Below are 72,089 nucleotides of genomic sequence, written 5' to 3'. Positions count from 1 at the left end.
GGTTCAGTAATCAGGTAGGTTCTAATGGAGCATTGGGATGCTATGTGGTCAAATTGTTGACACCTTGAGCATTGGGTTTGGTGCCCAAGAAAATGGGAAAGGATTACAAGTGGTGCAACCAAACCGATTTTAGGTTGGGCTGCAATAGGGGTTGGTGGTGTAGGGGTCCTAGAATTTTGAATGAGCTCATGGATCTCTTGTTTGAATTTCTTGTATCCAGCCCGCATGGCAACGATCTGTTCTAGGAGAGACCTCAAATGTCGGAATTCATGGTAGCTACAGGGGTTTTAGGTTGACTGAGATAGTGCTCCATATCACTACAGATTGGCTTGCAATGATGACACTGGGTGATGATGTGAAATGCAGTGTCACTTGTTGGGAACCCGCCCATGCCGCTGATATTTCAAAGATTTTTCAGATGGCAGCGGAATCGGCATGCACGGGTTCGACGTTCATCGCATGAACATTGTTTCGAGACCTTTCGTAATTAGGTAAGAATTAAAACTTTTAAAACTATTAGGAAGATCAAATCTTCACCTTGCGCGGGTAGATGATCACCGCAAATCTGAATTCGTGGTTTTGGAAGAGGGTTCGCTTGAAGCCGTTCAAACGTCCGGCCTCTACGGGTATCCACACGAAGCAGGATTCGATCCAAGCTCTCTATCTCACCGGGGTGCTAGCTCCCTTGCAAAGATAGCTTTGATGGCTGATGTCCTCTCTTTCAATCAACTCTTGATTGCACTAGAGAGGAGGAAGAAGAAGGATCTTGAAGAAGAAGAAGAAGATCAAATCCCTTCGCAGCCTTCTTCTCTTCACACGCGCTGAAGCCAAGGAAGAAGACCAAGAGGAGGGAGACGCCTCCTCTTCTTTTCTTTTGCTGATGGCGGCTGAACCAAGGGTGGAGAGGGAGAGGGTGGCCACGGCTTGGAGGAAGAGGGCTCTTCTACCTTGGGGCCGGCCCTATTCCTCCTTTTATAAGGAGTGGAGCTCCTAACAATTAGGAGCTCCAAGATAATCTTCCAAAGAGGGAAGGGGGGCGCCGGCCCCTCTCTTCATGCCGCACACAAGGAGAGGAGGAGGGGCGTGATCCCTCCTTCTTGTGTTGCCCTAATCCTCTTCCAAAGAGGATTGGGTGCCTCTCTTATGGTTAAGTCCTAATCTAATTAGGATTGACCATATTGGGTTCAATCTACGCTAGTCCTAATCCAATTAGGACTTGAATGAACCATGACTCAATTGAACTCTTCAATCCTAATCCAATTAGGAGTCATGTTGATTCATTAGATTATTAATTAATTTAGACTTAAGGAATCCTAATCCAATTAGGATTTGTTTAATTTTAGTCCTAATCCAATTAGGACTCCATTTGAATCCGAAGTCCTAATCCAATTAGGATTTCTAGGAATCCTACTCCAAGTAGGAATCCAATTCAAAATTCCTAATCTCATTAGGATTGTAGGAATCCTATTCCAAATAGGAATTCCAGTCCTACTCCAACTAGGATTCCCAGTCCTAATCTAATTAGGACTCTAGGAATCCTACCCGAAGTAGGATTTGTGTTTAAGTCCAATTAATTAATTCCCTTTGTTCCTTCTTCAACTTCTTATCAATCAAATTGATTTCTTGTGATTCCTAATCACGATTTCAACCATCGGATCGGTCAATACTTCTAGTGTGTGTGACCCCATAGGTTCTATTCTGACTGGTAGTGAGATATATTGTGATCTCTATCACTATATCATTGAAAACTCCTTTCAATGGGTTGGAACGATTCCAACTCAACTCATTAGGGTTTCTCGATCATCAAGATGATCCCTATGAGTCCCACCATCCACCAGTGACACCTAGCAGCATGTAGTGGCTACCCAGCAGAATGGAATAATGAACCTCTAGGTGCAGTTAACATGTGATACAGTCCTACTATCGTGGATCCCTACAGGACGGAGGTCATGGACAACTCGTCAAACCCCATCGTCTGTCATATGTCAAGATTTATTCGACTTGAGTTCGATAGTGGAAAACTCTTTTTCACTTTATATTACTGCCCTGGCCAAGGTCTTAGAACTCAGTCTAACAAATCACATAGGATCACTCCTTTTCTATCAAGGTCGATAGATTCCTTATAGGTGCATACCCTACTCCTACAGTGAACCTACTGCAGCCAATCTACACTGCATGGACCCATATGGCTAGAGACTATGTATGTGTGCAGTCAAACTACAATAACCTCACTGTGAGTAGCCGAAGCACCGCAGGTCAAAGGACCAGTCACACTACTGCAACATCAAGCAAGTCACTGACGAGTGGATAGACTTCAAGTGACTTCTTGTCTTGGTCACGCTCAGTACCCTTGTTCTCTAACAAGCACCTGCACTATCACTTCAGTGTCCCTACACTGTGGACTCAAGTCTCGTCCATCCAGAAGGAAAGTGATCTGTGCACTGATCGGATTGATCACCGTCCTCGTGATGATCCATTGATCAGGAGCATTTAGAAATTAATCACCAATGATACATGGCTCAAATTCTCAACTCTTGAGAATATGTATCATCATCTTATTAATCCTTGGACGATTCATAGACACATAAATAATATGAATAAAAAGATGCCTTTTATTTATTCAATAATAAACAGTCAAGTACAAAATTATGTCCCTAGAATCAACAATGTGTCAGCCAAATTGGCTTCTAGGGCATACATCTAACATCACTAATGAAACCCTTATATAAGTATGATGCAGGACCAGATTTGATGCAGGACAACCTACTAATGCAATCTATTATAATTTCAATCAGCAAGGTTTCACAAGAATAACTTAAAATTTAAATGTTGCTGATTTTTACTTCGGTTATTTAGAATTAAGGATTAAGACTATTCAATTTAAGAAATTAGATTGCAATCAAGTAGTGCAGTTGTTCTGATCCTAAAGTAATCTGATCGAATAATGTTGAGAAATGTCCTGTTACTAGGGTGTGCTAATTTAATATTAAGATTTAAAGGATAATAGGACGGGTTCGGAAGTAAAAAGTTTAATGTTCTGAATTTTGACAACAATATAAATTTTCAAGAATATGGCTATCATGCAAGAGAACTAGAACATAATTAAATGAAAAAGCCCAAGAAAGTGGAAACCTATCACCTGTCGTGAAGCAGACGACCAGAGTATGACACAGCAAGTAGGCTCGGCAAATGACTTTAACCGGACCTGATTACAGCAATTTGGCGGGGAGACAATCAGTGGCACGGGACTTGACTGACCGGTGGGCCTGCAGCTATGGGCCAGTAAAACAATGGGCTGATGGACCTTGAGAGAAGGCTTGGGGGAATTGGGCCCGAAGGCCTTGGTGGACTGCGGCTGAGACGGGGGGCTGATGGGACTCGGGTGAGGGTTTTTTTTTTTTTGTGGGATGTTGGGTCGGGGGAGTTGCAGTGGCCGAAGAAAAAAAAAATGATGAGGGGAAAGAGGGGAGGCGGAAGATGATGGGGGTTCGGGATGGGGATGGCCGGCAGCGGAGCAGAGGCAGGGGGATGGCTCTCGGCGCCGAGAAAAAAGCACAGAGGTGAGGCGACTCGGTGGTTCGGTGGCGGCGTGCTTGGAGGACACGAAGAAGTGCTGCGGGCGGTCTGCTTGGGGAAGGCGGCGTTCGGAGGGAAAGCTCGGCGGAGGGCCCGGCGGAGGTGGCGCTAAAGCAGTGGAGCGGCACTGCGGTCAGCCACGGAGAAGGAGGCGCACGGCTTGGCGGCGCGGCGGCGACGGAGGGGCAGCAAGGACGACTGGCTGGTGCGGCGGCGCTGCTCATCGGGTGGGCGGTGATTGGGCAGCTGCGGCTCGGTGATGACGCGACTCGGCAACAATGGCGGCGCGGTTCACAGCGTGGGCGGAGGTTGAAGATGAACAGTTATAGAGGTAAGGATTTTTTTTCCTTTTTCTTCTTTTTTTTTTTCTTTCTTTTTTTTAGACACGTGAGATCACGTGCGTTTCTAAAACCTTGGATCTGGTCGGATTCGGGTTGTCGGGCGTGAACCGCTCCGATAACCCGTTAGTTTCTCACGTGCAAGGCACGTGTGTTTTTTTTCCCTTTTTTTTTTGATCGGATCCGATCTAACGGATGGCGGGTTAACGGGTTTGGATCTTACCCGCTAAGCTGGCCGTCTTCAATCTTTGACGGATTCGTTGGGGATGTGCCAGATTTCGTGGCGGTGGCTGCGAGGTGGGGCAGAGATCGCGGTGGCGACTCCGGGGCTCGCGGCGACGGGCGGCAGCCAGTTACGGGAACCCGCAGGGCAGTGATCTCCTCTGAATATCAGGCACGGTGGAGCTTTTGGGGGTTGCGGCGATGGCTCGGGTGCAGTCGATGGCTGTGCGGCGTGCGGCGGAGGGAGTCGTCGAATGGGAGATTATTAGCCGAACCTTTCTGGGTTCGTGAGAGAGAGGGGAAGTGGCGAAGGGATGCGGTGGAGGAGGTCCTCGGAGATCGAGGGCGCACGGCGGCGGTGCTCGTTGCAGAGAGCGGTGGAAAGGGGGCGGCCAACGAGGGATGACGGGGCGCTCGGGAGTGGATGGAGACACGGGACGACGGGATAGGGGTTCTTCCCTTCTTCCCTTCTCGTGCGGCTCCAGACGGGCGTTCGCTGTGGGAAGGCTCTGCCGAGAGATAGAGAAAGAGATGGCCCCTTTTTTTTCTGATGAGCTGAACTGACGGAGAGAGGATGGGGCCTATTCTGATTGTTGGTGGGAACCGAGGGAGAGAAAAAAAAAAACCTGGATCTTGGCTTTGGCAGCAAGGGCAAAGCCGAAACTCTGATACCAAGTTGATGTAGCACAAGTGCAGGGAAAGAGGAGAAGAAGGAAGAACAATAGAGGGAGAAGGAAGAAGAGGTTCTAGGGACGCAGGAAGAAGAGAAGGGGAAGAGGAGGAAGAAGAAGAATAAGATGTGGGGGGGGGAAAGAAATTCTTAATCATTCATTCATTAAAACCCTAATCATAAAAATAGTCCCCTATATATAGGGCCAAATAAACACAATTAACATAAAACCCCCTTACACAAAAATAACTCCTAATAAGCCCACAAATAACACAAATAAGCTCTAAAATGCAAATGAACCCAGAAATAAAATAAATAAAATAAATATGCAAATAAACGGGTCTGTCTCAATCCGGGGACTCAGGATCATCTGGATGAAGGGCTCTGATGTCCCCATCACCCGGCACGTGATTGCCTGTACAAGAGGAGGAATGAGCCCAGACCTCCTGTACCTGGTGACCAGAGGCCAAGAAGCAATGCTCGAGTTTTGCACTGACCCACCAAGATGTTAGTGCCAATGATCGGGTGGTAACAGGTATATTACTAGTCAGTTTGATTGATCCCTCTATTTTGTTTGATTCTGGCACTATGCATTCCTTTATTTCAGTTAGTTTTTCTAGATAATTACACTGCATACTTGAGAAACTAGAAGAACCATTGTATGTTCCTACACCCCTATAGAAAACAGTAATTGTTGACATTAGTGCAAGAATTGCATAATTCAAATAGGGGTAGGAGAGTTAGTGACAAATCTTATATAACTTGACATGCAAGATTTTGACATCATTTTGGGAATAGCTTGGAGGTCTCAGTACCACACTCATATTGACTGCTACAGTAAAAGAGTGATATTCTAGATACCTGAAGAACCAGGGTTCTTCTTTCAAAGCGATGCACCCGTGTAATGTAATTTATCATTACATTTAATTTCTGCCCTGAAAGTTAGGAAGGCATTAAGAAAGAAGTGTAAGACTTATTTAGCCTGTGTAATGGATACTGGAAAGAAGACAAATTGGAGGATATTCCAGTAGTGAATGAATACCCTGATGTTTTTCCAGAAGATCTTCCTGGTTTGCCACCAGAGAGAGAGAGATGTGCAATTGATTTGATTTCCAATACCACACCAATCTTCAAAAAAAAAAACCCTATAGAATGGCTCCTACTGAAATAAAAGAATTAAAGGAAAAGTTGCAAGATCTGCTTGATAAAGGCTTCATTCGACTTAATGTGTCACCTTGGGAAGCTCTAGTATTGTTTGTAAAGAAGGAAGATGGAGGTTTGAGGTTATGTATTGGTTATCGGGGATTGGACAAGGTAACAATAAAGAACAAATATCTTTGGCCCCATATTGATGAATCTTGTAAGATGATTGGAATTGATAAAAATTATGCCTTGTCTATACACTACTCCCCAGAAAAAGCAAATGTTGTGGTAGATGCACTAATCAGAAAAGCTTCTGGTAGTATTGCTGCTCTACTCACATCCGAGAAAAGCTAATGTTGTGGTAGATGCACTGATCAGAAAAGGTGTTAGTGATACAGAAAAGGTTGAGGACATTGTTTAGTAGGCAAAAGAGCTACGCAGATGTCAGAAGGAGAGATGTGCAGTTTGGCACGGGGGATCATATTTTCTTAAAGATCTCTCCTATGAAAGAAGTAATGAGGTTTGGAAAGAGGGGCAAACTTAGTCCCCGATACATTGGCCCCTTTGAGATATTAGACAAGGTTGGCAATGTATCTTACAGATTAGCACTGCCTCCAAACCTCAGCCATGTGCATCCAGTATTCCATATATCTATGCTCCGAAAATATGTGCCGGATCCATCCCATGTGCTACCAGTGCAGAAAGTTATAGTAGAGGGAGACCTTTCTTATGAAAAGCTTCCTGTAGCTATTCTTGATACTCAGATCAGGAAGCTAAGAAATAAGAAAATATGTATGGTGAAGGTCCAATGGCACCGGCACAATGTTGAAGAATGCACTTGGGAGTCGGAGCAAAGTATGAAGAGCAAATACCCTCACCTCTTTGAGTAATCTGGTAATTTACTCTTTTAAATTCGAAGGCAAATTTTATATAAGGGGGGGAGGATGTAATAACTCCAAAAATTTTTATATATATAAAAAAGGATAGAATAGTCCTTTAAAATTGATATAAGGGGTAAAATTGGAAGGAATCAAAAAGATAATGGCATAGTTGTAGATGCGTTGAAGTGGTAAGGGTAAAATTGGAAGGAATCAAAAGTTAATGGCATAATAGTAGATATGTTGAAGTGTTAGGGGCAAAATGAGAAATTTAACATTTGATGTGACTTAATTCATGGGTTTGGTGGCTCAGACATGGAATGAAACAGAGAGAAGAGGAGGGAGTCTCAGACGGTGATAGAGAGAAGGAAAAGAAGAAGAAGAAAAGAAAGGAAGAAAAGAAGAGGAAGAAGAAGAAGAAAGAAGAAGGGAAGGGAGGCCCGGTTGCGCTGCCAACTGAAGAAAAAAGCGTAGATCTTCTTTCCCTCTACGCAAAGACCTCGATTTTCCGAAGAGAAAAAGGTAAATACCCATCCCTACCTAATCTTTTGATGAAATTAGGCTATACAAAGGGTGGATGTAGTCTAGAGGGGTCGGATAAGGGTTGTAGAGGTGGTTAAAAGAGGAAGAATTGGATTTCGACAAGTTTTTCCGGCACTGCGGAAAAACTATGTCGAAGTTCCAACTTCACTGAATTATTTAGGAGGTCAATCAGCCTTCGATGGTGATGCATATTACCATTCTGGAAACCCCTATGAGTGTAGAATGTTAGATAAAAATTTCATAAAATTTGGAGCTTGGAAAGTGGATCAAAATCGGGATGAAGTAACCCACTGTCAGTCCGAGTTACTGTTCATCCGAATGAAGATAGATGAAAAAGTGGTGTTGGGTCGACTCAAAGTAAGCCGAAGTCGACTCAGGGCTGAGTGGGGTCGACCCAAGCCTGGTAGGGCCGACTCTCTCAGAAAATTCCAGAGAATGGAAATTTTTGGCTTGGTGCTTGGGGTCGACTCAGGGTAAGCTGGGGTCGACCCAAGCGGGGGTTAACTCTCAAAGTTAGGGTCGATCCAAGCTTTAGTAAAATTTTGGATTACAAGGAATTTGATCCTTTCGCACACCTTGACCCTATAGCATTGGTCCAAGGTGTGTGTGGGATACTCTTGCATCATAATACATATAAGGGGAAGATTAATTGATAGAAAAAAGGGAAAAAAAAAAGATTTAGAAAAGAGGAGAGTTGAATCAATTAAAGTTTCCTATATTTATGATTTGGCATATAGATTATGACCCTTGATAAAAGACTAAATGTATTGTAAATGCATGTATCAGCTAGACAAGAAATTAGGGAGCAAGAAGAAGAAGCCCCCTACTGCCTACCATAAAGTTTTGAATGCGTATCGAGGCCGTGCCGGATTGACGGTGAGTGGAAGTTATGTACTTTGCATCATGAGCACATTCCTTATTCATTTTCATAAATGTTGTCAAGTGTGACTGATTCCACCTGAGCTTATTGATTAATTGTTGTGGTAGATTCCTCCATGCTTGATTATTCTGTACATGCATTTGAGAGAACATTGAGAGAAATTACGAGGGGTAGACGAGTAATTAAATTGGTTCCGAATTGTGAAATGACTTCTTTTATAAATTGATTTCATTTTCTCTATTTTAAAGACTTGTAGAGCCTTTTCAGTGGTATATTGAGTTGCATTGCACTTCCATGATTCCTCACTCCCAACCCTGATATTAGTTATGATTGGGTCGTGGCCGAGTGAGTGGTAGTCTTGATTATACTCCTTTTTAGTAGAGTATTGGGAGGGTGCATTATGGCATTATGCATGGCTTGGCAGTATTTACAGAACACCTATAGTCGATGGGGTTAGACATCGGCCTGTGTGCACATAGTAGCCTTCTGGATAGGCGGAGCCCAGTTCCTTCCTAGGGGGACACGACCCTAGACGTAGGATCGGCCAGTCCTACGACTTATATTCTGCTTGCCACCGGGCATAGTAAGACCCCGCGAGGTGCAGTATGGCTTTCCACGGATGTAGAATTTCCGCGAGGTACCGTTTAGTATATAGATGTGAGATGTTTCTATGGATTTCTATTTTGGATACTGGCCAGCATTTACATGATCAGTGTGGTGTCTTATCCTGCATATGCATGTGACAGTAAGAAGTTGTTGTGGTTCGCCTAGGGCGTAAGACCCACCTTTCGACAGCTGTCTAGTGATGACTTTGCATATTGACACCCTGATTTACATATTGGTGTGGTGTCATATTCTATGCATGCATATGGCAGTAGAAAGTTGTTGTGGTTCGCCTGGGGCATAAGACCCACCTCCCGATAGCTATTTATCAATGTTTCAGCATATTGACACCCGATTTGTATGTTCTAGCATTATGATCTATCGAGCATATTCATGAGTAGCATATATGTTTACTTGATTATTCCATATGTGCTCCAGATGAGTTAATTGTGATTGTGGTGATATTGATGATTTACTCCATATTCTCTATGTTGAGTTCATGTTCATCTTGTTATTGATCTTGAGATTTCATCTTGAGCCATGATTATATTCTGTCTCATATGCATAGTACTCACTACTCCACTCACCGAGTATTCATATACTTACTCCCCAGTTTGGTGTTTTTGATTGTAGGGCAGATGTTGTATAGAGAGGAGCAGGGTTAGAGATTGTCTGCTAACTGTGCCGCTCCATAGTATAATGTAGAGAGAGGTTTATACCTTTTGGTGTATTATAAACCTTCTGTTGTATATAGTGTATAGTTACAGTCATAGATCTTGTTGTGGATATGGGTTTGACCATGGTTGGAATGGGAACCAGATTTTTATACAGATGAGTTATATGCCTATAATGATGTATTAATATATATTGTCCAGGTTCATTATGTGACAGATTATGTGATTGCTGCTTTGATAGGTAGTGTTGTATGTATTGAGATAATCCTGACAGGTCACCATAGGAAAGGTGATCATTTTGTGCATGCGTCATGCCAAAATTTTCAAAATTTATTGATGATTGATAGGTAGTAGGGTTCTACGTGGTGGCTGGTGGCCTTATGCCTACCCGCACCCTAGAACCGTCGCGGCGGCCCGCCGGGAACAGGGCGGGGGTCGTGACAATTCTGGTTCAAGAAATTCATTGCAGAGTTAGATGTAATACCATCGGATGCCATAACACTCTACTGGGACTTAAATATATGACTGATTGGCTTTAGTGCAAGTAGGAGATTGTTAGATAAATGCCCTAGAAACCAATCCGGCTGACACATTATTAATTCTGGAACATAGTTTTGTACTTGACTTTATTATTATTAAATAATAAATGGGCATCATTTTCATTCATATTGTTTATGTGTCTATGAATCGTCCAAAAAATTAATAAAATGATAATGCATATTCTCAAGAGTTGAGAATTTGAGCCATGTGTCATTGGTGATTAATTTTTAAATGCTCCTAATCGATGGATCATCACGAGGATGGTGATCGATCCGATGAGATCAGTGCACATATCACTTTCTTTATGGATGAACGGGACTCAAGTCCATACTGTAGGGACACTGAAGTGATAGTGCAGGTGCTTATTAGAGAACAAGGATGCTGAGTGTGACCAAGATAAGAAGTCACTTAGATATCTAATCCACTCATCAGTGACTTACTTGATGTTGCAGTAGTATGACTGGTCCTTTGACCTGCGGTGCTTCGACTATTCACAGTGAGGTTGCGATAGTTTGACTGCACGTATACATGGTCTCTAGACATATGGGTCCTTGTTGTGTAGATTGGCTGCAGTAGGTTCACTGTAGTAGTAGGGTATGCACCTACAAGGAATTTATCGACCTTGGTAGATAAAGAGTGATCCTTTGTGATTTGTAAGACTGAGTTCGTAAGACCTCGGTCGGGGCACTACGTACAGTGGAGAAAGAGTTTTCCACTCTCGAACTTAAGTCGAATAAATCTTGACATATGACAGACGATAGGGTTTGACAAGTTATCTATGACCTCCATTCTGTAGGGATCCATAATAGAAGGACTGTATCATATGATAACTGCACCTGGAAGTTTATCATTCCATTCTGCTGGATAGCCACTACATGCTGCTAGGTGTCATTTGTGGATGGTGAGACTCATAGGAACTATCTTGATGGTCGATGATCCCTGGTGAGTTGAGTTGAAATTGTTTCAACCCATTGAAAGAAGTTTTCAATAATATTGTGATAGAGATCGCAGTATATCTCACTACCAGGCAAAATAGAACCTATGGGGTTATACACATTAGAGGTAATGACCAATCCGATGGTTGAATTGTGATTAGAAATCACAAATAATCAATTTTGATTGATAATTGGTTAACCCGCTAAGAGTTAGTGAGTTGAAGAAGGAATAATTGCAATTGGATTGCAAATTAATTTAATTATTTAGATTCAATCAATTTGACTTGATCATATTAAATACGAGTCCTACTTGGAGTAGGATTACTAGAGTCCTAATTGGATTAGGATTCTAAATTAAATTAGAGTCCTATTTGGAGTAGAATTTCTAGAGTCCTAATTGGATTAGGACTGAAATTTTAATAAGTCCTAATTAGATTAATTTTTTTTTAAGTCCTAATTAATTTAATCTAATTAATCTAATGACTCCTAATTGGATTAGGATTTGAAGAGTTCAATTGAGTCATGGTACAATTAAATTCTAATTAGATTAGGATTTGAATGAAAGATAGATTAAGTTCACCTAATCCCTTTTAGAAAAGGATTGGGCTCTCATCTATGTGGCTACACCACCCCCCCACTTAATATGATTAAGTGGGGCGTGGGATTGGAGGGAATAAGAGGGAGGGGCGTATGCCCCTCCCTTGCTTACATGAAGAGAAAAGGAGGGGCGTACGCCCCTCCTCTCTTTAAAAAAGAAAAAAAAGGGATAAGGATGAGCTCCTAAAATTTAGGAGCTCATCTCTATCCGCTAAGGCTTCTAAAGAGGAGGGCGTACGACCCTCCTCTCATCTTTTCTCCCTTGGCTATCACGGCAGAAAAGCCCCTCTTCATTCCTCCTTTCAGCCGAAAAGGAAAAGAAGGGAAAAAGTCTTGGCGTGGCCCTCCCTTTCCTCCTTTTCTTTGGTTCCAACACGAAAGAAAACAAAAGGCTGCAAGGGCCTTTTTGTTCTTCTTCATAGAACCATCCTTCTTCTTCCTCCTCCCTTAAGCATTTAAGAGTTGATTCAAAGGGAGGTGATCAGCCATCAAAAGTTTTCTCTGCAAGGGTGCTAGCACCCTGGGGAGATTCAAAGGCTTCGATCGGTCCTCTACCTCGTGTGGATACCCGTAGAGGCCGGACGTGTGTGTGGCTTCAAGCGAACCTTCATCCAAAACTACGATCATCAGTTTGTGGTGACCATCTACCTGCACAAGGTGAAGATCTGATCTTCCTAATCATTTAAAAAGTTTTTAATCCTAATCTATCTACGAACGATGGTTTTTAAATTAAGTTCATGCGATGAACGGGATCTCACGCATACCTTTCGCTGCGTTCAGAATTTTTCTGCGGCATGTGTGGGATCCCAACACCAACACAGTAGGGGCAGACCCAATAGTAGTAGGGTACCGGTTAGGTTCATCTTAGACTGGGTTGGGTGCAATGGGCCTCCTGCAAAAAAGACCACAATTGTCTTAGAGCTAGACTAAGCCAAACACTTTGTGCATTGTGGATTGGGCAAAGTCGTGCTTTTGGTGCGCTTTAGAGAGGCCATGTCCGACATATGGCTGTTGAAACCAAGGGCATTGAGCTTTGGATTGTGGCCCAATTCCATCAGCACATCAAAATCAATGCCCGAACCTGAGAAAGATGATCCACCACTCCTGAGATAGATGATCCACCACTCCTAATGCCCCCTAAAGATCAACATGTCAGAGGATGAATGGCTCCAATAAGGAGACTTATGCTTGACCAGTTTTGAGGGTTTTTGCCAGCCCCCTGAGTCGGGAAGTGATGCAGAAGAATTTGACATGTTCTACACTGAACTCAATCTGAGATTAGCCCAAATGACTCAGGCATTGACTCATTCATCATCTTCCCTTTCGAACTCTTGGATGCCCTAGGTTGTTGTGGCTTAGAGAAAATAAGCCATGGCCCAAGCACCAGCCATTGACACCCAAGATGAGATGCCGATTTTGCTAGCGATCCTTGCCTCTTGTTCCCATCATCCTTGTCGGTCAATGGCACTAACTTCTCCATGCATCTAAACGAACTCGCTAACTCCTCAAGCATAAAGTTCTCAAGCTATAGAGGGCTAGACTCATCCAAAGAGGGCGGTTCTAATAGGGGATTCTTGCACTCTTCATCACGATGCCCAATTCATCAATGGCATAGTGGGGTGGGAAGGATCCTGAACCTAGGGGAATCTGGTGTCTTGTTTTCTTTTCTGGTTAATGGCGGCTAGGATTTCTTGGAATTGGATGATGCCTCATTGGAAGGAAGAAGATGAGTTAGAGATGGGATCGATTGGAACCAATTGGGTGGAACCGAATTAAGAGAATTGGGTAATTTGATGGTGGCGGCTAAATTGTTTTGGACTTTGAGTCTAATGTGGTAGATCTAAAAATATGTGGATGGTGTGGCTAAGTAGGATGAGTTCTAATTGGGTTAGAACTCAAGAAAATATAGCTAGGTGGCAGCAATTAAAGGAGATAACTATGGAATATTGAAGAGGAGTCACACCCCTTCAACGTCCCAATCGTAGGCAGAATAGGAGAGGGTCTCACTCCCTAATCTCACCTCTTCTTGGCATCACCCAAGGGAAGGAGTCTCTTCTTTCCGTGAACTCTTTCTTACAAATCTCTGAATTTTTTTTTAAATAACTTTGATCTGATTTTATTCATCAAAACCTCCTCTTATAAAGGAAGAGAGGTTGGCATAATTGGAATTTACAACTAGAATTACTTGGACTCATAATCAGATAAGGACATCTTTTAAAATTCAAATCTAATGATAGACTGCCTAAACAACTTGCCAACTAAAGATTGGACAAGTGTCACCCCCTCTTGGTGTGCGGATTGAAGTTTAGGAAGAGAAAACTCCAACCGCACACAAAGTCCTACTCCACATAGAATTCCTCCCTTGCTGCATGGAATTAATCCTAGCGTCATTAGGACTTCATCCCATGGGACATGTGGAGCAATCCCACATAACCAAACCCATTCAATGCTTGGAATCAACCTAATTAGCCATTGAAGACTCTAATCCATTGTGAACTAATTGTACTTATTACAAGGACTCAATCTCACCACAACTTGGACTCAATTTCACTCATAGGACTAAACTAAATACCTCCCGCCCAAGGGACTAGACCCTAGACTCCACGCCCAAGGGAATTGAAGGTGACGCTCCTGCATCAATTCCTCCCTTCCAAAAAATGACTTGACTCTGTCAAGTTTCGTGACTAATAGAGCTCGTAGAGGTCTAGGTTCAGCCGTTGGACTTCTCTGCCTTCAACCACGAACAATATGAAATTAGTCAGCCCTTCCACTTGACTAAAAACTTATGATATCCACCTCAGCATGTGGATACGATCTGATCATCCAAGATGTCTTTAATGGAATCTTTAGGGGCTGATCGTCGAGGAAGTGCTGATGGAACGGATGAGATGTCTTCATCTTCAACATAGTATCCATCGTAGGGTTGCAGATCTTCAGCATTGAAGATTGGGCTAACCTGCAAATTATCTGGCAAGTCAAGAGCATAGGCATTGGGTCCCAACCGCTTCAACACCTTGAAAGGTCCAGCTCGACGAGAATGAAGCTTTTGAAAATTTCTGTGGGAGAAGCTTTAGCACTCAACTGCATCAACACGAGGTCTCCTTCTCTGAATTCCAAGAGACGCCATTTCACATATGCTTGCTGTTTGTAAATGTCAATGTTGGTTGCTAAGTGAGATCGAACTTCAGCATGAATATCTTGTACGTGCCTTGCAAAGTGTTGCCCAAGGAGACAACCCAAGAGGGGGGGGGGGTGAATTGGGTTTTAATTAATTATTGCTCAAGTAAAAATAAGGTGAGTGATTAACTAAATATATTGCAAGCGAATTAGTTAGATCACTAGATGCAATGAGTGAAGAGAGTGGAAGAGATAAGGTGCAATACAAACACAGAAAGATTTATAATGGTTCGGAGCCAACTCTTGCTCCTACGTCCACTTCCCAAGCCGCACTTGAGAGTTCACTATAATCCCTAGAATTACAGCTGGTTGTTTTACAAGCTCACAACCCAACTTGTTGTTTTCACTGTTAGAAGTATGCCTTATAAGCCAATTTGGCTGATGCATTACTTTGTTCTGGGACATAAATTTATACTTGACCTAATAATGAATTTATTAGGATGGGCTTTCTTTTCATTCATGTTCTTATGTGTCCATGAATCGTCCAAGAAAGCAATAAGATTATGACGCATATTCTCAAGAGTTGAGAATTTGAGGCATGTGTCATTGGTGATTAATTTCTGAATTGCTCCTGATCGATGGATCCATCACGAGGGACGGTGATCGATCCGCTGATTCAGACTTGAGAAGAACTAAAGATTTATTCTTGGTCTTTGGAGGATCATCAGAGTTAAAGGTAGAAGGGTACACAGATTCAGACTTCATGACTGATGTCGATGATAGGAAGTCAACATCTGGATATGTGTTCTTGTGCAATGGTGGTACGGTGAATTGGAAAAGTTCTAAACAACCGATCATTGCTGATTCTACTATGGAAGCTGAATACATCGCCGCCTCTGAAGCTGCTAAGGAAGGCTTCTGGTTCAAAAAATTCATTGCAGAGTTGGACGTGATGACATCAGATGCCATAACACTCTACTGCGATAATAATGGCGCCATAGCTCTTGCTAAGGAGTCAAGGTCTCATCAGAAGTCCAAGCACATAGAGCGGCGCTTCCATCTCATACGCGACTATGTTGAGAAGAAGTATGTCGAGATGCAGAGAGTAGACTCCGCGGACAACGTGGCAGACCCATTCACTAAGCAGCTAAGTCAACAAAAGACTGAAGCCCACCTTGAGAAGATGGGACTAAGATATATGACTGATTGGCTTTAGTGCAAGTGGGAGATTGTTAGATGTATGCCCTAGAAGCCAATTTGGCTGACACATTGTTAATTCTAAGGACATAATTTTGTACTTAACTATTTATTATTGAATAAATGAAAGGCATCTTTTTCATTCATATTGTTATTGTGTCTATGAATCGTCCAAAGAATTAATAAAATGATGATGCCTATTCTCAAGAGTTGAGAATTTGAGCCATGTATCATTAATGATTAATTTCTAAACGCTCCTGATCGATGGATCATCACGAGGATGGTGATCGATTCGATGAGATCAGTGCACACATTACTTTTCCTATGGATGGACGAGACTCGAGTCCACAGTGTGGAGACACTGAAGTAGTAGTGCAGGTGCTTGTTAGAGAACAAGGGTACTCAGCGTGACCAAGACAAGAAGTCACTTGGATGTCTATCCACTCGTCAGTGACTTGCTTGATGTTGCAGTAGTGTGACTGGTCCTTTGACCTGCGATGCTTCGGCTACTCACAGTGAGGTTATTGTAGTTTGACTACACAAATACATGGTCTCTAGTTGTTGCCCAAGGTGACAAGCCAAGAGGGGGGGGGGGTGAATTGGTTTCTCTTAATTTTTACTATCTTACTTATGTCAATTGATGAGTTAGTGGAATTTAACAAAGCACAATACAAACACACAAGAAGTATAGTGGTTCGGTGCTCTCCTAAGCACCTATGTCCACTCCCCAAGCGACCCCTTGGGAATTCACTATAATCCCGCGGATTACAGTTGGATTGTTTTCCGGGCTCACAATCCAAAAACCTTTACACTTTGGTTTTCCGGGATCACCAAAAATCTATGTTGGTTTTACGGGCTCACCAACGAACCTATGTTGGTTTTCCGGGTTCACCAACGAACCTTTACAATTGGTTTTACGGGTTCACCAATAAACCTACACCATTGGTTTTGCGGGCTTACCAACAAACCTTTACAAGGTGATTAATAGAAGAAGTAAGAAGATTTAAGCTCCTAGATGAGCAAATATAACAATTATAATCTACAAAGAAGAGTTTAGAGAATAGTTATCGCTTGATGAGACTTCTCTCTTCTTTGTCAAGGATGCTTCACTCTTCAAGGGTGGATGGAGCTCTTAATGACTCTTGGAATCTGCTCAACCACTTTCTTTTGACTCTTGAATGAAGCACTTGGATGAAGAAGATTAGGGCACTTGTCTTTCTTGTGTACTCTTTGATATTTTGCAAAAGGATGTTTTCTCTCATGAATAGTGCCACTTTAAATAGTTTTCTTCATCCATTGGACAAGCCTCAATAGTTAGAATTCAAAAACTAGCCGATATTCACTGTTGGAAGGTCAAAAAGTACTTCTGCAGAACTAGCCGTTATGCTTCTGCCCATGCTTGGGTCGACTCAACTTTTACTGGGGTCGACCCAACTTTCTCTTGGGTCGACTCAACCTTTCCTTGGGTCGACCCTCTCAGAACCACAGAACCTTGTATTTCAGCCTTCCTTCACTTGGGTCGACTCAACATCTTTTTGGGTCGACTCAACTTCCACTTGGGTCGACCCTCTCAGGGTTTCCAGAGAACCTATTTTTGAATGTCATTGCCTTTGGGTCGACCCTCTCAGTGTTTGAGTCGACTCAAGTTTGGGTCGACCCTCTCAGTGTTTGGGTCGACTCAAGTTTGGGTCGACCCTCTCAGTGTTTCCAGAGAACTATTTTCTTGAGGCTTGAGAGGCTTGAGGTTTGGATCGACTCATCCTTTCCTTGGGTCGACCCAACTACTGTTCATCCATGCCATTTTTGCAGAAGTATGCCAGATGCTTTCTTGATGTGCCGGGGTCGACCCAATCAACCTTGGGGTCGACTCAATCCACACTTTGCTGCAACTCAAGGTTAGATTCATCCATATAAACAATGAAATGCATCTTTATCTTATTATACGAATTGTACTGAAAGTAACAGACTTATAAATGATGTATCGAATTAACTTGTAACATACTCTTGATTATTGTATTAATCATCAAAATACGACTATCATCCTTAATCTCCCCCTTTTTGATGATTACAAAATATAGAGTATGAGCCTATTGATACTTATCTTAAAATTAGTTTTAAAAGGGCTCAAGTTGCTGAATTTCAGCTTTTCAAATTTGAGAGTGAAGTCTCCTCCTATTTCATCCAAATGTTTCCAATTTGACCTCTTGAATTACTCCCCTTTTCTTTTATATTTCATTAAAGATGAAACTTCAAAAATTTGAGATAAAGCATGAGTTTCAGATTATGTATCAAGGTGTGAAAGGTATGTGCCAAGTTCTGAAATTCTATGTGCCAAATTCTGAAATTCAATATAAATTTTAGATTTGATCATTTTCATTGTTACAAATTGTTCCCCCTTAAATGTATATGCTTTCCTATTATAATTTTCAGCTTGTTTGTCAACTTATTTCTCTTTTCTTGCTCAACTCATTTCTCTTTCCTTGCTTCTCCCCCTTTTTGTTATCATCAAATAGGTGCATGGGAATAGACACAATAATTAACATGAAAGAGTAGATGCCCTACAAGCCAATCGCAATATGTATTGCGAAAGGTTTTTTCTTTTGATTTGTCCAAATCATGTACATGACATTTAAATATGAATAAAGGCGTTATGTTTTATCATATGCTGTTGATTATATTTATGATAAACTCCTTAGATTAGGGCAATGGTTTTAAGACTATGATGAGATCATACTAGTGAGACTTAAAATCCTAAAATCCTAATATTAAATATTCTCAGTCATTGGTACATTGAGTCGGGGATCAATGATTACCGGAAAGACTGGCATGTCTTATGTATGCTCGATGCAGAGGATGATTGATCTCACAATCATTTGTGTGGAGACACTAATACAAAGATGTGGGTGCTCATTAGAGGAATGAGTTCACTGAATTGACCTACAAAGAGAAATCTTATGAAGTCTTACTTACATGTCAAAAGATGATTCTCTTAGTGGGAGTTGTGCAACTGATCCTATGACCTGAGATCACCATGGTATCTTGTGCACATGACCCATATTTTGGTTTACACTCATTCATGACAATAAGTTATGTACGAGGTCTTCTGGATATGGTGAATTGTGTACGAAGATTATGAGTAGGTCAACAAGGAATTAATCACTTCTAGTAAGAGAAGATAGCATCCTATTTATTCTAATCATATGATAATTCAGGAAGTCTTTGATCAAAGCAGAATGAAAATTAGAAAGAGTTTCTAATGTTTCATTATTTGAATTATCATTAAAAGATTGAGAAAAATATGAATATGAAATTGAGTTTGACATATATTCATACTCATATACATATTTGGGATGCAGTTTGATTAAAGGATTGAATTGCATGGTAACTTGCCACTGAAGGGTATTTTTGGTATTTCCACCAAATTCCATATTTTTCGGGTAGACATGACACGTTGCTAGACGTCAATCTTGTTTTATAGGTTTGATCAAATTAAAGAGTTTAATTCGATCACCAATTAGAAAGGATTCTAATTGTTAAGTTCGGGTTCGCGCAGTTTGGACTTAAATCGATTAGAAGAGTTCTAATCAAGTTGGGTCAACTCGCACTCACACCTATTGCTGGCTAAGTATGGAACCCAATGGGTCACACACAAGAAAACTTATCAAGGGTCTAACTAGATTAGATCATGTTTGCAAGATAAACATCCTAGCAGGTGTTGCAAACCTTAGCTCCTGATTCGAATTGGATTCGAATCTGATTCGAATCGGAATCGAATCTGATTCGAATTGGATTCGAATCTGATTCTTAATTGATCTAATTTGATTAGATCATATTCTAATATGGGTTAGCCAAGAGTTGGCACCTAATTGGCTTGGTTTGAGTCTAATTGGATTAGATTTAATAAATCATTCAATCTAGACCGTTAGATCTTGATCTACCGTTGGATGAAGACATAATGGAGAGTTGGTTTAACCCAATTGGATTGGGTTAGAGGATGGCTACCATAATTGACCATTGGATCTTAATCCCACCATTGGATGAAGACATAATGGGTCAAGTGAATGGCGCCTTGCATTGGAGCCCTTGGATCATCATCATGAAAGATCAAGAGGTGAGGTGTGATGGACATGTGATTAGCATGTGATGTTGACTTGGTCAAAATATGGCACCACATGAAAGGACATATCATTTGATACACCTCCTCACTTGATCTGCACCTCCTCTTATTTGATATGGCCCTTTAGATGATGCCCTTTCATGAGAGGATGTGTGGATGGGATGCATCCCTTGGAGATGCATCCCTACACCTATTATAAATAGGTTAGCACTCCATGGGTTTCATCATTCCAATTCCACCCCACTCCTCTCTTCTTTCTTTCTTACATTAGTTTCTTTCTTTCTAGCATTGCTTCTAGTGTGTCCTAAGCCAAGACAAGGTGGTCTTCTTTAGGACAAAAGGATTAGAAGTGATTTTAGAAGGCTAAAGAAAAATAGAAAGAAAGGAAAGCAAGCCATTAGAGTTCTTTAGAAGAATTCTGCATTAAGGATCAAAAGTCTTTGGAGCTAAAGTCTTGATCAAGTTTTCGTGTGGATCACCATTGGAGGGCGGACACTTGGACGCCTCGTGGAGATTGTACACTTTGGATTAGCGTTTGAGGTATTCTACTAATTCTGTATTTATTTTATATCATTTGATTGTAATCATTAAGGTGATCTAGGCTTAAAAGGGTTTCATGCATAGGGACTTTATTAAGAAATTTTTAAAATCCCTAGCTTCCGCTGCGCATTATAACATGCTAAAATCCTTCAGTGGTATCAGAGCCATCCTTAATTGGTTCAATCAAATAATTATGTATGATGTATGATTATTAATTTACTATGAGATAGTAATGTCATATGCTTAGAGAAATGCTGAAATGTATGATTAATATATGATATGTTATGTAATAAAATATCATGATATGAAATTTTTCATATGAAAATATGTTGAAGCATGTTAATTAATTGCTTATGATTTATACATGCTATGAGATAGCCATGATGCATAATAGTTTATTTTAGACATGTTAAATGTATGTTACAATTAAAGAATGTGCTAGAGACTAGTAAGCCCTCAATAAAAATTATATTAAGTCATAGTGTTGAAAAACTTTGAGCTAACCCATTCTAGAACAATTAATCTAATTGGTGTCTAAGGAAAACACTAAAGGTGGTTACTTAATTAGGACCTTACTCTCTGAGTAAGGAGAGCCTCCCACCTGCTTACCTGGCCAATTGTTTGATTGCCTATTATGGATAAGCTTAATATTGATATAACACTATTGATAGCCTTCCTTCATGCCTCGATATTATTATGTCAAGATCCATGCTAGTTTGTTGTGCTAACACAAGACTTGCAATGGGGACTGATGTTATACTGTCTTGGTGCATTAAGATGCTTATGGCATATTTTAATATATTGCCTTGTTGTGCAACCACAAGGGCAATATTATTCGAATATGACTATATGGAAATGAAGGGTTTGACTTAACTAAAATATTATTGTTTGTTGTGCTAACACAAGGCAATAAGTATTTTAAGAGGACAAGATAAAGTTGAGAATTGCATGAGATGCAATTGGAAAGAGTTTCCTACCTTTGAACTCATAAGAGTTTGTTGTGTAAACACAAGGCTTTTTATGATGAATTAGGATCTCAACCCTACTAAGAAAAATTATATTTTCACGTTTATCATAGGAGAGGGCTATGATATTCGATAAAAATAGTAGGAGACAAATTAGATTAAAGTCCTTATCTAGTTGCAAACATGTCATCATGATTGGTCTGCTTATATTAGTTTTGTTCTTGCATATGTAGAATTATTAAATGGCTTCTTCACTTTCACTAAGAGGCATCTTAGATGCCAACAAGTTGACTGGACCAAACTATGTGGACTGGTTGAGAAATTTAAAGATAGTACTCACTCAGGAGAAAATTTCCTATATACTTGAAACCCCTGATCTTGGAGATCTAGGGGATGATGCTACAGAAGAGGAGGTTGCCACACATAAGATGTGGAAAAATGACAGTGTGACTATCAAATGTATCATACTTGCCTCTATGAACAATGAATTACAGAGGCAACATGAAGGCATGGACACTCAATCCATACTTCTCAATTTAAAAGAGTTGTATGGAGAACAAAGTAGGACTGCTAGGTATGAGATATCTAAGCAGTTGTTCCGTGCTAGAATGAATGAAGGAACTCCAGTGCAAAACCATGTTCTTATGGTTATAGACTTGATCACCAGATTAAGTCAATTAGGTTTTGCTATGGATAGTGAGCTCAGTCAGGATTTGATCCTGCAATCACTGCCTGATTCATTCTCTCAATTTGTTGTGAACTTTCACATGAACAAGCTGAACACCTCCCTGCCCGAGCTGTTAAATATGCTCAAAACAGCTGAAGGGCATATTAAGAAGGATAAAGGTCCACTCCTTCTTATAAATAGCACCTCTATGAGGAAATCGGGAAATAAGGGTTCTAAGAAACGATTGAACCCCAAGAGTAGCATCAAAAAGAAAAAAGGAAAGAAAAACTCCGGATCAAGTACCTGTTTTCATTGCGGCAAAGCTGGCCACTGGAAAAGGAATTGCAAGAGTTTTCTTGCAAGTATGAAGACCGATGCAAGAGTTGCATCAAAAGGTATGTTTATGTTACATGCCAACTTGTCATTAAGTTCTTCAAATTCAAATTCATGGGTATTGGATACCGGCTGTGGTTTTCACATTTGCAAATCTTTGCATGGACTACAGAAAATTAAAATTTTGAAGAAAGGTGACTTCGAGCTGTATGGCGCTGGAGGAGAGTCCATCCAGGCTGAAGCTGTTGGAACCTACAACTTGGAATTGCCTTCGGGAAAGCTCCTACAATTAGAAGATTGTTATTATATGCCCAAAATTATTAGAAATGTAATTTCCATTCCTTTGTTGTTAAAGAAAGATTTTGAAATTAATGGAAAGGGCAATGGTTGCTCTATTTATTTTTCTAATAAGCATCTTTGCAATGGCATTATGGAAAATGGTCTTCTAGTTTTATTACTTAATGACAATGTCTTTCATATTAATAAAAGCAATAAAAGAAAGAGAGAGGAAGTGAATAATACCCTCCTTTGGCATTGCCGACTTGGTCACATAAGTGAATCAAGAATCAACAAGTTATACAAAGAAGAGTTCTTTGATCCTTATGATTATGAATCATTAGGAACTTGTGAATCTTGTCTTATGGAAAAAATGACCAAGTCTCCATTCACTGGATATGGAGAAAGGGCAAGTGAGTTATTAGGACTTATACATACAGATGTATGTGGTCCTATGACAACTCCAGCTAGAGGTGGATACTCTTACTTCATCACATTCACTGATGATTTATCAAGGTTCGGATTTGTGTATCTTATGAAACATAAATACGAAGCCTTTGATAAGTTTAAAGAGTATCAAAGTATGGTTGAAAAACAAACCGGAAAGTGTATTAAAATCCTTCGATCTGATCGAGGAGGTGAATACCTTTCTAGTGAATTTTTAAATCATCTTAAAGAAAAGGGCATTCTCTCTGAATGGACACCTCCGTATTCGCCACAACTAAATGGTGTAGCTGAACGGAGGAATCGTACTCTATTAGATATGGTAAGGTCCATGATGTGCTTTACAGATCTTCCTATTTCCTTCTGGGGTTATGCCTTAGAAACTGCTACATATGTGCTAAACAGGATACCTTCAAAATCTGTATCTAGTACTCCATATGAGATATGGAGAGGTAGAAAGCCCAATCTTAAATATTTTAAAATATGGGGCTGCCAAGCATATGTCAAAAGAAATTTTGGACATAAGCTAAGTGCTAGATCAGATAAATGTACATTTATAGGTTATTCCAAAGAAAGTATTGGATATCTCTTCTATCACCCTACTGAACAAAAGGTATTTGTTAGTAGGCATGCCACTTTCTTAGAAAAAGAGTTTATCTTAGAAAAGGGCAGTGAAAGAAGAATTGAACTTAATGAAGTTCAAGACCTACAAATAGAAACACAAGAAATTCTTCAACCAGATGTACCCATTGATGAAGTACAACCACAACACACATCTCCTCTCCAAAGGTCAGATAGAGTGCGAAATGCACCTAAGAGGTATGGGTTTATCATTGAGAATGATGAAGCCCACATCGTCGAAAATGATGATCCTCTGACCTATTCGGAAGCTATCATGAGTAATGACTCTAACAAATGGTTAGAAGCTATGAAATTCGAAATAGACTCTATGTATACCAACCAAGTATGGACTTTGGTTGATGCACCAGAAGGTGTAAACCCTATAGGTTGCAAATGGGTCTATAAGAAGAAGATTGGAGCAGATGGCCAAGTAGAAACCTACAAGGCTAGATTGGTGGCAAAAGGTTTTAGGCAAAAGCAAGGAATTGACTATGATGAAACTTTTTCACCAGTTGCCATGCTTAAATCTATTCGGATTTTGCTTGCAATAGCTGCATACTATGATTATGAAATTTGGCAGATGGATGTCAAAACCGCCTTCCTTAATGGTTATCTTGAGGAAGAGGTTTACATGACACAGCCAGAAGGATTTGTCTCAAGTGGGAGAGCAAATCAAGTATGCAAGCTTAAGAGATCCATTTATGGATTAAAGCAAGCATCGAGGAGTTGGAACATCCGTTTTGATACAACAGTCAAAGAGTTTGGTTTTATCAAAAATGTGGATGAACCATGTGTGTACAAGAAGACTAGTGGGAGTGCCGTTGTCTTCTTAATATTGCATGTAGATGACATACTAATCATTGGAAATGATATTCCAATATTACAATCGGTCAAGACTTGGCTATCAAAAAGCTTTTTCATGAAAGACTTGGGAGAAGCATCCTATATACTTGGTATAAAGATCTATAGGGATAGATCTAAAAGGATGCTAGGCTTGTCCCAGTCTAAGTACATAGATCTTGTGCTGAAAAGATTCAGCATGGAAGGAAGTAAAAGAGGTTACTTACCTATGAGTCATGGCATACGTCTCTCTAAGAAGATGTCTCCTAAGACATCTGAAGAGAGGAATAGAATGAATTCTATTCCCTATGCTTCGGCAGTAGGATCAATTATGTATGCTATGCTATGTACTAGGCCTGATGTTGCTTATGCCTTAGGCATAACAAGCAGATTCCAGGCTGATCCAGGAGAAAATCATTGGATAGCTGTGAAAAATATTCTTAAGTACTTAAGAAGGACTAAAGATATTTTTCTAGTTTATGGAGGATCTGAGTTGAAACTAGAAGGATTTTCTGATTCTAGTTTTCAATCAGATCCAGATGATAGCAAGTCCACTTCAGGGTATGTCTTTACCCTAAATGGTGGTGCAGTGAGCTGGAAGAGTTCCAAGCAGCAAACTGTAGCTGACTCAACTACTGAGGCAGAATACATCGCTGTAAGTGAAGCCGCTAAGGAAGCTGTCTGGATGAAGAAGTTCATCGCTGAGTTGGGAGTAGTTCCTGAGATTGCTGGACCAGTTTCAGTTTATTGTGACAACACTGGAGCTGTTGCTCAAGCAAAGGAACCAAGATCTCATCACAAATCCAAGCACATTCTAAGACGCTTCCACCTCGTTCGAGAGATCGTCGAGAGACAAGACATAGTCATTGAACGAGTAGACACAAAGAACAACTTAGCAGACCCGTTCACTAAAGCTCTACCACAATAGCAGTTTGATCGCCACCTCGATTGTATGGGGATAAAATATAAGAGCGATTGGCTTTAGTGCAAGTGGGAGATTGAAAGAGTAGATGCCCTACAAGCCAATCGCAATATGTATTGCGAAAGGTTTTTTCTTTTGATTTGTCCAAATCATGTACATGACATTTAAATATGAATAAAGGCGTTATGTTTTATCATATGCTGTTGATTATATTTATGATAAACTCCTTAGATTAGGGCAATGGTTTTAAGACTATGATGAGATCATACTAGTGAGACTTAAAATCCTAAAATCCTAATCTTAAATATTCTCAGTCATTGGTACATTGAGTCGGGGATCAATGATTACCGGAAAGACTGGCATGTCTTATGTATGCTCGATGCAGAGGATATTGATCTCACAATCATTTGTGTGGAGACACTAATACAAAGATGTGGGTGCTCATTAGAGGAATGAGTTCACTGAATTGACCTACAAAGAGAAATCTTATGAAGTCTTACTTACATGTCAAAAGATGATTCTCTTAGTGGGAGTTGTGCAACTGATCCTATGACCTGAGATCACCATGGTATCTTGTGCACATGAACCCATATTTTGGTTTACACTCATTCATGACAATAAGTTATGTACGAGGTCTTTTGGATATGGTGAATTGTGTACGAAGATTATGAGTAGGTCAACAAGGAATTAATCACTTCTAGTAAGAGAAGATAGCATCCTATTTATTCTAATCATATGATAATTTAGGAAGTCTTTGATCAAAGCAGAATGAAAATTAGAAAGAGTTTCTAATGTTTCATTATTTGAATTATCATTAAAAGATTGAGAAAAATATGAATATGAAATTGAGTTTGACATATATTCATACTCATATACATATTTGGGATGCAGTTTGATTAAAGGATTGAATTGCATGGTAACTTGCCACTGAAGGGTATTTTTGGTATTTCTACCAAATTCCATATTTTCCGGGTAGACATGACACGTTGCTAGACGTCAATCTTGTTTTATAGGTTTGATCAAATTAAAGAGTTTAATTCGATCACCAATTAGAAAGGATTCTAATTGTTAAGTTCGGGTTCGCGCAGTTTGGACTTAAATCGATTAGAAGAGTTCTAATCAAGTTGGGTCAACTCGCACTCACACCTATTGCTGGCTAAGTATGGAACCCAATGGGTCACACACAAGAAAACTTATCAAGGGTCTAACTAGATTAGATCATGTTTGCAAGATAAACATCCTAGCAGGTGTTGCAAACCTTAGCTCCTGATTCGAATTGGATTCGAATCTGATTCGAATTGGAATCGAATCTGATTCGAATTGGATTCGAATCTGATTCTTAATTGATCTAATTTGATTAGATCATATTCTAATATGGGTTAGCCAAGAGTTGGCACCTAATTGGCTTGGTTTGAGTCTAATTGGATTAGATTTAATAAATCATTCAATCTAGACCGTTAGATCTTGATCTACCGTTGGATGAAGACATAATGGAGAGTTGGTTTAACCCAATTGGATTGGGTTAGAGGATGGCTACCATAATTGACCATTGGATCTTAATCCCACCATTGGATGAAGACATAATGGGTCAAGTGAATGGCGCCTTGCATTGGAGCCCTTGGATCATCATCATGAAAGATCAAGAGGTGAGGCGTGATGGACATGTGATTAGCATGTGATGTTGACTTGGTCAAAATATGGCACCACATGAAAGGACATATCATTTGATACACCTCCTCACTTGATCTGCACCTCCTCTTATTTGATATGGCCCTTTAGATGATGCCCTTTCATGAGAGGATGTGTGGATGGGATGCATCCCTTGGAGATGCATCCCTACACCTATTATAAATAGGTTAGCACTCCATGGGTTTCATCATTCCAATTCCACCCCACTCCTCTCTTCTTTCTTTCTTACATTAGTTTCTTTCTTCTAGCATTGCTTCTAGTGTGTCCTAAGCCAAGACAAGGTGGTCTTCTTTAGGACAAAAGGATTAGAAGTGATTTTAGAAGGCTAAAGAAAAATAGAAAGAAAGGAAAGCAAGCCATTAGAGTTCTTTAGAAGAATTCTGCATTAAGGATCAAAAGTCTTTGGAGCTAAAGTCTTGATCAAGTTTTCGTGTGGATCACCATTGGAGGGCGGACACTTGGACGCCTCGTGGAGATTGTACACTTTGGATTAGCGTTTGAGGTATTCTACTAATTCTGCATTTATTTTATATCATTTGATTGTAATCATTAAGGTGATCTAGGCTTAAAAGGGTTTCATGCATAGGGACTTTATTAAGAAATTTTTAAAATCCCTAGCTTCCGCTGCGCATTATAACATGCTAAAATCCTTCATAACAAACATTTCAGCTTCATTGATCAAAATGGAACATTGTAGTACAATAATGCCAAAACAAAAACAAATACAATGTTCCTCAATCAAAGTTCAAAGTACATGATCAACACAAAATACATATGAGAACTAGATACATATCCTAGGCTCTAATCAGAAATGCTAATATCAGCCTAGGGAGTATCTAATGGCTGTGATCTAGTCCTCATCCTCCTATCATAAGTGGCGAGGGGAGGTCGAGCCTGATGGGACTGAGTCTGGCGTGGAGATCGGTGAGCTGGATGACTCTATGCCGAAATCTCTGACTCAGCTGCCTGTGGCACAGATGGTCCATGAACCTCTCTCTCTCTCCGTAGAGCTCCTATCTGCTCTCTAAGATCACTGATCTCAGCAGTCATGATATCTAGTCTGCTCGTCAGCCCATCAGTGATAGTCCTCGCCTGAGCTGACATAAGCTCAGTCATCTTACTCCAAAACTCATCTGTGTCTCCCGTAGGAACAGATGAAGAAGGTCCAGCCTCTGAAGGTGCAGTAGGATGATCCGTATGCTCCTCATCCTCAGGGATAGGGTCTCCAATATCTGGTGCATCACCCTCTGGTGCATCACCCTGAATCCCTGCTCCAGCATGTACCCACTGCCCGTTCACCTTCTCATAGCCCATGCGAATAAGGGATCGTGCAGTGTATGTGTCAGTGAAAAGTAGATGCCTGGAGATCTCTTCCTCTATAGATATATCGTGCTGTCGGAAGATCAAGGTGAGTATCATACTATAAGGCAGCGAGACTCTGGAGTTGCATATTACCTTCCTCATCTATCTCAGTATCATAGCCGGGAGATTCAGGGGAATGAACATAATAATATGCTCCATAACAACCAGATCTCGCTCTAAAATGAGATCAAATCTCCCGCTCTTCGGAAACAAAATCCGACCAATGAAGTTGTGCAACAACCTCATTTCCGCTGAAAGAGAGCTTGCTATTACATTTTCTAAGTAGTCGAAGTCTTCATTCTCAAGAATCAACTGCAAGGTTCTCAATTTGTTTTCTGGCTTTTCTGGAGTTGCTCCTTCGCAGGGGAGATGAAGCAACTCACTCAAACTTTCTTCGGAGACTCTAACCCTTACTCCGCGAAGTTCGGATATAAGCCCTCCCATTCTAGTTTTGAGGAAGGCATAGAACTCACGGACTAATCCCAGGTAGATCACCACATCTAGGGAGCAAAGATACTCCCATCCTTGCCTTCGGATCCATTCCCCCAAACAGAACCCTTCTTGATCCAAAAACTCGGAGTGGATCCTTCTGTCACGGCTCCTCGAATCGGGGCTGGACCGGACGCGGATCAAGGTATAAACCAGATCAGGTCGCTGGACGGGTTCGAGGTCTGACGGTGCTCTCTAGAGATTTGGGCAACTTGGAGACCAAATCTGGGCCCTAGGATCACCTAGGGAAATGTGTGCAAGATGTAGGTGGAATACCCAAGAGCATGGGGCCGTGGGCACGTGCTCCAAGGCGTGTATTGTTGAGAATACATGCTGGTTCATCATTAGGAGGAAAGCTGCTGCAACGAGACTGATTCAGCGTTGTGGGCTTATCTCGAAGCATGGACTGAATCCGGGAAATTGGGATGCATGAAAATGTGTGCCACTGATGGAGGAACGTGGCATAAGTCTCCAGAAGGCAAGGGACACGTTTTAACACGTTATTATAACTGAAAACGTGTATGGTTAGAAGATGTGGCTGAAACGCTGTTTCCACGCGCTTTCACTTTGAGGGGCATTTTGGAAACTCTACAGAAGCCCGTTCAAAGTGGAAAAGGTGCCATCTGGAAGGATTCTTCGTCCTGAATCCAACGAATCTAGTTTCATGGTAATCGGAGTTCGTTTGAGGCACGAACTTGGCTGTTTTATCTGATTGCGCAGAATCCTGCGGGAATCGGGGTTTTCCTATCTTATCTAGAATTCATCCTTATCGTGTGCATGGGAAGTTGAGTTCGTGAGGGACTTATAACTAGAGGTTGTTCCTCTATAAGAGGACCCTCAAAGGGGAGGGATTGGTATCCGGTAGAGCTGGAGAGGCCAAGAGAGCTTATTGTAATCAGTTGAGTGGTTATTCAATAAAGTTCTCTTCCCCTACATTTCTTCTTCTCCTTCGTGGTATTTTCTGGTGTTGTGTTTCGCTGCATTATTGTTGTTAGGCGTGACCTAAGTCATAGAGACTAGGTACCCACGCCAGGAAGGCTGATCGGTTATCTTCGATAGACCGAGCCGCACGTTGTTGGGATTCGCTTTGTAATCCCTTCGTTCGTGTCACTTGGTATCAGAGCCATACCAGAAATGAAGGAGACGACCTCTACGGTAACTTCCATGGTGGGAATGGCGGACGCATCATCCTCGACCATGGATCCCAATCCAGCCTCAGGAGGAGGCACGGCGATGGGTGGAGCGCATCCAGTTGATGAATCTCTGTATAGGTTACGTATTGCATCTCCGGTTATCTCCGCCGACAATCGATTACGGAGGTGCGAGGCCCAAATAGCTGAGGTTGAAGGACGGATGGAGGACCTTGAGGGTAGGGACGCAACCCTCCGAGGTGAGATCGCCGCTCAGCTGAACCAGATTTCCTTCGATATGGAGCGGCGCTATAAGAAAGTGCTGCGGCGTAACGAGGAGTTGGAGATCATGGTGAAGGCTCTCCAAAATCAGGTGGTTGGCCTTTTAAAGGAGAGTACCACCACAGGCGTATCCTCTTCTCCATTGACAATGGAGGTCGCAAGAGAGGCTACGCGCCCCCTGCACAAGCTTGATGTTCCCAAGCCACAAGAGTTCTGCGGACGACGGTCCGCGAAGGAGGTGGATAACTTTCTTTTCGCCGTGGAGCAATACTTGCAGGTTACCGGCGTGAGGGAGGAAGCCATGAAGGTGAGCACGGCGGCCATGTTCTTGAGGGATGTGGCGATGCTTTGGTGGCGACATCAGGCCGACGATGTGAAGCGAGGGGCTGTTCCAATCACCACTTGGGTACAGTTCCAAACTGAACTTCGAAAGCAATTCTTCTCCGCGTTCGCTAAGGATGATGCTCGAGCACGACTACGGCGGCTCACGCAAAAGGGCGATGTGCGTGAGTATGTGCGAGAGTTCAGCGAATTGTTGTTAGAGGTACCAGACCTCAGCAACGAGGACTCTCTCTTCACTTTTCTTGACGGGCTCAAACCGTGGGCAAAGATGGAGTTGCAGCGAAGAGGAGTCCAGAGTTTGAACGAGGCGATAGCTCAAGCGGAGGCTCTCATCGAGTTCAAGACTCAACCCACAGCTCCCAAAGCCCAAGCATCGAAACAGGGCAAAGGTGGGGGAGCGAAATCAGGTCACAAAGGAGGTACAAAGGGCTCGAATCCGAGCTCCTCGAGTGGAGGGGCTTCCCAAGCGAAGGGCAAAGGGGTGGCGCAAGGTACCAGCACCATCTCATGCTATATTTGCAATGGACCGCACAAGGTGAAGGACTGTCCATTGAGGGGCAAGATAGCATCTATGGCGGTGGAGGAGAAGCAAGAGACCGACCAAAAGATGGGCTCACTCAGTCTCAATGCCCTGAAGGCCAAGGGGCCACGAGGTCTGCTCTATGCACCTATCTGCATTGGTGGTCACATCTTCCAGGCACTCATTGATACGGGTGCCACTGACTTCTTCGTGGACCTAGCTACGGCAAAGAGGTTAAATCTGAAGATTGAACATGATGAACACACGTTCAAGGCGGTCAATTCCGCAGAAGTGGCTACCAGCGGAACGTCGAAGGATGTTGAGATCCAATTCGGCGCATGGACCGGACGGGTGACAGCGGTGGTCGCCCCGATCGACGACTACGAGGTGGTCATCGGCATGTCTTTGCTTACCCAGCTACAAGCCATGATAAAGCCGGATTCAGATGTGGTGGTGGTCCTGAATCCGAGTGGAGCTTGCGTAGTTCCAGGGAAGCGAGTTAAAGGGACTCCGCAGCGAGTCCTATCGGCGATGCAACTTGCTAAGGGGCTGAGAAGGGGACTTCCAACATATATTGCGTCCCTTCAGGAGGAAGAACTACTGGAAGGAGAGGAGATTCCAGCGCCCATCGAGGGTGTTCTCACTGAATTCGGGGATGTGATGCCCCCCGAGTTACCCAAGCAATTGCCGCCAGAAAGAAAAATCGATCATCGGATTGATTTGGTGCATGGAGCACGTCCACCAGCTCAAGCACCATATAGGATGGCCCCACCTGAACTCCAGGAGCTGAGGAGGCAGCTAACGGAGTTGGTGGACAGCGGGTTCATTCGACCTTCGAAGAGTCCGTATGGAGCACCGGTACTTTTTCAGAAGAAGCACGATGGTTCGTTGAGACTCTGCATCGACTACAGGGCCCTCAACAAGCTCACGGTGAAGAACAAGTACCCCATTCCTCGGATTGATGATTTGTTCGATCAACTTGGCAAGGCACAATGGATTTCCAAGTTGGATCTTCGCAGCGGGTACTATCAGGTTCGCGTGGCGGAGAAGGACATTGAGAAGACTGCATGTGTGACAAGGTACGGGAGCTTCGAGTACCTTGTCATGCCTTTCGGCCTCACCAACGCACCAGCAACTTTCTGTGCTTTGATGCAGCGTGTACTCCACGACTTCATCGATAAATTCGTGGTAGTATACTTGGATGACATTGTTGTATACAGCCGGACATTGGATGAGCATGTGGCACACCTGAGGCAAGTCTTCTCTACCCTACGGCAGCACCAACTCTTTTTGAAGAAGGAGAAGTGTGTGTTTGCGCAGCAGAGGGTGCCGTTCCTCGGGCACATCATTGGGGATGGAAGGCTCATGATGGATCCCTCAAAAATTTCAGCCATAGCCGAGTGGGAGGTACCTACACGTGTTACACACTTACGCTCTTTTCTTGGCTTGGCAAATTACTATAGGAGGTTCATCACCGGATATTCGAAGTTATGCGCCCCACTGACGGATTTGTTAAAGAAGGATCGACCATGGCGGTGGTCAAACCAATGTCAGGAGGCGTTTGATCGTCTCAAGCAGGCGGTCACGGCGGAGCCGGTCCTCGTGCTACCGGACTTTTCTATTTCTTTTGAAGTCCACACCGACGCATCAGATTTTGCCATTGGAGGGGTGCTCATGCAGGAGGGGCACCCAGTGGCCTACGAGAGTCGGAAGTTGAACGACACCGAGCGCAGGTATACGGTTCATGAAAAGGAAATGACTGCAATTGTGCACTGTCTTCGAACCTGGCGTCATTACCTCCTCGGATCTAAGTTTGTGGTGCGCACGGATAACGTGGCCACAAGCTACTTTCAGACCCAACCAAAACTCACCCCCAAGCAGGCGAGATGGCAGTAGTTTCTGGCTGAATTTGATTTCGACATCGAGTACAAGCCGGGCCGAACAAATTCAGTCCCTGATGCTTTGAGTAGAAAGGCACAGCTGGCTGCAGTCTCTTCCTTTTCCGGACCAGCAAGTAACCTAATGGAGAGGGTCAAGACCGAGATGGAGAAGGATCAATGGGCCACTTCCATGGGTGAACTCATCAAAGACGGCAAGGCGCGCCGTTTCTGGACCGAAGGAGGGCTGATTTTGACACGAGGGCGACGTGTCTATGTGCCTTCAGGTGGAGGGCTAAGGCGCGAGGTGTTGCGAGAACACCATGATTCTATGTGGGCGGGACACCAGGGGGTGCATCGGACCCAAGCTCTCATAGAACATAACTACTATTGGCCGAAGATGCGGGATGACATCGAGGAGTATGTTCGCACTTGTCTACTATGCCAACAAGACAAGGTTGAACATCGACGGCCTGCGGGGTTGTTGGAGCCATTACCTATACCAGAGCGTCCGTGGGAGAGTGTCTCCATGGACTTCATCATAGGACTACCTCTGGCGGATGGGAACAGCTCTATCATGGTAGTGGTGGATCGCTTCTCGAAGTACGGAGTCTTCATTGCAGCACCTACTACTTGCCATGCAGAGGACGTGGCGCGGTTGTTCTTTACATATGTGGTGAAATATTGGGGAATACCGCGGAGTATCGTTTCTGATCGCGATGCTCGCTTCACGGGGAGGTTCTGGACGGAGTTATTTCGGATGCTCGGAACGGAGTTGAAGATGTCCACGGCCTTCCACCCTCAGACCGATGGCCAAACAGAGCGAACCAATGCATTATTGGAGATGTATTTGAGGCACTATGTGAGTGCCAACCAGCGGGATTGGGTGCGACTCTTGGACCAAGCCCAATTCAGCTACAACTTACAGCGATCGGAGTCGACAGGTAAATCACCATTCGAGGTGATTACAGGGCTGCAACCAGACACTCCGGGAAGTATCGCAGCAGACTACATGGGACGTAGTCCGACCGCCTACAGGTTCGTGAGGGATCTGAAGGAGGATACAGATTTGGTTCAGGTCTCCTTGTGGAAGGCGACCAAACGAATGAAGAAGTGGGCTGACATAAAGCGGCGGGCAGCTGAATTTCAGGTTGGTGATCGGGTATTGGTGAAGCTTTATCATCACATGAAATTGAAGTCGGGCTACCACAAAGCACTTGTGAGGAGGTATGAAGGTCCCTTCATCATCACACATCGAATTGGAGAGACAGCATACCGATTGTCGCTGCCTTCCAAGCTGAAAGTGCACCCGGTGTTCCACGTGTCCTTGTTGAAACCATTCAAAGAGAACACAACTGACCCTTCTCGGGCTCGAAGCGGGCGAGCTCCAGTGGCCGTACGAGTTCATTACACCAAGAAGGTTTCTGAAATCAAGGCGGACAGAAAAAAGGGTAACCGTGTGCAATACTTAGTCCGATGGAAAGGACTATCAGATTCAGAAGCAAGCTGGGAATATGGTGACGAACTATGGCAGTTCGAAGACATCATCAACGAGTACCGCCTAGCCTCGTCAGGGGCGACTTCGGCTTAGGTGGGGGAGGGTGTCACGGCTCCTCGAATCGGGGCTGGACCGGACGCGGATCAAGGTATAAACCAGATCAGGTCGCTGGACGGGTTCGAGGTCTGACGGTGCTCTCTAGAGATTTGGGCAACTTGGAGACCAAATCTGGGCCCTAGGATCACCTAGGGAAACGTGTGCAAGATGTAGGTGGAATACCCAAGAGCATGGGGCCGTGGGCATGTGCTCCAAGGCGTGTATTGTTGAGAATACATGCTGGTTCATCATTAGGAGGAAAGCTGCTGCAACGAGACTGATTCAGCGTTGTGGGCTTATCTCGAAGCATGGACTGAATCCGAGAAATTGGGATGCATGGAAATGTGTGCCACTGATGGAGGAACGTGGCATAAGTCTCCAGAAGGCAAGGGACACGTTTTAACACGTTATTATAACTGAAAACGTGTATGGTTAGAAGACGTGGCTGAAACGCTGTTTCCACGCGCTTTCACTTTGAGGGGCATTTTGGAAACTCTACAGAAGTCCGTTCAAAGTGAAAAAGGTGCCATCTGGAAGGATTCTTCGTCCTGAATCCAACGAATCTAGTTTCATGGTAATCGGAGTTCGTTTGAGGCACGAACTTGGCTGTTTTATCTGATTGCGCAGAATCCTGCGGGAATCGGGGTTTTCCTATCTTATCTAGAATTCATCCTTATCTTGTGCATGGAAAGTTGAGTTCGTGAGGGACTTGTAACTAGAGGTTGTTCCTCTATAAGAGGACCCTCAAAGGGGAGGGATTGGTATCCGGTAGAGCTGGAGAGGCCAAGAGAGCTTATTGTAATCAGTTGAGTGGTTATTCAATAAAGTTCTCTTCCCCTACATTTCTTCTTCTCCTTCGTGGTATTTTCTGGTGTTGTGTTTCGCTGCATTATTGTTGTTAGGCGTGACCTAAGTCATAGAGACTAGGTACCCACGCCAGGAAGGCTGATCGGTTATCTTCGATAGACCGAGCCGCACGTTGTTGGGATTCGCTTTGTAATCCCTTCGTTCGTGTCACTTCTCCCTATGGTAACCGGTCTCCCCGCAAATTTGGCATGTTGTATTGAAGGGGAGGGAGGAGGAGGTGGCTCTACACGTGTCTCACCTTGTGGAGACACTGTAGATGGCTCTGTAGCATCCCTATCCGCACGTGTGATCCGCGAAACTCTCCCGGATCGCTTGGCTACAGCTCTCTTGGGTCCCATTTCTCCAAGATCTTGATGTAATCTACTGTTTGGAGACGATTGGAGGAGATTTGAGAGTGGGAAATAGGGTTTTCGGAAGAGGACAAAGTGAAAATAGTGCTCTAGATAGCTCACGGGTCCCCCTTTTAACAGTGGGGTCCCGACGTTGGGTCGACCCTAGATTTTTCTTGGGTCGACTCAACGTTGGGTCGACTCTATTCTGGGTTGGGTCGACCCAAGTTCAGAAATTTTTTTTTTCTCTTCCTTTTCCCTTTTAAAAATTTTCTTGCTTCCAATCCTTACAAATTCTTACTGGGACAATGATACATGAGTAAGAAATCTATAGATGACAAGTTTGACTTATGTTTCATGGGTTTTTAGAAATGGGAGGAGTGTATCATGAGACTGCTTGCTCCCTTTTATATCTCCTCAATAAAAAGGATCACATATGCCTAATTCCCTCCTAAGCATGCAAAATCTATCTTCACTCAAAGGTTTTATGAATATGTCAGCTAATTGTTTCTCAGTACATACATGCTCAATACATATGTTTCCATTTTGCACATGATCTCTAATAAAATGATATCTTATTTCAATGTGTTTGGCTTTAGAGTGCTGAACCAGATTTTTAGTAAAGTTGATGGCACTAGTATTATCACACATTATAGGAATGTTATCTAGCTTAACTCCATAGTCCTCTAGTTGTTGCTTAAGCCATAGTACTTGAGCACAACAACTGCCGGCAGCTATATATTCAGCTTCAGCTGTCGACAGTGCCACTGAATTCTGCTTTTTGCTAAACCATGATACTAAGTTATTTTCTAAAAATTGACATGTTCCACTAGTGCTCTTCCTATCTAATTTGCATCCAGCAAAATCAGCATCTGAGTAGGCAAGCAAATCTAGACAGGAGTCTCTCGAGTACCATAATCCTATGTTTGTAGTTCCTCTTAAATATCTAAGGATTCTTTTAACAGCACTTAAATGTGACTCCTTAGGATCTGATTGGTATCTAGCACAAATTCCTACACTAAACACGATGTCTGGTCTACTAGCAGTAAGGTAGAGCAAGGATCCAATTAATCCTCTATAAAGCTTAATATCAATACTCTTTCCTTTCTCATCTTTGTCTAGCTTACTAGTAGGTTTCATTGGAGTGCCTACTCCCTTGTGATTTTCATTTCCAAACTTCTTTAGTATTTCCTTTGTATACTTAGTTTGATGAATGAAGATACTGAAGGGTTCTAGCATGTCATAATGGGCAGCGGAAGCTAGGGATTTTAAAAATTTCTTAATAAAGTCCCTATGCATGAAACCCTTTTAAGCCTAGATCACCTTAATGATTACAATCAAATGATATAAAATAAATGCAGAATTAGTAGAATACCTCAAACGCTAATCCAAAGTGTACAATCTCCACGAGGCGTCCAAGTGTCCGCCCTCCAATGGTGATCCACACGAAAACTTGATCAAGACTTTAGCTCCAAAGACTTTTGATCCTTAATGCAGAATTCTTCTAAAGAACTCTAACGGCTTGCTTTCCTTCCTTTCTATTTTTTTTTAGGCTTCTAAAATCACTTCTAATCCTTTTGTCCTAATGAAGACCACCTTGTCTTGGCTTAGGACACACTAGAAGCAATGTTAGAAAGAAAGAAACTAATGTAAGAAAGAAGGGATATGAGAGAGAGAGAGTTGGATTGATTTCCAATGATTTGAAAACACCGGGAGCATTCCCTATTTATAGATGGCGTACGGATGCATTGTAGCCATCCATTCATGCATGAAGAGGGGCGTGAGATCAAGTGATGTGTCATTTGATGAGAGGGCATATCAGAAGTAGTTAGGATAAGATGAAGTGCTTATGATATGGCGCTTCATCCTTATCCATTCCCTAAGCATCTCTTCATGAAATCCACCGTACTCATGCCTCTCTTCATTTCTTCTCACGCATGAAAAATAGGGAGCATTCTCAACCATTGATCAAGGCTAGATGATGATCCAAAGGCCCTTATTGGTGGCGCCATAAGAAAGAAGGAGAGAGAGAATGATGCGGTTGAAGGGAAAGTAGTTAGGATATGATGACGTGTCATCTTTATCCAATCCAAGTGGCACTTCTTCATGAGGCGCCATTCTAAATTCACCGTATTTCCTTCTTTCTCACGCCATCTGATGTTGACTAAGTCAATATCACAAGTCCATCACGAGATCATGATCTCCCATCATCCCATGATGAAGATCCAATGGCTCTAATCCATGGCGCCATCCATTTGATCCTTCTCTTCATCCAAATGTTGATCCAACGGTCAAAATTAAATGTTTTATCAAATCTAATCCAATTAGACTCAAATCAAGTCAATTTAGGTGCCAACTCTTGGCTAACCCATATTAGAATATGATCTAATCAAATTAGATCAATTAAAAATCAGATTCGAATCCAATTCGAATCAGATTCGAATCCAGTTCGAATCAGGAGCTAAGGTTTGCAACACCTGCTAGGATGTTTATCTTGCAAACATGATCTAATCCAATTAGACCCTTGATAAGTTTTCTTGTGTGTGACCCATTGGGTTCCATACTTAGCCAGCAATAGGTGTGAGTGCGAGTTGACCCAACTTGATTAGAACTCTACTAATCGATTTAAGTCCAAACTGCGCGAACCCGAACTTAACAATTAGAATCCTTTCTAATTGATGATCGAATTAAACTCTTTAGTTCGATCAAACCTATAAGACAAGATTGACGTCTAGCAACGTGTCATGTCTACCCGGAAAATATGGAATTTAGTGGAAATACCAAAAATACCCTTCAGTGGCAAGTTACCATGCAATTCAATCCTTTAATCAAACTGCATCCCAAATATGTATATGAGTATGAATATATGTCAAACTCAATTTCATATTCATATTTTTCTCAATCTTTTAATGATAATTCAAATAATGAAACATTAGAAACTCTTTCTAATTTTCATTCTGCTTTGATCAAAGGCTTCCTGAATTATCATATGATTAGAATAAATAGGATGCTATCTTCTCTTACTAGAAGTGATTAATTCCTTGTTGACCTACTCATAATCTTCGTACACAATCCACCATATCCAGAAGACCTCGTACATAACTTATTGTCATGAATGAGTGTAAACCAAAACATAGGTTCATGTGCACAAGATACCATGGTGATCTCAGGTCAAAGGATCAGTTGCACAACTCCCACTAAGAGAATCATCTTTTGACATGTAAGTAAGACTTCATAAGATTTCTCTTTGTAGGTCAATTCAGTGAACTCATTCTTCTAATGAGCACCCATATCTTTGTATTAGTGTCTCCACACAAATGATTGTGAGATCAATCATCCTCTGCATCGAGCATACATAAGACATGCCAGTCTTTCCGGTAATCATTGATCCCCGACTCAATGTACCAATGACTGGAAATATTTAAGATTAGGATTTTAGGATTTTAAGTCTCACTAGTATGATCTCATCATAGTCTTAAAACCATTGCCCTAATCTAAGGAGTTTATCATAAATATAATCAACAGCATATGATAAAACATAACGCCTCTATTCATATTTAAATGTCATGTACATGATTTGGACAAATCAAAAGAAAACCCTTCGCAATACATATTGCGATTGGCTTGTAGGGCATCTACTCTTTCAATCTCCCACTTGCACTAAAGCCAATCGCTCTTATATTTTATCCCCATACAATCGAGGTGGCGATCGAACTGCTGTTGTGGTAGAGCTTTAGTGAACGGGTCTGCTAGGTTATTCTTGGTGTCTACTCGTTCAATGACTATGTCTTGTCTCTCGACAATCTCTCGAACAAGATGGAAGCGTCTTAGAATGTGCTTGGATTTGTGATGAGACCTTGGTTCCTTCGCTTGAGCAACAGCTCCAGTGTTATCACAATAAATTGGGACTGGTCCAGCAATCTCGAGAACTACTCCTAACTCAGAGATGAACTTCTTCATCCAGACAGCTTCCTTAGCGGCTTCACTTACAGCAATGTATTCTGCCTCAGTAGTTGAGTCAGCTACAGTTTGCTGTTTGGAACTCTTCCAGCTCACTGCACCACCATTTAGGGTAAAGACATACCCTGAAGTGGACTTGCTATCATCTGGATCTGATTGAAAACTAGAATCAGAAAATCCTTCTAGTTTCAACTCAGATCCTCCATAAACTAGAAAAATATCTTTAGTCCTTCTCAAGTACTTAAGAATATTTTTCACAGCTATCCAATGATCCTCTCCTGGATCAGCCTGAAATCTACTTGTTATGCCTAAGGCATAAGCAACATCAGGCCTAGTACATAGCATAGCATACATAATCGATCCTACTGCCGAAGCATAGGGAATAGAATTCATTCTATTCCTCTCTTCAGATGTCTTAGGAGACATCTTCTTAGAGAGACGTATGCCATGACTCATAGGCAAATAACCTCTTTTACTTTCTTCCATGCTGAATCTTTTCAGCACATTATCTATGTACCTAGACTGGGACAAGCCTAGCATCCTTTTAGATCTATCCCTATAGATCTTTATACCAAGTATATAGGATGCTTCTCCCAAGTCTTTCATGGAAAAGCTTTTTGACAGCCAAGTCTTGACCGATTGTAACATTGGAATATCATTTCCAATGATCAGTATGTCATCTACATACAATATTAAGAAGACAATGGCACTCCCACTAGTCTTCTTGTACACACATGGTTCATCCACATTTTTGATAAAACCAAACTCTTTGACTGTTGTATCAAAACGGATGTTCCAACTCCTCGATGCTTGCTTTAATCCATAAATGGATCTCTTAAGCTTGCATACTTGATTTGCTCTCTTACTTGAGACAAATCCTTCTGGCTGTGTCATATAAACCTCTTCCTCAAGATAACCATTAAGGAAGGCGGTTTTGACATCCATCTGCCAGATTTCATAATCATAGTATGCAGCTATTGCAAGCAAAATTCGAATAGATTTGAGCATAGCTACTGGCGAAAAAGTTTCATCATAGTCAATTCCTTGCTTTTGCCTGAAACCTTTTGCCACCAATCTAGCCTTGTAGGTTTCTACTTGGCCATCTGCTCCAATCTTTTTCTTATAGACCCATTTGCAACCTATAGGGTTTACACCCTCTGGTGCATCAACCAAAGTCCATACTTGGTTGGTATACATAGAATCTATTTCAGATTTCATGGCTTCTAGCCATTTGTCAGAGTCATTACTCATGACAGCTTCCGAATAGGTCAGAGGATCATTATTCTGAACAATGTGGGCTTCATCATTCTCAATGATGAACCCATACCTCTCAGGTGCTCTTCGCACTCTATCTGACCTTCGGAGAGGAGATATGTGTTGTGGTTGTACCTCATCAATAGGTACATCTGGTTGAAGAATTTCTTGTGTTTCTATTTGTAGGTCTTGAACTTCTTCAAGTTCTATTTTTCTATCCTTGCCCTTTTCTAAGATAAACTCTTTTTCTAAGAAAATGGCATGCCTACCTACAAAAACTTTTTGTTCGGTAGGATGATAGAAGATGTATCCTATACTATCTTTAGGATAACCTACAAAAATATATTTATCTGATCTAGCACTTAGCTTGTGTCCAAAATTTCTTTTGACATAAGCTTGACAACTCCATATCTTAAGATACTTAAGATTAGGCTTCTTTCCTCTCCATATCTCATATGGAGTGCTAGGTACAGACTTAGAAGGTACCCTGTTTAATATTAGTGCAGCAGTCTCTAGGGCAAAACCCCAGAAGGAAATAGGAAGATCAGTAAAGCACATCATGGACCGTACCATATCTAATAAAGTACGATTCCTCCGTTCAGCTACACCATTTAATTGTGGCGTATACGGAGGTGTCCATTCAGAGAGAATGCCCTTTTCTTTAAGATGATTTAAAAACTCACTAGAAAGGTATTCACCTCCTCGATCAGATCGAAGGATTTTAATACACTTTCCGGTTTGTTTTTCAACCATACTTTGATACTCTTTAAACTTATCAAAAGCTTCGGATTTATGTTTCATAAGATACACATATCCGAACCTTGATAAATCATCAGTGAATGTGATGAAGTAAGAGTATCCATCTCTAGCTGGAGTTGTCATAGGACCACATACATCTGTGTGTATAAGTCCTAATAACTCACTTGCCCTTTCTCCATGTCCAGTGAATGGAGACTTAGTCATTTTACCCATAAGACAAGATTCACAAGTTCCTAATGATTCATAATCATAAGGATCAAAGAACTCTTCTTTGTATAACTTGTTGATTCTTGATTCACTTATGTGACCAAGTCGGCAATGCCAAAGAAGGGTGTTATTTACTTCCTCTCTCTTTCTTTTATTGCTTTTATTAATATGAAAGACATTGTCATTAAGTAATAAAACAAGAAGACCATTTTCCATAATGCCATTGCAAAGATGCTTATTAGAAAAATAAATAGAGCAACCATTGCCCTTTCCATTAATTTCAAATCCTTTCTTTAACAACAAAGGAATGGAAATTACATTTCTAATAATTTTGGGCATATAATAACAATCTTCTAATTGTAGTAGCTCTCCCGAAGGTAACTCCAAGTTGTAGGTTCCAACAGCTTCAGCCTGGATGGACTCTCCTCCAGCGCCATACAGCTCGAAGTCACCTTTCTTCAAAATTTTAATTTTCTGTAGTCCATGCAAAGATTTGCAAATGTGAAAACCACAGCCGGTATCCAATACCCATGAATTTGAATTTGAAGAACTTAATGACAAGTTGGCATGTAACATAAACATACCTTTTGATGCAACTCTTGCATCGGTCTTCATACTTGCAAGAAAACCCACTTCTGAACTATTGTATAAGACAAACCATTCAGCCATCTCGAGTTCATTGACCGGCACATCAGGTCCCCTTCGGATTAACCCAAATGGTCGGGCACTTTGAGTAAAGACTGTTAACCCCGTGCCACGATCACCACCGTCATCATTCCTTTCTTCTCTGTTAAACACTGTTTCGATTCCATTGAGGTACATTGAGCAAAATGTTGTACTCTCTTTAGAAATATAAGCCTCAGCGATAGAACCTTCTGGGTGAGCTCGGTTGGCAACAAATCCTTTTAGAACTCCGAGTAACCTACGATAAATAATAGGTCAATGCTAATAGAAAAATTCTTACATGTACAATAATATATATGATTACTATTCCTACTATACGGTTGCAAATAATTACCTTTCAATTGGATACATCCATCGATATTGCACTGGCCCTCCAAGAATAGCCTCGCGAGGCAAGTGAATAGCTAGATGAACCATGACATCAAAGAAGGCAGGAGAGAAAATCTTCTCAAGCTTGCAAAGAATAAGAACAATTTGGTCCTCTAATTTTTTCAAATCAGCTTTTTTTAATGCCTTGGAGCACAATTGCTCAAAGAAATTGCCTAACTGAAATAATGCAGTATTAAGTTCTTTGTTGAGGTACCCACGCATTCCAACTGGAAGAAGGCGTTGCAAAAGAATATGATAGTCATGACTTTTCAGACCCGATAATTTACCACCTTGAGTACTTACACAGCTAGATATGTTTGCCGCATAGCCATCTGGAAACTTAATTGATTTTAAAAAATCACAAAACCCTTGTCTCTCTTGCAGGGACAATGTGTACAATGCTGGAGGCTTCTCATAAGATCCGTTCGCCCGCTTTTTTAGGTGTAACTCCTTCCGTATACCCATATCTGCCAAATCCATGCGTGCTTTTTCTGTATCCTTGCATTTCCCATCTACGCCCAGTAATGTCCCAACAATATTTTCTGCAATGTTCTTTTCTATGTGCATGACATCCAAGTTGTGACGCAGATTGAGTGTTTTCCAATAAGGGAGATCAAACAAAATGCTTTTCTTGGCCCAAATCGTGTCAGCATCTTTGCCCCTTTTTCTTTTCTTATTAATGCTTGGATGCTTGCCCAACGGCTTGTATGTCCCTGAATTAATTTGCTCCAAGATCTCTTCTCCTGTGAACTCTCGTGGCCTTGACCTGTCCTCACTTTTACCATTAAAGAGCTTGCTCTTTCGCCATGTGTGGTTCTCAGGCAAGAAACGCCTCGCACCCATATAGCCAATCTTACTCCTCAAACGTTCTGATGAAGCATCTTCGTTACAAATGGGACAAGCCAAATAACCTTTTGTTGGCCATCCAGACATGTTACCATATGCAGGAAAGTCATTAATGGTCCACATGAGAGCAGCATGCATTCTAAATGTACTTCCACTAGAGGCATCATAAGTTTGCACGCCATCCTTCCAAAGCTCTTTCAACTCATCAATTAATGGCCTCAAGTAAACATCTATTTCTTTATCGGGAGCCGTTTTTCCGGGAATAAGCAATGACAACATACAAAATTGCTCTTTCATACAGTTCCAAGGTGGAAGATTATAAGGCATCACGATAACAGGCCACATACTGTACGATGTGCTCATATTTCCAAAAGGATTGTAACCATCGGTGGCTAGCCCTAACCTCACATTCCGCGGATCCTTAGAAAACTCAGGATGTTGCCGATCAAAGTTCTTCCATTCCTCCCCATCAGCCGGATGTCTTAATGTTTCGTCATCCACTCGCTTCTCCTTGTGCCATCTCATATCTACAGCTATTTTCGGAGACAAAAATAAGCGCTTCAATCTCGGTGTCAGGGGAAAGTACCGCAAAATTTTATGAGGAATCTTCTTACCGTTACCATCATTCAGCTTATATCTAGGCTCATCACATATAGGGCATTTCTCCAGGTTCGCATTCTCCTTCCAAAAAAGAACACAATCATATTTGCATGCATGAATTAGCACATATCCCAAACCCAAATCTCGTAAAAATTTCTTGACTTCATAAAGGGTCCATGGAACAGACTTATCACACTCCGGTAGAATTTCCTTGTATACCTTCATGTTCATGTCAAAAGAGGAATTGCTCCACTGGTTGTACACCTTAATATGAAGCATCTTAATAACGAATGATAATACTGTAAAAGTTTTGCAACCAGGATAAACGGGTCGTTGAGCATCATCAAACAACTTATCAAAATTCTGTGCATCCTCCCTCCCCAAGTTATTAGGCAATTCGTCAATATCGTCATTCATGAAAGCGCCCATGTAAACAGCTTCCAGCATATTAGACAATTCGTCCCTATCATCGGTGCCATCCCCAGCCATTCTATCCTCAACACCTCCACCATTGTCACAGTTAGCATCATTTGAAACACAAGATTGATGCACGTGAACAGATTCTCCATGTTGCACCCAAGTCTTGTAAGAAGGCGAGATTCCTTTCAACATCAAATGAATCTTGACAACTTGAATGCTTTGTTTTTTGTCATTCATGCACTCGACACAAGGACACCAAATATCATTTGCTGAGCCTAAATTTGCCACCGCAAATTCAATAAAGGACTTCACCCCTTCTCTATACTCTTTACTCTTCATTCTATTTTTTATTGTCATCCAACTCTTGTCCATTTTGACTGACCTACAAAGTACTTCATCAAGTTAGATTGATTAGTTTATAGATTTATTTTTGTATCCTGCAAAAAAAAGTTGCAGCAGAAAACCAGGGGCGGCCCAATACATTTGGGGGCCTAAGACAAATTCAGTGAATGAGGCCTTTTCTTTTTTTATTATAATAATAATAATAAATTTTAATAAGTATAAAATAGTTAAAAAAATGATATGAAAATAGATAGCTGTCAAGTATACTATTTCAACAAAGATGCATGAATCTAACAATGATAGACAAGAAGCCTCTTCAGTTTAATATAATCCTTAAATAGAAGCATGGAAAAATAATTAATTTAAAAGAAGTCCCATCCCACCATCTCCCATCTCCCATCTCCCATCTCTCCTTCGATACCCAAGCTACCTCACAGCACGGCAACCATTCAACCCAAACAGGAAGGAGTAGAAACAATTAAAAGAATCTCCACCCTCTAAGAAGTCCATCTCTAATCCCCATCTTTCTTCCCGATGGCCCAGCTGGATAAGGAGTAACGTGAGGGAAGGAAAACCAAGACCAAAACCAAAATAGTGATGGTCCCCACCCTCTAAGAATCTCCACCCTCTAAGAAATCCATCTCTAATCCCCCTACTTTCTTCCCGATGGTCCATCTCTAATCCCCCTATCTTTCTTCTCTCCACCCAAAACAAAACTACTCCACCCAAATCCCTCTGTCCGGAAGCCCTGCGGTGGCTGTGGCGGCGAAGGAGGCGAAGCACTCCCACCTCACCTCCAAATCTCCTGACAACTCAGCCCCGACGACCCCCACCACTCCGCGGTGGCAGCGGCGGCAGCGGCGGCGGCGAAGGAGGAGAAGCCCTCCCGCTTCGCCTCCAAACCTCCCGACGACCCGGCCCCAACGACCCCCACCTCTCCGTGGTGGCTGCAGCGGCGGCGAAGGAGGAGAAGCCCTCCCGCTTCGCCTCCAAACCTCCCGACGACCCGGCCCCGATGACCCCCACCTCTCCGCGGTGGCTGCGGCGGCGGCCAAGGAGGAGAAGCCCTCCTGGGTTTCTTCTTCTCCCGCCTCGCCTCCAAATCTCCCGACAACCCCCGACGACCACCACCTCTCCCTCTTCCTCTCCCTCTCCCTCCCGGCCTCTGTTAAATCAAATAACAGAGGACCCCCGGCCACCTCTCCCTCCCGGCCTCTGCTAATTAAATCAAATAAGGGAGGACACATACCTTGGACGCCGACGGCGAAGAGCTGAGCGAACGGGCGAACGGGCGAAGGCGATGGGTGAAGGTGACGGGTGAAGGCAAAAAGATAAAGCAGAAATTACCCCAAAAAAAAGTTAAAGTAGAGAAATAGGAAATTAGGGTTTGTTTGGTTTCTCAAACCCCCTACATACATACTTTTCTCGACTAATTTTTTTTTAGTCGCTGGAGGTGAACCTTTAGGGGCCAAAATTTAGTCGCCAAAAATTTCCGTGACCAAATATACATTTAGTCTGTAACTAACAAGAATATTGGTCGCAGATAGCCTTATTTTCCGCGACCAAACTTTAGTCGCCAAACGTTTTACCTCCACCCCGCCAACTTGGTTTTGATTTTCCGCGACCAAATATACATTTAGTCGGTGTAGGATAATTATTCTGTAACTAACAAGAATATTGGTCGCAGATAGCCTTATTTTCCGCGACCAAACTTTAGTCGCCAAACATTTTACCTCCACCCCGCCAACTTGGTTTTGATTTTCCGCGACCAAATATACATTTAGTCGGTGTAGGACAGTCATTCAGTAACTAACAAGGATGTTGGTCGCAGATAGCCTTATTTTCCGCGACCAAACTTTAGTCGCCAAACGTTTTACCTCCACCCCGCCAACTTGGTTTTGATTTTCCGCGACCAAATATACATTTAGTCGGTGTAGGACATTCATTCAGTAACTAACAAGGATGTTGGTCGCAGATAACCTTATTTGCAGCGACTACTATTCATTTAGTCGCCGAAAGTGGTCGCTGAAAGTGTATTTTCTTGTAGTGTCACTTTCACTCCATTCAGCCATGAAGTTCTTCTTTTTAAGTTTTCTTGTCATCCACTTTAGTTCCGAGCAATCTATCTTATAATGCCCGGGCTTGTTACACTCATAACAAATAGGTGTTTTCTTTTTCTTTTCTTTGTCCTTACCCTTTTCTTTGCTTGAGCTACCTTTGAAGAAGGATTTCTTTTTATGAAATCTCTTCTTACCTCTCATAAATTTTCTGAATTTTCTTCCAAGCATAGCCATTCCTTCTTCATCAAATTCATCATCATCATCAGATTCTTCCGACTCAGTTTCTTGTTTTGGAGTGGTAGATTTTAGGGCAATGGTCTTTCTTCTCTTGACCTCGTCTTCTGAATTTTGCCTCATGGTCAACTCATGGGTCATGAGTGATCCTAGAAGTTCCTCTAATTGCAGTGTATTGAGGTTCTTTGCTTTCTGAATTGCGGTTACCTTGGCCTCCCAAACTCTTGGTAGAGACCTGAGAATTTTTCGCACCAATTCAGAGTTAGTATAAGGCTTTTCTAAACTCTTTAGCCCATTTATAATTTCAGTAAAATGAGTAAACATATATGGACTCAGTGGATTCCATTTTAAACAATTCATACTTATGTACTAATATGTTTATTTTTGACTCCTTAACTTGATTGGTTCCTTCATGTGTGACCTCAAGTTTATCCCAAATTTCTTTTGCAGAGATGCATGTAGATATTCTATTGAATTCACTTACATCTAATGAACAGTAAAGTACATTAATCGCTTTAGCATTTAATTGTGCTAATCTTCTATCACTTTCATTCCAATCCATTTCTGGTTTGGGTATGATAGTGCCCTCTATACTAATTGTGGGTGTGTGAGGTCCTCTAGTTATAATATACCACAATTCATAGTCTAGAGCTTGAATGAATATCCTCATCCTAGCTTTCCAGTATGTGTAATTTGTGTCATTAAATAGAGGAGGTCGATTTGTGGATTGCCCCTCACTCATAGAACATCCCACTTGGGTTGTCATGATCTTTGACTCTTGATTGTGAGATCAACAAATACTGTAGGAGCACCTTGCTCTGATACCACTTGTTGCCCAAGGTGACAAGCCAAGAGGGGGGGGGTGAATTGGTTTCTCTTAATTTTTACTATCTTACTTATGTCAATTGATGAGTTAGTGAAATTTAACAAAGCACAATACAAACACACAAGAAGTATAGTGGTTCGGTGCTCTCCTAAGCACCTACTTCCACTCCCCAAGCGACCCCTTGGGAATTCACTATAATCCCGCGGATTACAGTTAGATTGTTTTCCGGGCTCACAATCCAAAAACCTTTACACTTTGGTTTTCCGGGAACACCAAAAATCTATGTTGGTTTTACGGGCTCACCAACGAACCTATGTTGGTTTTCCAGGCTCACCAACGAACCTTTACAATTGGTTTTACGGGTTCACCAATAAACCTACACCGTTGGTTTTGCGGGCTTACCAACAAACCTTTACAAGGTGATTAATAGAAGAAGTAAGAAGATTTAAGCTTCTAGATGAGTAAATATAATAATTATAATCTACAAAGAAGAGTTTAGAGAATAGTTATTGCTTGATGAGACTTCTCTCTTCTTTGTCAAGGATGCTTCACTCTTCAAGGGTGGATGGAGCTCTTAATGACTCTTCTGCTCAACCACTTTCTTTTGACTCTTGAATGAAGCACTTGGATGAAGAAGATTAGGGCACTTATCTTTCTTGTGTACTCTTTGATATTTTGCAAAAGAATGTTTTCTCTCATGAATGTGCCACTTTAAATAGTTTCCTTCATCCATTGGACAAGCCCAAATGGTTAGAATTCAAAAACTAGCCGTTACTCACTGTTGGAAGGTCAAAAAGTACTTCTGCAGAACTAGCCGTTATGCTTCTGCCCGTGCTTGGGTCGACTCAACTTTTACTGGGGTCGATCCAACTTTCACTTGGGTCGACTCAACCTTTCCTTGGGTCGACCCTCTCAGAACCACAGAACCTTGTATTTCAGCCTTCCTTCACTTGGGTCGACTCAACATCTTTTTGGGTCGACTCAACTTCCACTTAGGTCGACCCTCTCAGGGTTTCCAGAAAACCTATTTTTGAATGTCATTGCCTTTGGGTCGACCCTCTTAGTATTTGGGTCGACTCAAGTTTGGGTCGACTCAACTTTCTCTTGGGTCGACCCTCTCAGTGTTTCCAGAGATCTGTTTTCTTGAGGCTTGAGAGGCTTGACGTTTGGGTCGACTCATCCTTTTCTTGGGTCGACCCAACTACTGTTCATCCGTGCCATTTTTGCAGAAGTGTGCCAGATGCTTTCTTGATGTGCCGGGATTGACCCAATCAACCTTGGGGTCGACTCAATCCACACTTTGCTGCAACTCAAGGTTAGATTCATCCATATAAACAATGAAATGCATCTTTATCTTATTATACGAATTATACTAAGAGTAACAGACTTATAAATGATATATCTAATTAACTTGTAACATACTCTTGATTATTGTATTAATCATCAAAATACCACTATCATCCTCACTAGTCATATGGGTCCATGCAGTGTAGATTGGCTGCAGTAGGTTCACTGTAGGAGTAGGGTATGCATCTACAAGGAACCTATCGACCTTGATAGATAAGGAGAGATCCTATGAGATTTATAAGACTGAGTTCGTAAGACCTCGGCCGGGGCAGATTGCACAGTGGAGAAAGAGTTCTCCGCTCTCGAACTTAAGTCGAATAAATCTTGACATATAACAGACGAAGGGATTTGACGAGTTATCCATGACCTCCGTCCTGTAGGGATCCACGATAGAAGGACTGTATCACATGATAACTGCACTTAGAGGTTCATTATTCTATTCTGCTGGATAGCCACTACATGCTGCTAGGTATCACTGGTGGATGGTGGGACTCACAGGGATTATCTCGATGATCAATTAACCCTAATGAGTAGAGTTGGAATCGTTCCGATCCATTGAAAGGAGTTTTCAATGATATTGTAATAAGAGATCACAATATATCTCACTACCAGTCAGAGTAGAACCTATGGGGTCACACACACTAGAAGCATTGACCGATTCGATGGTTGAATCGTGATTAGAAATCACAAGTAATCAATTCGATTGATAATAAGTTGAAGAAGTAACAAAGGGAATTAATTAATTGGATATAAACAAGAGTCCTACTTGGAGTAGGATTCCTAGTGTCCTAATTGGATTAGGACTAGGAATCCTACTTGGACTGGGATTCCTACTTGGACTGGGAATCCTATTTGGAGTAGGACTAGGATTCCTACTTGGAGTAGGATTCCTATAATCCTAATTAAATTAGGAGTTTTGAATTAAATTTGGATTCCTACTTGGAGTAAGATTCCTAGAGTCCTAATCGGATTAGGACTTCGAATTCAAATTTGTGGAGTGATTGATTAAAATCCTATTTGATTTTGATGAGCTCAAAGCATCTGAGTATATCTTTTGTTTACTAATGAATTCAATTGAGTGTTTCAGTGAAAATCTTGTCTAAGTGTTTCCAGACTTGGTTCAAGATATTTTGGATAAGTTAAGAAGTCAGTTTGAATCAAAGTCTGAGACTCGAGTCGACTCCGGGATATTACGAGTCGACTCCAAGCGTATCAGAATCACTGGCACGGGCTCGAGTCGACTCCGGATCATTACGAGTCGACTCCGACTGAGAACTGACAGACGAACAGAAAGACTCAACTCAAAACCTGTCAGCGAGTCGACTCCTGAAGTGGGCGAGTCGACTCCGATGATTACCGAGTCGACTCCGGAGTAGTATGAGTCGACTCCAAGGAGTTACAGACAGAAAAGTCAGAGAGCGATTTTCGACCCTGAGATTCGAGTCGACTCCTGTGGAACGCGAGTCGACTCCGATGGTTGGCAGGTCGACTCTCAGTGGTACACAAGGCAAAAGTCAGAGAGCAGTTTTTCGGACTCTGAGATTCGAGTCGACTCCCGCAATGCGCGAGTCGACTCCGAGACAGCGCGACCCCAAAAAGACAGAAGACCGAATTATTGTTTCTAGGATCCGAGTCGACTCCCAGACAGCTCGAGTCGACTCCAAGGCAGCGCTACATCAAAAAGGCAGAAGGCTGTGTTTCAGAAACTGAGAGCCGAGTCGACTCCGGAACAGTTCGAGTCGACTCCAAGACTAGACGAGCCAAAAGACAGAAGATCGGGAGTTCGGGCTCTGAGCGCCGAGTCGACTCCCAGGATTGTCGAGTCGACTCGAGTGGGCCAAGTTGAAAAATTAGCTCCATGGACTTCATGGGATGAGCCGACTCCGAAAATGGCAAGACAGCTCCAGAAGTTGGCGAGTCGACTCCGGGTTAAGTCGAGTCGACTCCCAGTCGTGGAGGTCACTTTAATTCAAATCCAGAACAGTTGCCGAGCCGACTCCAGAAAAGCATGAGTCGACTCCCGCTACAGCCGAGTCGACTCCAGATCGCGCGAGTCGACTACGACCCCAACGGACATATTGTCAGGATGTGCAGAGTGTGCAGAACGGGCAGAAAAAGGTGTCTAACGGCTAGTTTCCGTGGGGGATGGCTTAAATAGCCACAGAGGACTGTAGCAAGGTAGAGAAGCACCATTCCACTCAAAGAAATCAAGCATCCTATCTCTGCCAACTGGTTTTCAACAGAAAAGAAGGAAGAGCGCCATTAACTCCATCCAGCTACCTCTTCCCAGCATTTAAAGAAGTCTCCTCCTGCCTTCAAGTCGACCAGACATTCAAGAGGAGACTCACAGTTCAAGAAGCCCTTCTCTACTCCAACTCAAAAGTGTTTGAGGGCTCTTAACTTCTCTCTAGTTTATATTGCTGTATATCTGCTTTTTAGAAGCTCTGTTTTTCTGTTTGTCCTTGTTCTTTCCATCTTGTCTTTGCTTGATTCAATTAGGGGATTGAATCAAGAGTGTAGAGGTTGATTGGTGAGCCGAGGATAAAACCAACGTGTAAGGGTTCGATTGTGATCCCGGGAAAACAATCGGGGTGGTTCTAGTCGGTGAGCCTGGGAAAACCGACCGAGTTCGTTGTGAACTCGTAAAACAACAAGTTGGGTTGTGAGCTTGTAAAACAACCGGCTGTAATCCAAGGGGTTATAGTGAATTCCCAAGTGAGACTTGGGGAGTGGACGTAGGAGCAAGGGTTAGCTCCGAACCACTATAAACATTGTGTTTGTGATTGCTTGTGTCTCTCTCTCTCACTCTCATTTCACTCACAGCACATAGCAACTAATTAATCATCTTGCAAAAGTATTAATTAGTCATCCTCAAATGTTTTAATTGCAAAATTATTTTAAAACCCAATTCACCCCCCCTCTTGGGTTGTCTATCTGGGTAACAAGTGGTATCAGAGCCTAAACTCTTCTACCCTAAGAGTAAAAGATCAAAATGACAACCCCATTTGGATCTTCCCACATTGAGGGTCAGTCCACCCAAAGACCCCCATTCTTTAATGGATCCGACTACTCATATTGGAAGGCTAGGATGAGAATATTTATCCAAGCCCAAGACTATGAGATGTGGACCATTGTAATGGACCATACATCCCATCCATCTATGTAGAGGGTGTCACTGTACCCAAACTCGAAAAGGATTGGGATGACCATGACATGAGAAAGGCACAACTCAATTCCAAAGCAATGAATGTGCTTTACTGTGCATTAGATAGGAATGAATTCAATAGAGTCTCTACTTGCAATTCTGCAAAAGAGATTTGGGATAGACTTGAAGTGACCCATGAGGGTACGAATCAAGTCAAAGAATCCAAAATAAACATATTGGTTCATAAGTATGAACTATTTAAGATGGATTCTAATGAAACAATCACTTGCATGTTCACTAGATTTACTGACATTGTCAATGGCCTAAAAAGCCTTGGCAAAAACTATACTAACAGTGATCTTGTCAGGAAGATTCTTCGCTGTCTACCAAGGTCATGGGAAGCCAAGGTGACGGCAATCCAAGAAGCCAAGGACTTGAACAAGCTACCACTTGAGGAGCTTCTTGGATCTCTAATGACGCACGAGCTAACAATGAAGCAACACAGCGAAGAAGAGTCCTCCCATAAGAAAAAGGTAATTGCTCTCAAATCTACATCATCTAACAAAGACTTGTCTTGCAGTAGCAGCAGTGAAGAAGAAGATCACGAGGGAGAGGATGATGAGGCTCTTCTCGTACGTAAGTTCAGAAGATTCATCAACCAAAAGAAGTCCTTTCATCAAAGGAGAGGCCCCTCAAATTTCTATCGAAAGGATAAAGGTAAGGAAAGAGAAAATGAGGGGATTGGATGTTATGAGTGCAAGAAGCCGGGACACATCAGAGCTGAGTGTCCTTTACTGAAGAAGGGGAGTAAGTACAAGAAGAAGAAAGCCCTTGTCACCACTCTATCGGACTCCGACACATCATCATCATCATCGGATGGGAACAAGCAGAAAAGGCCAATTTCTGCTTCATGGCCAATGAAAATGAGGTAACATCCACATCACATTTAGATTTTACTTTCGATGAATTATATGATGCTTTCAATGAATTAATGGATGAATACAAAACAATAAACGTTAAAAACAAAGAACTAAAAGTAACTAACCAAACTCATCTCCGTAAGTATGATTCATTAGTTAAGGATAAAGATGTTCTTATCAAAAGAAATGCAGAACTTAAAACAAGTAACCAAATCTTGATACAAAAGAATAATACCTTAACTAAAGAAAATGAAAGGCTGAACAAAGAAACATTAGAACCCAAAAACAATAAACATATAAATGAGAGTCTCACAAAAGAACTAAATGATCTAAAAGCAGAAAAACAAACACTAACTAAAGAACTTGAAAAATACAAATCCTTGGTTGAAAAATTTACATATAGTTCTGAAAAATTGAATATGATACTTAATAGTTAACGAGCGGTATTCAATAGAGCGGGTTTAGGGTATAAACCTAAACATAAGCAAAAACTTCTTAGTAACTTCTTTGTTAAAGCAGGAAAAAGTAAAACTAAGAAAATAACCTGCTTTTGTTGTGGAACTTTAGGACATAAAGCAAATGTGTGTAATTATAGGAAAGAAAAAACTAAAAGAAAAATTAAGAGGGTTTGGGTTCCAAAAGGAACCAACATTACTAACTGTTATGGGGGAATTGAGCCGCCATGCCCCACGTGTTCGGCACGCGTATCCAGGAAAGCTACAGCTGCCCTATGATCCAGCACTCCGACCCCGAGTCGGACCTCCTCGGCTCCGCAGCCCGACCCCGGGTCGGCTGCCATATGATCCAGCACTCCGACCCCGAGTCGGACCTCCTCGGCTCCGCAGCCCGACCCCGGGTCGGCTGCCCTATGATCCAGCACTCCGACCCCGAGTCGGACCTCCTCGGCTCCGCAGCCCGACCCCGGGTCGGCTGCCCTATGATCCAGCACTCCGACCCCGAGTCGGACCTCCTCGGCTCCGCAGCCCGACCCCGGGTCGGCTGCCCTATGATCCAGCATTCCGACCCCGAGTCGGAGATCTTTTGATAACGACAGGCTATTCTCCAGAGGCACGCCGCGGCCTCCTGCTCCACTACTCCCTGCAACGGCTGTACCCGATGCTGCCCACGATCTCCTGTATCAACCGTACAAAGCGGAGCTCCACTACGCCCTGCCATGACCGTACCCAGCGCTGCTCCACGACGCCCCGTAACGGCCATGTCAGTGGCCATTCTATCGTGCCCCACGACGACAAACCCCCCCTGAGAGACCTCCCAGCCAGGTATATATGCGGCTGGGGGGAGAAGGGGGGGGTAAGCAATACCTCCCAGAGCACTCTCTCCCACTTGTGATTATCATCTCTCCTCCTCCAATCTCCTCTGACTTGACCGTCGGAGGGCCATCACCACCCTGGTGGTGGTGCAAGGCTTGTTTGCAGGTTCCTTGGCGGAAGGTGGAGCGCAACCAGCACCAACCAAGGCAACTCAGGCGGAACCCCGTTCACACCGTCGTGTCAATCGTTCTCGGTTTGGACCACCAGCAACAGTTGGCGCTAGAGGAAGGGCAGACCCTCCTTGTTGATCCCAGATGAAACGGCTAGAGCGGAGTTCCGCCGGGGAGACCCTCCTTGTTGATCCCAGATGAAACGGCTAGTTGGCTGAAGTTGTAAGGGGAGCGCCTCCCCTTTCCTTCGACAGGAGTCTCTCAGTCATATGCCAAGGAGGAGGTCCGCGATCCATGGCAACCTGCAGCTCCGGCTTGGCAAATTCCATCGTACCTGCACCTGTATTTATAGCCAAGCTGCGGCCCCCTGGTAGTTCCGATACGGGTGGCTCCAATAAATGCAGGCGCACTGAATCCGGAGCCGTTCCGGCTCCCGAAGCGTATCTCCCCGCGATTTCCTAAGCGTCATTCTCCTTAAATCGCATTCTTTGTGCAGGACGATCCGGGTGACGTATACCCCTGGGTCCACGTGTCTCCGCTCGCGCCCAGGCCGCATCCTCCTCGAAGAACCCGCGTATCGCGGCCGCTCACCTCACCAGCAGCAACTGGCGATCTGATTTCCCAGGTAACGCATTAATTAGCGTTTAATACCCTTCTCGTGTTCCCCCCAGGCAACGCTTGGAGGAGAGGAGAAACACGGTCGCGGCTGGGCACGGAGAAACCCCGATGGGCGGCGAGCGACAAGTGGCCGACCAACGAGTGGAATGTCCCGAGGCTCGGCCCTCGGATGCCTGGCTAACCCGATGATCATCCCGGGAGCAGACTAGCCGGAAGCCCCGACCGGTCGCCTCGGCTTGCGCCAGGCTTGGCCGACCAACGAGTGGAATGTCCCGAGGCTCGGCCCTCGGATGCCTGGCTAACCCGATGATCATCCCGGGAGCAGACTAGCCGGAAGCCCCGACCGGTCGCCTCGGCTTGCGCCAGCCTTGGCCGACCAACGAGCGGAATCTCCCGAGGCTCGGCCCTCGGATGCCTGGCTAACCCGATGATCATCCCGGGAGCAGACTAGCCGGAAGCCCCGACCGGCCGCCTCGGCTTGCGCCAGCCTAGGCCGACCAACGAGTGGAATCTCCCGAGGCTCGGCCCTCGGATGCCTGGCTAACCCGATGATCATCCCGGGAGCAGACTAGCCGGAAGCCCCGACCGGTCGCCTCGGCTTGCGCCAGCCTTGGCCGACCAACGAGCGGAATTTCCCTGAGGCTTGACAACCCTCAGATGCCTGGCTAACCCGATGATCATCCCGGGAGCAGACTAGCCGGAAGCCCCGACCGGTCGCCTCGGCTTGCGCCAGCCTAGGCCGACCAACGAGTGGAATTTCCCTGAGGCTTGACAACCCTCAGATGCCTGGCTAACCCGATGATCATCCCGGGAGCAGACTAGCCGGAAGCCCCGACCGGTCGCCTCGGCTTGCGCCAGCCTAGGCCGACCAACGAGTGGAATTTCCCTGAGGCTTGACAACCCTCAGATCCCTGGCTAACCCGATGATCATCCCGGGAGCAGACTAGCCGGAAGCCCCGACCGGTCGCCTCGGCTTGCGCCAGCCTAGGCCGACCAACGAGTGGAATTTCCCTGAGGCTTGACAACCCTCAGATGCCTGGCTAACCCGATGATCATCCCGGGAGCAGACTAGCCGGAAGCCCCGACCGGTCGCCTCGGCTTGCGCCAGCCTAGGCCGACCAACGAGTGGAATTTCCCTGAGGCTTGACAACCCTCAGATGCCTGGCTAACCCGATGATCATCCCGGGAGCAGACTAGCCGGAAGCCCCGACCGGTCGCCTCGACTTGCGCCAGCCTAGGCCGACCAACGAGTGGAATTTTCCTGAGGCTTGACAACCCTCAGATGCCTGGCTAACCCGATGATCATCCCGGGAGCAGACTAGCCGGAAGCCCCGACCGGTCGCCTCGGCTTGCGCCAGCCTAGGCCGACCAACGAGTGGAATTTCCCTGAGGCTTGACAACCCTCAGATGCCTGGCTAACCCGATGATCATCCCGGGAGCAGACTAGCCGGAAGCCCCGACCGGTCGCCTCGGCTTGCGCCAGCCTAGGCCGACCAACGAGTGGAATCTCCCGAGGCTCGGCCCTCGGATGCCTGGCTAACCCGATGATCATCCCGGGAGCAGACTAGCCGGAAGCCCCGACCGGTCGCCTCGGCTTGCGCCAGCCTTGGCCGACCAACGAGCGGAATTTCCTGAGGCCTAACCCTCGGATGCCTGGCCTAGCGCCGGAAGAGTTTCCTGAGGCCTAACCCTCGGATGCCTGGCTCAGCGCCGGAAGAGTTTCCTGAGGCCTAACCCTCAGATGCCTGGCTCAGCGCCGGAAGAGTTTCCTGAGGCCTAACCCTCGGATGCCTGGCTTAGCGCCGGAAGAATTTCCTGAGGCCTAACCCTCGGATGCCTGGCTTAGCGCCGGAAGAGTTTCCTGAGGCCTAACCCTCGGATGCCTGGCTTAGCGCCGGAAGAGTTTCCTGAGGCCTAACCCTCGGGTGCCTGGCCTAGCGCCGGAAGAGTTTCCTGAGGCCTAACCCTCGGATGCCTGGCTCAGCGCCGGAAGAGTTTCCTGAGGCCTAACCCTCGGATGCCTGGCTTAGCGCCGGAAGAATTTCCTGAGGCCTAACCCTCGGATGCCTGGCTTAGCGCCGGAAGAGTTTCCTGAGGCCTAACCCTCGGATGCCTGGCCTAGCGCCGGAAGAGTTTCCTGAGGCCTAACCCTCGGATGCCTGGCTCAGCGCCGGAAGAGTTTCCTGAGGCCTAACCCTCGGATGCCTGGCTCAGCGCCGGAAGAGTTTCCTGAGGCCTAACCCTCGGATGCCTGGCTTAGCGCCGGAAGAATTTCCTGAGGCCTAACCCTCGGATGCCTGGCTTAGCGCCGGAAGAGTTTCCTGAGGCCTAACCCTCGGATGCCTGGCTTAGCGCCGGAAGAGTTTCCTGAGGCCTAACCCTCGGATGCCTGGCTTAGCGCCGGAAGAATTTCCTGAGGCCTAACCCTCGGATGCCTGGCTTAGCGCCGGAAGAGTTTCCTGAGGCCTAACCCTCGGATGCCGGGCCTAGCGCCGGAAGAATTTCCTGAGGCCTAACCCTCGGATGCCTGGCTTAGCGCCGGAAGAGTTTCCTGAGGTTTAACCCTCGGATGCCTGGCCTAGCGCCGGAAGAACTTCGGGAATCAAAAGTCAGCAAGAAGCAACCAAGAGCTAAAAAAAAAGAGGATGAGGGCGAGATGAAGAAATATTCAACGTGCATTAATTTTCAGGGCCGAGGCCCATACAATTGGGCAAAACGCCGACATACAAAAATAAAAAAGACAATGAAAGGTACAAGAGGTCAGCTTGGAGGAACTCCCGGGTCGGAAACGCCGGGCTCGTCCGCGGGAGGTAGGGAAGCAGCAGGAGAACCAGCAGGCGATGGCGCCGGAGAGGAGTCCAGGAGGGAGATCTCGCTCAGGTCGACTTCGGGATACTTAGCCGACACCCTTGCCAGGCCCTCCTCGAAGCCCAAGGTGAAGGCTTCGGCCCCCGCGTCCGACGCGTCACGGACGAACTCGTCAGACTGGCGATAGGTCCGCACTGCCTCCGACATATCATGGGCGAACTCGGCGGACTGGCGATAAGCCTCAACCGCCTGACGCCCGATTTCCGCCCTCTTCTCGGCCAGCTCCGCCTCAGCTCGCTCCATAATCTGAGCCTTGGCCTCCAAGACCTTCGCCACAATCCGGCCTTCGGCCTCAGAGGAGACCCTCAGCAGATCAGCCTGAGCCTCTTTATGCTTCGCCTCGGTAGCAACCCGAGCGGCCTCGGCTTCCTTCAGGCGCGAACGGAGCTCTTGGACGTCCGTGCATGACTTCTCCAGGGCCAACTCCAGTTCGCCTAGTTTGGCTTCAAAAGAGCGGATTCGGTCGCAGGCGTTGTCGGCAGACCGCTGGGCCTTCTCCCACCGCTCTCGATAGTCCGCGATCTTCCGGGACTGCTTTTCAGCCCGTTCCTCCGCCTTCTTGACCCTGCTTTCGAGGCCCGAGGCGGCTTTGAGTTGCTCCCGAGCCTCTGACAGTTGCTCCTCCAGGGCGGCGAAGCCGAGTGCCCGCTCTTCGGCCTCCCGGAGCCTCGCCTCGAGGTCCCCGGTCGTCCTGCCTGCCGCAGCCCGGCCTCCCTCTTCCATTGCTTTTAGCCGGTCCTCGGCCTTCGCCAAAAGCCCCGCCTGTTCCTTGTAGCACTCCTCCAGACGGATCATGTACTGGGCGAGCTAAGAAATAGGAAAAATAAGGGAGTCAGGCGGAGAACAACAGAGCCAATAAATGGTGAAAGACGGCCAGAAGAACACTCACCGACATGAGACAGACGCAGCTGGCGGCCCCAACGTCAGAGACATCCAACTCCCGGACCCGCCGACGGTCCTTCTCCAGCAACACTGTTTCGATGAGATTTCGGGCGCCATCGGTAGTGAAGGCAGACCCCGATTTCTCCCCGGAGCCGGATGGTGGTTCTGCAGCCTTACCCTTATCCATCGCCTGGGGAAGAGTCCGGCTGATCGCGCTCGGGGCGGGGGTCGCCCCAGGAATTGATAAGGTCCCGCTCGGCCGGGGCCTCGGCGCGTCCCTCCTCGAGTCATCAGGAGCCGACCGAATCGAAGGCCGGGTCGGGGACCGATCACGTCCGACCCGTCCGTCTTGAGCAGGCTCGGGTGGCACCTCCGGAGTAGCGGCAACCTTACCACTGGAGGGCTGATACAGCGTCAGCTGCCGGTCGGTGCCCACGACATCTCCCTGACCGGTGGGCCCGGACTCGTCGGTCGGCATCGGAGGTATCTCCTTACGGGACTTCTTCGCCGGTGGGGCCCCGCTCGGAAGAGCTCGTTTCCTCCTCCGGACTGCTTCCAGCAGGGACGCCCTACCAACAGCCTTCGACTTCACCGACCGCATGACGTCGTCGACCTCTGCAAGAAGGACGGGATAGTCAGGGATTGAGAAACCGAAAGGAAGAAGGAACGAAAGAGAAGAAAAGAGCTAAAGAAACGATGGCGGACTCACGGTCGGTGGGGACCGAGCTCAAACCGACGTTCACCAAGGTATCCTCAGAAATAAGGCGGCCCACCGGGGGAAGCTGGCCCTCGGCGACCAACCCCTTCAAGGCGGCGACGCCCTCGGATTCCTCCCTCGACAACTTCGACAGGCCAATTGGGGACTTCACCGGCGTCCCCCAGATTGCCCTGATTTCCCAGGAGGGGTCTGCATCAACGAAAAAGAAGCGCTCCTTCCAGTGGTGAATGGAGGTAGGACCCTCCTTGACAAGGCCGCACCCTCGCCGCGCTGCGAAGCACCACCACCCTTTGTCCTGAGGGTGGCCGCTCAGGCCGTAGAGCTCCCAGAAAACGTTCAAGGTGGCGGGAATCGCATGCAAGCGACAGAGAACTTGGAAGACCGTCAGAGCACGCCACGAGTTCGGCACCAGTTGCGTCGGTGCCATTCCTAAACCCCGGAGCACCTGTAAGACTAGGTCTGAAGGGGGAAAGCGGAACCCGGCCTGGAGGATGCCCTCATTGATGCGATCTTCCCTCGAGGAGGATGAGACATCCTCTCCTCAGGCCCTGGGAGCGTGACATTGCAGGCCTCGGGAAGGTGGTACCGAGCCACAAATCCGTCTAAGTCCTCGGCGACCAGTTTTGACTGGATGCTATCTGCTCCCACTTCGCCCATCCCTAATGGCCGATAAATCTACGGTCAGGACGGGGTCAAGAAGGAGGGAAAGGCCGGAACGACTGGGGTGCACTAGTACAAAAAGAAAAAGTATGAAGAGCTCAAAGTAGAAGAGTGGGAAACTCACTTGAAGAGGAGGAAGAACGGCTCCGAGAGCGTCAAAGGAAAAGCAAGCGAACGTTTCGGCGGCAACAATGGTAGCGCAAAGGAGAAACTCGAAAATGTCCGTAAAGAAGAAGACGGACGGGGGAGGGCCCCCGATTAAATAGGCGAAAGGGCAAGTGACACCTCGATGACGCCAGAAGACGCCTGGCCGCCGAAGGGTCGCTCGCACCCCAAAGGCGAATCGACACCATTAAGGAAGGATGTCCGCCGAAGTCCTCAGGTTGCCAGGTCAGCAGCAACCGCCATACGCCATAAAGAAGGCGGGAAGCTTGAAGCGCGCGCGCCTCTCCGAAGGATGGCGGCAATCTCGAAACATCACTCCCTTCACCTGTTCCCCTTCTGGTTCCAGGCTCGGAAGTGGGGGGCTACTGTTATGGGGGAATTGAGCCGCCATGCCCCACGTGATCGGCACGCGTATCCAGGAAAGCTACAGCTGCCCTATGATCCAGCACTCCGACCCCGAGTCGGACCTCCTCGGCTCCGCAGCCCGACCCCGGGTCGGCTGCCCTATGATCCAGCACTCCGACCCCGAGTCGGACCTCCTCGGCTCCGCAGCCCGACCCCGGGTCGGCTGCCCTATGATCCAGCATTCCGACCCCGAGTCGGAGATCTTTTGATAACGACAGGCTATTCTCCAGAGGCACGCCGCGGCCTCCTGCTCCACTACTCCCTGCAACGGCTGTACCCGATGCTGCCCACGATCTCCTGTATCAACCGTACAAAGCGGAGCTCCACTACGCCCTGCCATGACCGTACCCAGCGCTGCTCCACGACGCCCCGTAACGGCCATGTCAGTGGCCATTCTATCGTGCCCCACGACGACAAACCCCCCCTGAGAGACCTCCCAGCCAGGTATATATGCGGCTGGGGGGAGAAGGGGGGGGGGGGTAAGCAATACCTCCCAGAGCACTCTCTCCCACTTGTGATTATCATCTCTCCTCCTCCAATCTCCTCTGACTTGACCGTCGGAGGGCCATCACCACCCTGGTGGTGGTGCAAGGCTTGTTTGCAGGTTCCTTGGCGGAAGGTGGAGCGCAACCAGCACCAACCAAGGCAACTCAGGCGGAACCCCGTTCACACCGTCGTGTCAATCGTTCTCGGTTTGGACCACCAGCAACACTAACCATGAAGGACCCAAGAAAACTTGGATACCTAAGATTATATGATTTGCTTGTGTAGGAGTGTCTTGCAGCCAAGGTCGACAAAAAATGTTGGTACTTGGATAGTGGCTGCTCAAGACACATGACAGGTGACAAGGATCAATTCTTCACCCTTGAAGCTAAGAAGGGAGGTGTTGTGACTTTTGGAGACAATAACCAAGGTCACATCATTGGTATAGGTAAAGTATAAATTACCCCTTCAACTTTTATTGATAATGTTCGATATGTTGATGGTCTTAAGCATAATTTATTAAGCATTAGTCAATTATGTGATAGAGGTTATAATGTTATGTTTAAACCATCACTATGCATCATAACAAACCCAAATGACAATAGTTTAGTTTTTAAAGGAATAAGACGTGGAAATGTGTATGTTGTAGACCTTGAAGATCTTGCCAAACACAACCCATGTTTAGTTGTTAATGAAACTAAGGATAATGATGCTAGTTGGTTATGGCACCGTAAGTTAGGTCATGCAAGCATGGACACCATATCTAAACTAGTTAAAAGAGATTCTGTGATAGGTTTGCCAAAATTAAAGTTTGAAAAGAATAAAATATGTGAAGCATGTCAATTTGGCAAACAATCAAGGAACTCTTTTAAATCTATAAATTGTGTCTCTACCTCTAGACCTCTAGAACTACTACACATGGACCTATTCGGACCAACTAGAACCACAAGTCTAGGTGGAAATAAATATGGTCTAGTTATCGTAGATGATTATTCTAGATATACTTGGGTCATGTTCTTACGCCATAAGGATCAAGCATTTTCAATTTTCAAGAAATTTCATAAAGAAGTAACAAATGCTAGAGATACTTCAGTAATAGCTATTAGAAGTGACCATGGTACCGAATTTGAAAATCATTTATTTGATGAGTTTTGTAGTAAAAAGGAAATTGTTGCCCAGATAGACAACCCAAGAGGGGGGGTGAATTGGGTTTTAAAATAATTTTACAATTAAAACTTTTGTAGATGACTAATTAATACTTTTGCAAGGTGATTAATTAGTTGCTATGTGCTGTGAGTGAAATGAGAATGAGAGAAAGAGAGACAAGCAATCACAAACACGATGTTTATAGTGGTTCGGAGCTAACCCTTGCTCCTACGTCCACTCCCCAAGTCTCACTTGGGAATTCACTATAACCCCTTGGATTACAGCCGGTTGTTTTCCAAGCTCACAACCAAACTTGTTGTTTTACGAGCTCACAACGAACTCGGTCGGTTTTCCCAGGCTCACCGACTAGAACCAACCCCAATTGTTTTTCCGGGATGACAATCGAACTCTTACACGTTGGTTTTACACTCGGCTCACCAACCAACTTCTACACCCTTGATTCAATCCCCCGATTGAATCAAGCAAAGACAATATGGAAAGAATAAGAAACAAACAGAAAAACTGAGCTTCTTAAAAAGCAGATTTGCTACAATATAAACTAGAGAGAAGTTAAGAGCCCTCAAACACTTTTGCGTTGGAGTAGAATAAGGCTTCTTGAACTTTGAGTCTCCTCTGGAACGTCTGATCGACTTCAATGCAGGAGGAGACTTCTTTCAATGCTGGGAAGAGGTTGTTGGATTGAGTTAATGGCGCTCTTCCTTCTTTTTCGTTGAAAGCAAGTTTGCAGAGAATAAATGCTTGATCTCTTTTAATGGAATGGTAGTTCTCTGCCTTGCTACAGTCTTCTGTGGCTATTTAAGCCATCCCCCACGGAAACTAGCCGTTAGACACCTATTTCTGCCCGTTCTGCACACTCTGCACAACCTGACAATGTGTCCGTTGGGGTCGGAGTCGACTCGCACGATCAGGAGTCGACTCGGCTGTAGCGGGAGTCGACTCATGCTTTTCTGGAGTCGACTCGGTAACTGTTCCAGATTTGAATTAAAGTGCTCTTCTCGACTGGGAGTCGACTCGACTTAACCCGGAGTCGACTCGCCAACTTCTGGAGCTGACTTGGCATTTTCGGAGTCGGCTCCTCCCATGAAATCCGTAGATCAACTTTTCAATTTGGTCCGCTCGAGTCGACTCGACAGTCCTGGGAGTCGACTCGGCGCTCAGAGCCCGAACTCCCGATCTTCTGTCTTTTGGCTCGTCCAGTCTTGGAGTCGACTCGAACTTCCCCGGAGTCGACTCGGCTCTCAGTTTCCGAAACTTAGTCTTCTGCCTTTTTGGTGTACCGCTACCTTGGAGTCGACTCGAGCTGTCTGGGAGTCGACTCGGCTCTCAGAGACAACAAATTGATCTTCTGTCTTTTTGGGTCGCGCTGTCTTGGAGTCGACTCGCGTATTGCGGGAGTCGACTCGAATCTCAGAGTCCGAAAACGGTTCTCTGACTTTTGCCTTGTGTTCCACTGAGAGTCGACTCTCACTTTCTTTGGAGTCGACCTGCCAACCATCGGAGTCGACTCGCGTTCCACAGGAGTCGACTCGAATCTCAGGGTCGAAAAAACGCTCTCTGACTTTTCTGTCTGTAGCTTCTTGGAGTCGACTCATATTACTCCGGAGTCGACTCGGTAAGCATCGGAGTCGACTCGCGCACTTCAGGAGTCGACTCGCTGACAGGTTTTGAGTTGATGCTTTCTGTTCGTCTGTCTGTTCTCAGTCGGAGTCGACTCGTACTGGTCTGGAGTCGACTCGAGCCCGTGCCAGTGATTCTGATACGCTTGGAGTCGACTCGTAATATCCTGGAGTCGACTCAAGTCTCAGACTTTGGTTCAAACTGACTTCATACCTTATCCAAAATATCTTGAACCAAGTCTAGAAACACTTACACACGATTTTCACTGAAACACTTAATTGAATTCATTAGTAAACATAAGATATACTCAAACGCTTTGAGCTCATCAAAATCAAATAGGGGTTTTAATCAATCACTCCACAATCTTCCCCTTTTTGATGATGACAAAACTTTGAGTATATGTAAAGTGAATTGCTTAATAAACAAGGAAATAAAATCCATAAATGAATTCAAATGTCTGGTTATTTGATTTATCCAATCTTGAAAGGTGTGAAACAATAAATTTTGGAGTTAAAGCTCCTCCTTTCATTTGGAATTATATAAGCCTTCATATCATGCAATCAATTGTTTGGCTTATATATATTTAATGATTTAGCTTTCTTAAAAATTCAGATTCTCCCCCTCAACATACGCATTCTACTTTGTTTTGATTCTCTGAATTTCTTTTAATGCATTGAAGTTTTTGAACTGAAATTTTTGGTTTTTAGAGGGAAAATCTGTCAATTTGTTCTTGAGTAGGATTCGGCTAATCTCCGAATATCCCTTGAATAGATTCTGGAGATTACTCCATTAGGAGCCCCAATAGAGAGATAATGAGCCTCGAGGTACCAAATCCACTAAGAACAAATTATGTTTTAATTTTTATTTTAATTCCTTTTATGTTGATTCTATTTACATATCTATTAAATATTTCTCCCCCTTTTTGTCATCGTATCAAAAAGGAGGTAATCAGAACACACAATCAATCATAGATCAAATGGCACAGAATTGCAGAAAATATGGCTACTCATTGTATTGATTTGTATGTAAATACATTTGAGAATACAATAAGTAAAGGAAAACAATACATATCCAAATACAAAACAATATCTAGGGCTTCCTCGAAGAGGATGTGGCTCCCCGAGGCATGCGCTCAGCGAGTGTTTGGACCGCATTGGTGACGTGCTCTAGCTGTCGGATGATGGCCGAGGTGGCCCTGCTATGCATCGTGTCGAGCTCGGTCACCGACTTCTGAAGTGCGTCCAGCTTATCGATGAGCACATTCGACAAACGCTCGGCCCCCTGAGTAGTGGTGCTCATGTCCTTCCGGATGTCATCGCGCATCTTCCGAGTGATACCCGTGACCTCACTCATGCTGGAGAACTGAGCCTGGATCAAGCTCCGAACATTGTAGATCTCTTCCCGTACATGGGCCGTCATGTCAGTCACGGCAGTCAAGGAAGGGACCAACTCAGAAGATGTGGGTGCAGGAGTGGGAGCAGGCACTGAACCTCGGAGCTCCCGAAGTAGATCATCCCGCAGGTCTCTGACAATCTCCTGCCGCAACTCCAGGAGCTGCTCAGGAGCGATTCGGACCTCCATGGGTGGTGGAGCTGAGGAGGAGGGTCCGACTGAGGTGGAGGGTACTGGAGTGGAAGGCTGAGTGGGATAATCAGAGTCTGGGTCAGGACTAGGAGAGTGTCTGGTGGTACGTATGGAGGTAGAAGACTTCCTAACCCATGTCCCCTCGACCTTCCGAAACCCCATCCTGTGTAGGGTCCCCGGACGCATGCGATCTGTCCATCGCAATGCGCGAGAGGGTTCCCCCTCAGGAATAGGAATCTCGGCCTCCCTAAAGATAAGGGTGAACATTATGCCGTAGGGGAGGGTGAGCCTAGGTCTATCTAGTGGCTCACATAGGTATCTATACATCATCTTAGGAAAGTTGATTGGGGTGTCCTGGAGAATATAGAACATAAGGGCGAGGTCCCTCTCAGAAACAAAATCGAAGCGGCCAGTCTTCGGAAAAAGGGACCTAGACAGGATACTCAGGAGGATCCGCACCTCAACAGGAAGTGAGCTAGCGGATACCTCATCTAAGGGGGACTGAGGTGGATAACCTAGAATGGCCGTAAGGGCCTCAGTCCTATCCTCGGGGTGTGTGGGAGCCACCCCTACTTGTGGAAGGTGGAGGATGTGGGCAATGATATCCTCCGAAATGAACAAAGGAACACCGGCTACCGTGCCCTCTATACCCCCATCTCCCCTATGGACGGTCCCATAAAACTCTCTAACTAGTCCAGGGTATGTGGGGAGATCTAGGGTAAGGAAATACTCTAGGCCCTGGACTCGCAACCTCTCTCCTATAGTAAAGCCCTCCCGGGAGAGATAGTCGAAATCGACGTATCTCCCGGTGGAGACCGCCTTTCCGGCGCACGGCCTCGCGGGAACTGCCCTCGGCGGGGAACGAGCCGGAGGTTGTGGCCTCTCGGGGTCGTTCTGAGCCTTGGAACGCCGCTCGGCACCGGTCGCGGAATGGGGCCTCTTCCGGCTTGGGACAGTGGCTTTGCGAGGCATGGTTGACCTAGAATGGTATGAAATCCTAATGGACGATGAAGAATCGACGGGAAAAGGACCTAGGGGGCGGCCGGAGACGATCTAGGAGTCGACTCTAGGGTTTTGAACAGTGGCGGCGGTGAAAAGAAATGTTTTCTAAACGATGGAGTTAGGGTTAAAAAGTCGGATCCCGACTGCGAGTCGACTCCACTGAGTCGCGAGTCGACTCGACCTCGAGTCGATTCCAGAATATGCGCGAGTCGACTCTCCTTGTGCGCCTGTTGACCTCGAGTCGACTCCTGACTGTATGCGAGTCGACTCCCCCTCTGCTGCCATCGATCTCGAGTCGACTCCCGTAAATGTGCGAGTCGACTCCCCCTTACGAGCCGACTCTGAAACTTACTCGAGTCGTCTCGAACTCTGGCACGCACCTAAAAATCATGCTATGTTCGTGCCGAATGAGGGAAAATCACTAAGTTATGATCTGTTTGATGATCATTGTAAAGAAACTCTAAATTAACCACAATCTAATCATCAAAATCAATGAACTAGTAGAAAACACCACTAGCATGGATCAATCACTCCTAATCCCCTCCTAAGCACACTAAATCTCTCTTCACTTAGGGGTTTTGTAAAAATGTCAGCTAATTGATCATCAGCACAAACAAATTGTAGTGTCACATCACCATTCAGTACATGATCTCTTATGAAGTGATGTCTTATCTCAATATGTTTAGTTCTTGAATGCTGAATTGGATTCTTAGTTAGATTAATGGCACTTGTATTATCACAATTAATGGGTATTTTATCTTGTTTAATGCCATAATCTTCCAATTGTTGTTTGATCCATAAGATTTGAGCACAACAACTCCCGGCTGCAACATATTCAGCTTCAGCAGTAGATAATGCAACCGAGTTTTGTTTCTTGCTAAACCATGATATTAAGTTTTCTCCTAGGAATTGACATGACCCGCTGGTGCTTTTTCTATCAAGTTTACATCCAGCAAAGTCTGAATCTGTATATCCTATTAAGTTCAGACTAGATTCTTTAGAATACCATAAACCTATATTCTTAGTTCCTATTAGGTATTTAAAGATTCTCTTAACTGCAATTAGATGTGATTCTTTAGGATTAGACTGATATCTAGCACACATGCAAACACTAAACATGATATCAGGTCTACTTGCAGTAAGATACAATAAAGATCCTATCATACCTCTATATAGTTTCTGATCTACAGATTTACCTGATTCATCTTGGTCTAATTTGCATGATGAGCTCATGGGGGTGCTGATTGACTTGTTTTCCTCCATATCAAACTTCTTGAGCATCTCCTTGATGTATTTGGCTTGATTGATGAAGATGCCTTCTTCAGATTGTTTGATTTGAAGTCCAAGGAAGTAATTCAGCTCTCCCATCATGCTCATTTCAAATTCACTCTGCATCAAATCAGCAAATTCTTCGCAGAGGCGATTGTTAGTAGCACCGAAAATGATATCATCAACATAAATCTGCACTAACAACATATCTTTGTTTTTCTTCCTTAAAAACAATGTTGTATCTACATTTCTCCTAGAAAACTCATGTTCTAATAGGAATTTGCTAAGCCTCTCATACCATGCTCTAGGTGCTTGTTTCAAACCATAAAGTGCTTTGTTCAATTTATATACATGATTAGGGTATTGATGATTTTCAAAACCAGGAGGTTATTCTACATATACCTCCTCATTAATATACCCATTTAAAAATGCACTTTTTACATCCATTTGAAATAGTTTGAAGTCCTTAGAGCATGCATATGCTAATAATAATCTAATAGCCTCAAGTCTAGCTACAGGAGCAAAGGTTTCATCAAAATCTATACCTTCTTCTTGATTATAGCCCTTTGCTACTAGTCTAGCCTTATTCCTTATTACGATTCCATTTTCATCAAGTTTATTTTTATAAATCCATTTGGTACCTATAATTGGATATTCAGAAGGTCTTTCAACTAGATTCCATACCTTATTTCTAGTAAATTGATTTAATTCTTCTTGCATTGCATTTATCCAATTTACATCTTTTTCAGCTTCTTCTATGTGTTTGGGCTCAAAATGTGAAACAAAGGCTAGATGATTATTCAAGTTCCTAAGGGATGCTCTAGTCCCAATAGGTTGAGACGGATCATCTAGAATTAATTCCTTAGGATGCCCGTGAGCATACCTCCAAGCTTTAGTTAGCCCATGATCTACTATAGTCTCTTGGCTTGATGATGCATCTTCAATTAATTTTTGATTGTTATCTTGTAATGTCATCTCATCACTCTTTTCTTCAAGAATTTCCGTATCATCATCAAAATTAACTCTCTTACTAGAGGAGATATCACTCGAGTCATCAAAAACAACATGTATAGATTCTTCTATGACTAGGGTTCTTTTATTAAAGACTCTATAGGCTTTACTAGTTGTAGAGTACCCTAAGAATATGCCCTCATCAGATTTAGAGTCAAATTTTCCTAGATTATCTTTTCCATTATTATGAACAAAACACCTACATCCAAAGATATGAAAATAGTTTACCTTTGGTTTTCTGTTTTTCCAAAGTTCATAAGGTGTTTTCTTTATAATGGGTCTTAATAGAACTCTATTTAATATATGACAAGAAGTATTAATGGCTTCTCCCCAAAAGTACTTAGGGAGGTTACTTTCACATAACATAGATCTAGCCATTTCCTCTAGAGTTCTATTTTTCCTCTCCACAACTCCATTTTGTTGTGGTGTCCTAGGTGCAGAAAAATTATGAGTTATCCCCTTTTTACTACAAAACTCATCGAATAACTGATTTTCAAATTCGGTTCCATGGTCACTTCTAATGGCTATGACTGAAGAATCTCTAGCATTTGTTACTTCCTTATGAAACTTTTTAAAGACTGAAAAAGCTTGATCTTTATGTGCTAAGAACATAACCCAAGTGAATCTAGAGTAATCATCTACGATAACTATACCATATTTATTTCCTCCTAGACTTGTGGTTCTAGTTGGTCCGAAGAGGTCCATGTGTAGTAGTTCTAGAGGTCTAGAGGTAGAGACACAATTTATAGATTTAAAGGAGTTCCTTGATTGTTTGTCAAGTTGACATGCTTCACATATTTTATTCTTTTCAAATTTTAATTTTGGCAAACCTATCACAGAATCTCTTTTAACTAGTTTAGATATTGTGTCCATGCTTGCATGACCTAACTTACGATGCCATAACCAACTAGCATCATTATCATTAGTTTCATTAACAACTAAACATGGGTTGTGTTTGGCAAGATCCTCAAGGTCTACAACATACACATTTCTACGTCTTATTCCTTTAAAAACTAAACTATTGTCATTTGGGTTTGTTATGATGCATAGTGATGGTTTAAACATGACATTATAGCCTCTATCACATAATTGACTAATGCTTAATAAATTATGCTTAAGACCATCAACATATCGAACATTATCTATAAAAGTAGAAGGGGTAATTTGTACTTTACCTATACCAATGATGTGACCTTGGTTGTTGTCTCCAAAAGTCACAGCACCTCCCTTCTTAGCTTCAAGGGTGAAGAATTGATCCTTGTCACCCGTCATGTGTCTCGAGCAGCCACTATCCAAGTACCAGCAATTTTTGTTGACCTTGGCTGCAAGACACTCCTACACAAGCAAATCATGTAAACTTAGGTACCCAAGTTTTCTTGGGTCCTTCATGGTTAGTCATGTTGGTTCCTTTTGGAACCCATACCCTTTTAACTTTTCTTTTTGTTTTTCCTTTTCTATAATTGCCCACATTTGCTTTATGTCCTACAGTTCCACAACAAAAACAGGTTATTTTCTTAGTTTTACTTTCTCCTGCTTTAACAAAGAAGTTACTAAGAAGTTTTTGCTTATTTTTAGGTTTATACCCTAAACCCGCTCTATTGAATACCGCTCGTTGACTGTTAAGTATCATATTCAATTTTTCAGAACTATATGTAAATTTTTCAACCAAAGGTTTGTATTTTTCAAGTTCTTTAGTTAGAGTTTGTTTTTCGGTTTTTAGAATGTTTAAGTCTTTTATGAGATTCTCGTTTAAGATTGGTTTATTGTTTTTAAGTTCTAAAATTTCTTTAGTTAGTTTTTCATTATCTTTGCTCAAGGTATTAGTCTTTTGAGTTAAGAGTTGGTTACTTGTCTTAAGTTCTAGATTTTCTTTGGTGATATAGTCCTTATCCTTAACTAATTTATCGCATTTATGTAGGTAAGATTGATTAGCTAGTTTTAGCTCTTTGTTCTTAAGGTTTATAGCCTTATTTTTTTATCATTAATTCATTAAATGCATCATACAATTCATCAAATGTAAACTCTAAATGCGTTTCGGACGTTACCTCATTTTCATTGGCCATGAAGCAGAAATTGGTCTTTTCTTCTTGTTCTTCATCCGATGATG

At 43.9% G+C, this 72,089-nt stretch overlaps 1 protein-coding gene across 1 annotated transcript; it reads right to left on the bottom strand.

Annotated features, from left to right (window-relative positions):
* Window positions 1–14,396: 14,396 nt before the first annotated feature.
* Window positions 14,397–45,755, bottom strand: LOC120112307 (uncharacterized). Its single transcript, XM_089925637.1, has 3 exons — window positions 43,318–45,755; window positions 42,884–43,221; window positions 14,397–14,566 (listed from the first exon to the last, which is right to left on the bottom strand). Exons 1-3 carry the CDS (start codon window positions 45,588–45,590, stop codon window positions 14,397–14,399), a joined length of 2,781 nt encoding a protein of 926 aa, XP_089781763.1. The 5' UTR covers window positions 45,591–45,755.
* Between the last annotated feature and the right edge of the window lie 26,334 nt (window positions 45,756–72,089).

Source organism: Phoenix dactylifera, chromosome 9, assembly GCF_051530095.1.
Source record: "Phoenix dactylifera cultivar Ajwa chromosome 9, Ajwa_hap1_PhDact_Kaust_v1.1, whole genome shotgun sequence".
NCBI lineage: Eukaryota > Viridiplantae > Streptophyta > Magnoliopsida > Arecales > Arecaceae > Phoenix > Phoenix dactylifera.
This window is presented reverse-complemented; position numbering and strand designations above follow the sequence as displayed.

Excerpts from the sequence above, each read along its gene's own strand:
- LOC120112307 (XM_089925637.1), bottom strand. The coding sequence starts at position 45,590 with ATGGACAAGAGTTGGATGACAATAAAAAATAGAATGAAGAGTAAAGAG. Across the intron at positions 43,222-43,317 it reads TGGATGTATCCAATTGAAAG|GTTACTCGGAGTTCTAAAAG; the intron begins GTAATTATTTGC and ends TATTTATCGTAG. Across the intron at positions 14,567-42,883 it reads TGCAAGAGTTGCATCAAAAG|ATAATTTGCAGGTTAGCCCA; the intron begins GTATGTTTATGT and ends TTGACTTGCCAG.